The sequence below is a fragment of the Nicotiana tomentosiformis genome, chromosome 9, assembly GCF_000390325.3.
Source record: "Nicotiana tomentosiformis chromosome 9, ASM39032v3, whole genome shotgun sequence".
Classification (NCBI taxonomy): Eukaryota; Viridiplantae; Streptophyta; class Magnoliopsida; order Solanales; family Solanaceae; genus Nicotiana; species Nicotiana tomentosiformis.
The window spans coordinates 51,262,766-51,334,854 of NC_090820.1; the positions used below are offsets into that span (position 1 = coordinate 51,262,766).

General features: G+C 40.1%; 1 long non-coding RNA gene across 2 annotated transcripts; it reads right to left on the bottom strand.

Annotated features, from left to right (window-relative positions):
* Nucleotides 1-26,553: 26,553 nt before the first annotated feature.
* LOC117279096 (uncharacterized) lies at nucleotides 26,554-45,356 on the bottom strand. 2 transcript variants are annotated; one of them, XR_011411381.1, is made up of 3 exons: nucleotides 44,537-45,334; nucleotides 32,983-33,043; nucleotides 26,554-26,935 (listed from the first exon to the last, which is right to left on the bottom strand). It is a non-coding gene; the product is annotated as an uncharacterized lncRNA (long non-coding RNA). The 2 variants fall into 2 exon arrangements; XR_011411382.1 differs by lacking the exon at nucleotides 32,983-33,043 and having other exon boundaries at nucleotides 44,537-45,356.
* Between the last annotated feature and the right edge of the window lie 26,733 nt (nucleotides 45,357-72,089).

The window sequence follows — 72,089 nt, forward strand, 5'->3', positions numbered from 1 at the left end:
TTTAAGTAGGCGTAAGCTATCTTCCGATCTGCGGCTCAGGGTTTTAGTTATTAATTTAGATTTTTGTGGACGCTATGGATCATCAATGATATAACCTTCTAACAATTCGTGCCTTTGTTTGTGACATGGACTCAATTCTTTCTTTTAACTTATACCGGAATCTCCTATAGTTGTATGAATGCCAACATATATGTTGCATGGATAACATTCCGAAATCTTAAGTGCATTCATAATGTAACTAATTCTGGGTCATTGATCGAATAATTGCTTTTGTGCCTTCTCAGCTTTAATTAAAAGTAAGCAATTACCTTTCCCAGTCGTTCTGCAAGTTATTGCATAAACACTTAGCTTATCTTAGTGCCCGCATATATTGGAATTTCGTGCAACTCCTATGCTCTCGAATGTTAATTTTGATTTTACATCCCGTTCATTGGTCACGATAGGTGCCACTTTATTATGGAGTGCATACAATGTTGTAGTGAGACCGTTGTTCCAAGATCACTTCTTCTTTAGGTCACTATGCTTAGGTTGAAGCCTTCTTCCTTATTTCCTCATCTTGTCTTTCATTGTAGTAATTAGGGAAGACCCTTTAACTCTTGTAAAGTTGTGTGCTTTTTACATCGTATACCCGATAGAATTTTTGATGTTCTTACTCGCCTATAATTATCCTTAGTTACTTACCTCTATGCCCTTGTGCTTGTAGGGTTGCTTCTAATTGAAATTTTGATTGTCTCCCACTGACACTCATTTTTTTTATTTTTGTAACACTTATACAGTACCTTTAACTACCCGAACTCCTATCTTAATATTTCTCAAGGATTACTATGTCATATTTGCGAGACTGAATTCCCTATGTTGTGGTTCACTACGTGTATCTCGCATGATCTGCTGATTTATCTGTATCGTTTTGTCTAGCCATAACTAGACTCTTCCTGAATCAACTACTAACTACTCGTGGATCCATTCTCATATCTATATTCTGCATAATCTCTCGTGGGTTATTTCCTTTATCTTAACTTACCTCTTGCACTAGCTCTTTATGTATCAAATGTCGATTCACACTTATTTATCACTAACATCATGGCCGGGAACCCTTACTGCCTCTCCCCTGAATCCTGCTTGCATAATGTTCTGGAGTCGTAACATATCTATAGGATTTGAATAAGTGCAATCTCATCCCTTTCACATTTTTATCGCATTCCTCCTTTACCATTACATAGTTACCTGAACCACTTAACTCTGACTTAATAGTATATCACACCATCTTCCCCCCCTTTAAGGGAGTACTAGAATTTAATGCTCTAAAGTTTTACATGCAGAAGTTTTACCTTTTCATCTTCCGAATCTTTCCAAATTTTCAATGACCCTTACTCGCCTTGCAGTAACCTTCTTTACCAGGGATAACTAAATTTCTTAAGCATGAGAGTGACACCTAGTGTAACTGGCATACTTAGTCCCTTAAGCTTAACTTTGCTCACAACGCTTGCTAAAGGAACACGTCTTCCATTCTATTATTGTCGGAACATGGTCTTTGAAATTTCTATGATGTCGACAATTAGTGAATCCTTCGGTCCCTAATTTTTTCTTGTTTACTAGCCCATACTGATTTTTATTACTATAGGGGTCTAACTTAGCCTCTTAGTAAACACGTTCCAGTCACCAACTCATTTCTCGAAGTGAGGATATAACTTTATGGCTTATACTTTTTTATAGTCTCAAGGTCTGGCTCCTTTTTTCTTTTCCTTCACTTGACTATAAACTCTGTCATCTTGTCATATTTTGACTTACCGTTATCACCCATTTATCACATCTTACTCATAATGCTTTATTTACTCTCTTGTTATTCTCCTGTTAATATCTCTGTCTATTACCTTATTTTAAAAACTTCAACAAAATATTCTTTTGCTTTTTGCTCCCCTTGCACCATCTCACTCGCTCTTTGGGTCGCCTAACATTCTCTCTTTACTAGTGATAGGAGTCATACTAAGGTAAATATTCATCCCTTCTAGGATTCCAGTGCCCATCTTCTAAAATTTCTGAACATTTTAGTATTCATATCTGACTGTATTATTCTTGAGTGCACCACCTGGGTGTCTTACAAGAAGGACTATTACCACGTTTTCAATATCCTTCGGAAATGTCAGCTAACGCTAACAATCCACCCACCATTTTGGGTAACTCTAACCCCAATTGGATCCTGATATCCCATCCTTCTCTTAAACTATATATGCTAGCTCCCATATGGCATAATTGAGATGGGTGTGGCCAATTGTACATACCTCTATTACTGTTGAAAGTAAACTCAGAATACTTGTATTTCTCTGCCTAAATTGTAAATACTGATAATATTCATTAACTGGGTACCTCGTACCCTCCTTCACCTTGATTCTGTTACATGTTGAAACTTATACTTTTACCTTATGATACTCCCATGGCCTGATATTCACATGCTGTGTTTGATATTCCCATTTTAGGGTCTTAAGCTAGAAATTTGCACATCTGGTATGCACGATCTGATAAGGCCTCAAATAGGGCCACGTCGTCAAGAACTCTCTCTCTCTCTCTCTCTCTCTATTAGTGCCCTTACCTATTGTTGTATTAGCCCTCTGGCTAGATGTAATCTTTCTAATTTCAAATATATCTGTATCATTAGCAAACATAAGTTCAGGCTCAAACTCTTATGACTCAGCTCTATAGCACGATTTAGATTTGAAAAAGGGTAACAGACTCCTAAATGCCTGTAGCTTCATGTTTATATAATGTGGTGCACAACACATCTATAAACAAGGCTTTACTAGACACGACTTATAGACTCCCTAGGATAGAATTGCATTAATACAAAGTTTGTCATGCCCCAAACCTGGTGAGGCGTGGCCGGCACCCGGTGTCATACTCGTCCCGAGCATACCACTCTGTAATTGTGAACTCTGGAAGGGTAATACTCAACTTAGGCCGATGAGGCCATATTCTGAATCATCTGAAAATAACTTCTCTGTTATATGAGGGGTAAGCATACCTAAAAGCTCATATACATAACTGTGCAGGCCGACGAGGCCGCCATGAATGTCTCTAACCAACAATACCAAATTGACCATATACACAGGGTTTGCAAGGCCATAATACTGCTATATAAAATATATAGGACTCGTCTACAAGCCCTTAGAGAGAACTTAATTGTATTATGGTCGGGACAGGGCCTCGACCTACCCATCAAACTTGTATATATAAAATAGACTCCAAGGTCTAGACCTGGTAACTCCGAGGAAGTGGAGCTTACCAATCAAGCTGATCTTTGACTCTTTCTACTGGGAAGGTCTATCCAGTTATCTATCAGGACCGGCAGGCATGAAATGCAATGTCCCTAGCAAAAAGGACATCAGTACGTAATAATGTACCGAGTATGTAAGACAACAAAATAACTGAAAGCTGAAACTGAAATGATAATATAATAGCTGAAAGTAACTGGAGTTAGAGATAATCTGAAGATATGCTTACCTGCTGATACTGACTCCACTCTCTCATTGTCTTGCCGCGTGCGCAAAAATAAAGTAAATGCCCTCCTTGTCTTACCACACGCGCATCAATAATTATCCCACCTTGTCTCGCCATATGCACAAACCCAACATTTGTAAATTGCCCACTGTCTCGTCGCATGTGCAATATAAATAAAAACAATAGCAAGATAGAAACCTCGTGCAAACACACCGACAATCCTATCAATAAGCCCACATGTGTAAAAAATACACCAATATAACATAAGAACTCACACCACACATGCCCATATGCCACAACATTTCCATAACAACAATACTAATACCACAACAATACATATCCCACGACTCAACAAGAATGAGTACAAAACAACAACAATAACACAAGAGCACGGAAAGTAAATCAACACAAGAATTACAATAACACAATGAAACAGAAGAATAAACTCAAAAATGAAAGAGGTAACATATAATGACAACTTAAATTTAAATCATACAAGAGTAAACTCGACAATAAAAGATAGAATATGTAATAATAACTCTAATTGAATGCATATAAGCCTACGGTTCTAAACCGATCAATTTCCATATATAAGACCATGTACACACTCGTCACCTCGTGTACACGTCTTCCATGTAATTCAAATAGTGCAATTATGCCAAACCCTATGGGGTAGTTCCCCCCCCCCCCACAAAGTTAGGCAAGATACTTACCTCAAAAGCCCTCAATCAATAATCTAATAATGCTTTTCCTCTAAATTTGCTTCCGCTCGGCTCAAATCTAACCAAATAGACTTAATAACATAAAATAATGCAAGAGAAACCAATTTCAATAAATAAAATTAAGATCTTTACACAAATCCCCAAAAGTCAAATCCGGGCTTGCCCAGTCAAAATTCGAGCCCAAAGGTAGATCTTGACTACCCATAACCCCACGAGTCCATATATGTATTTGGTTTTCAAATCCGAGTCTAATTCGACTCTCAAATCTCAGATTAACATTTTTCAAAACATAGAAACAATCCCCAAAATTTCCCTTCAAATCTCATGATTTAGATGTTAAATCTCATATATAATCATGTAATATATTTGAAAATCGGTCAAAATTACTTACCCAATGGTTTTATGTGAAAATTCTTCCTCATAATCGCCTCCTACCAAGTCTAGGGTTCCAAAATATTATGAAGCAAAGCCCCATTTCCAGCCATTTTGTTCAGGTGCAGAAGTCGCAAATGCGACTCGGGGTTGGCAAATGCAAACCCCGAAAATGTAAATAATGATCGCAAAGGTGATACCATCTCAATCCTTCCAATGTCGCAAAAGCGACAATATGTTCGCAAATGCGAACAAAGAACACTTGGCAAAAGAGACCTCATGATCGAAAATGCGAAATTCCCCAGCCTAGAGCACCATTGCAAATGGGACTCTGGCTTTGCATTTGCGAAGCCATCCCACACTGATAGAACTTGCAAAAGCGATTCCAACCTCGCAAATGTGAGGTCCGCAAATACAAACAGGATCTCGCATTTGCGAGATCTGAAGCACCAGCAAAATACCAACAAAATTCTGAACTCTCTCAACTCTTTGAAACTCATCCAAAACTCACTGGAGCCCTCAGGGCTCCTCACCAAATATCCACACAAGTCTAAAAATATCATAAGACCTTGCTCGTGCAATAAGAATTACAAGATAACATCCGGAACCACGAATCGAACAGCAAAACACAAGAAAATCACAATGAACTTCAAGAACTCGGAACGATACCAGATTTTGCAGACAAGTCACAAATGACAAAACGGACTTATTCCAAGTCCCCCAAAAAATCGGAACCCGAGAGCCAATGAATCAAATCATGGTCAAACCTATGGAATTTCTAAACCTTCAAATTGCCAATTTTTGAAAAACAAGTCAAATCAACCTAGATGCCTCCGAATTTAATTTTGGGCATACGCCCAAGTTCAAAATCACAATACAAACCTATCGGAGCCATCGAAGCACTGTTCCGAGATCGTTTTCACAAAAGTTAAACCTTGGTCAATATTTCCCACTTAAGCTTCCAGAATGAGAATTATTCATCCAAATCAATCATGAATCACTCGAAAACTGAAACCAGCATTGCATGCAAGTCATAACATACAATAGGAAACCATTCACGACCTTGAACCACTCAATGGAGCGCTAAAGCTCAAAATGACCAGTTGGGTCGGTACATTCTCCCCATTTTAAACAAACGTTCATCCTTGAACGTGCCAAGAGTCATTTCGAAGCCATTAAATCACTGTATAACTCACCATACACATACACACGGGTGATCCCACGTCACCCCAATCCACATAATCCCGACAACAACATCCCAACCAAAGATTATTCCTCCTACCCATACTGATAAGCCTTAGAACCAAATCCCAACATCACTAAAGACTAGATTCTTTACATAAATAGACTGTATCAACCTAAAACCGCAGAAAAAACTGATGCTCACACCCACAAGGTATAACCACACAACGTAACACATCACCCATATGCCCATAGAAACAACTCTTACCACAATAGCTGCCCATTAACAAACCCGGTACCGATAAATAGCCTCATAACGACTAGAGCCTTGTACCAGATCTTCACAACACTACTAATGATGTAAGAACATGTGAAACTCATAACTACTTACCCAACTAAAAACCACACCAAATGCCACCTAGGCACATACATCGCAATCCAAACCCAACAACCACAACTCAAATATGACTGAATATGAAAATAGTTACACATAAGAGAATTATCAAACAAGTACAACTCTCCATCAGTACCATACTATGAATCTATTCCACAAGGAAGAGGCAAGACACACGCAACCACCACAACTAATCTTACCCTAACATAACCGCATTGTGGCATATAGCCCGGTCCAGACACACCTATCCACAAGGAACACAAGGTTCCTATCCTCCACTCGGAATTACAAGTAAGATAAACATCTCGACAACTAAAACATTGTACTAACTCAATCTCGTAGAACCAAAACCACAACATGTAACAGACTTCCCATACTTATAGAGCACCTAAAGCATAAGTCGTGGCCAAACCACCCAAAAATCACATCAAAACCTACCATATAAGTATTAGAAAGTCTACCCTAATATCATAAACCTCAATAGGGACCAAACCAGAATGACAGACACAGGCTATCATAATTGAATCCCCTAGCTGGTGCAGACACCCAAACAGAGTATAAGAACCATGAAACATAACCATATATGAAGCACGATAGGAGGACTCATACCAATAAATGCGACCGGATCAATATAAAATTGATGCATCTCTATAACAAACCGAAACCATACCTGTAGCGACATCATCTAGTGCAGCGGCCTCATCCCTACTAGGAAAAGCATAACAATGGGCCAGGCCTCCCCCTCTAGGATACCCTCTACCTTTCCTGTCCCCAATCTCTAGCTGACTGTGTAGGTGTAGCGGCAACTGGAGCGTAACCCATAGCCTAAGCACCTCGCTGAGGCACAATCGTCCGGAGTCTAGAATAATCTCTCACCATATGCCTGGTATCCCCACACTCAAAGCAACCTCTTTGCTGACGTGGCTGTGGAAACTGTCCGAAACGAGTACTCTGGGACCCGTGGATAATTGGAGAAGCACGTGAAACTAGAAGTGCAGACTGAATAGACTGACCAACAAAAACTCTACCATGGCGCGCTCTGCCCCCAAAATAGGGATTAGTAGATCCTCCTAGTCCACAAGGCTCCTTAGCCTCCCTATCCTCCCTTTCTATACCGCTGATGCGCTCCATCCTCCTAGCGATCTCCATAACCTGCTAGAATAAAGTATCGGTCTCCAATTCCCATGCCATGCTGAATCTAAGACCATAACTGAGTGCCTCGATAAATCTACGGACTCGCTCTCTGACTGTAAAAACCAAAGCAGGTGCATAATGGGACAATTCACTAAACCTGATATCATACTCTGACGCCATCATAGTGCCTTGACGCAGTTGCTCAAACTCGGTATGCCATGTATCCCGAAGGGTATGTGGAATGAACTCCCTAAAAACATATCTAAAAACGGAATCCAAGTGAGTGGCGTCTCATCAATTAGCCTACCATCATCAGAAACCTTCCATTACCTATATTCTGCCCCTGACAGCTGAAATGTAGTAAAGGCTACTCCGCTCACCTCCACAACGCCCATGGTGCATAAAATACGGTGGCACTTGTCTAGAAAACCCTACGCATCCTCAGTAACTGCGCCACCAAAAATAATAGGGTCTTACTTCTTGAACCTCTCAATCCTCTTTTACTCCTCATACTCAGAAAATAATAGGGATCAATCTCGCCTGAGCTAAAGTGCTGAATACTCAGAAAATGTGCCAAAGTCTTCTGAAGTCCTGGGGTAGCAGCAGGCGCCTCCGGTGCCTCTCCCCAACCAGATCTACTGATGGCTCCCCAGCTGCTACTCTGGCAGGTGCTCTAGTTGTAGCACGTGTTCCTCATCGGCCTCTTCCCTTGCCACCGACTATGGGGGCAACATTATCAGTAATTGTAGCTTGTGTCCTCACCATTTGTGAAAGAATAGAATGGTAAAGGCTCAAACTCCAAAATTCATAAATCTGCATGATAGGAATGAAGGAAGTGAATTTTCCTAATAGTCTCGTAGCCTCTCGATGATAAGTACAGACATCTCCGTACCATCTGCAAGATTCTACTAAACTTGCCTATGACTCATAGCACCTATGAACCTAGAGGTCTGATACCAACTTGTTATGACCCTGAATTCTACTTTAAGGATCATGATGTCACCTAATCCCTATGACTAGGTAAGCCTAAGACATGTAGAGTTATTAACATAATTAAATCATTTAATCATTAAACATGAATCGGTAATGACCTACATAGCTAAAATCGATCAATAGTTATACACTTCCCAAAACCGGTAGTACAGAGTCATAAGCTCTACTGAGTATACTAAATCTTTAAATAACATATTATTTTGGAATAAAAATAATAGTGGAAATGAAAGACAGCAAAATGTGACTCCGAGTCCTACGAACATCAAACAAGTATACCTTGAAGTCTTCATAGTACAACACAATAGCTAAATAATGTCCAGCACACTCCGAGGTTCCCTGATCTGTACAAAATGTGTAGCAAGTGTATCATGAGTGCATCATAGTTGTACCCAGTAAGTATCAAGACTAACCTCGATGGAGTAATGACGAGGTTTAATTCAAGACACCTACTAGTCAAATAACCTGTGAAGATTATCAATATAGAGCTAACCAAGGAATGAATATCAATACAAAGCTAAACATGGAAAGAATAACAATTTAAAGATAGCAGTAAAAGTAGAAACAATAAATGACAACAAGGAGTAACAAGGTGATAACGCAACAAAATACTCAGAACACAGTTAAAGTACTAGTGAAACCAATTAAAGGGAAACAAATGACAACCAAATAATCAGGTCGTCCTAATACCAGGTTTACCAAAAGAATCACCCTGAGGTACCACACCTCATAATCACATATCACGAGTCCCAAATTACAAATCATATACACATGACACCTCGTGCCCACATTATCAATCATAACCTCATGGACAACTCACGTGTTTCACGGACAACTCACGTGTTTCACGGACAACTCACGTGCTAATATCACAATCTGCCCAGCATGGTCACGGGTTCACTATCACAATTCACCTGGCGTGGTCACATGGCAATATCACAATCTGCCCTGCATGATCACATGCTAACAGTCCAACCATATTGCAGAGGAAATAGATATACAAGAATACATGTGCATGATCAAAGAATATCAAGTTTCATACTCCTAAACTGATTTAAATGACATGTTATGATGTATGCATGTGTAAGTGTACTAACATAGCCCAAGTCAACAAGTAATAACAAAGATATCGAATATCACATTGGAAACAACACTACAAGTCGCTTAATGTGCATGACACACACAAGGAACATCACACCATTTCACGAATATCATCAACAGTATTCCTCCAGGCCATCACATATCATCCCTAACATAGCCCCCCTTGTATCAGCACGTGCGCAACAATAAATTTAATGGCCGCATTGTCTCGCCACACGGTCATCAATAATTATCCCACCTTGTCTCGCTACATGCACAAACCTAATATTTTTATATAGCCCTCTTTGTCTCACGGCATGTGCAATATCAATAATAACAATAGCACGATAGAAATCTCGTGCAAACAACCCAACAAAGATAAGCAAGATACTTACCTCAAAAGCCCTCAATCAATATTGTAATAATGCTTTTCCTCTAAAATTCGCCTCCGCTTGACTCAAATCTAACCAAATCAACTTAATAATATCAAATAATGCAAGAGAAACCAATTCTAATAAATAAAGTTAAGATCTTTACACAATTTTCCAAAAGTAAACAAAAGTCAACCCTGGGCCCGCCCAGTCAAAACCCGAGTCCAAGGGTAGATCTTGACTATCCATAACTCCACGAGTCCATATATGTGTTTTGTTTTCAAATCCGAGTCCAATTCGACTGTCAAATCTCAAATTTTCATTTTTCAAAATATAGATAGAAATCGTCAAAATTTTCCTTCAAATCTCATGATTTAGATGTTAAATCTCATATATATAATCATGTAATATAATTGAAAATTGGTCGAAATCACTTACCAATTGGTTGTATGTGAAAATTCGTCCTCAGAATTGCCTCCTACCGAGTCTAGGGTTCCAAAATATGATAAAATGAAGCATAGCCCTGTTTCCAGCCCTTTTGTTGCAGAAGTCAAAAATGCAACATGGGTTCCCAAATGCGAAGAATGATGGTGAAAGTGACACCTATCACAATCATGCCAATGTTGCAAAAGCGACATTATGTTCACAAATGCAAACCAGAACACTTCGCAAAAGCAACCTCATGATCACAAATGTGGAATTACCCAGCATAGAGCACCATTGCACATGCGACTATGGCTTTGCATTTGCGAAGCCAGCCCACAATGAAAGAACTCGCAAAAGCAGTGCCCACCTCGCAAATGCAAATACGATCTCGCATTTGGGAGACGTGAAGCACCAGGAAAACACCAGAACAATCTGAACTCTCTCAACTCTCCGAAATGCGTCCGAAACTCAGCTGAGCTCCCGGGGCTCCACACATAACATCCTTACAACTCAAAAAATATCATACGAACTCGCTCGTGCAATCAAAATAGCAAGATAACATCAGAATGAACCTCAAGAACTTCTAAAAGCACAACCACTCGTCAGATTCCTATCAGACCAACTCGGAATGACACCAAATTTTGTAGACAAGCCACAAATGAAAATATGTACTTATTCCAAGTCCCAAAACTAAAATCCAACCCGATAGCCAATAAGTCAAATCATGGTCAAACCTAAGAAATTTCTAAACCTTCAAATTGCCATTTTTTGGGCAAACAATCCAAATCAACCTAGGGACCTTCAAATTTAATTTCGGGCATACTCCCAAGTCCAAAATTATAATAAGAACCTATCGGATCCATCAAAACACCATTCCGAGGTCTTTTTCATAAAAGTCAACTCTCGGTCAATATTTCTAACTTAAGGTTCTAGAATGAGAATCATTCATCCAAATCAATCTTGAATCACTCAAAAATTAAAACCGACCATGCACGCAAGTCATAATATACAACATGAATCCAATCACGGCCTCGAACCACTGAACAAAATGCTAAAGCTCAGAACGATCGGTCGGGTCATCACACATGGATTGAGACTCACTGACCCTTCCCTTGTTGAACAAGAATTCAAAGACTTTTTCCTATAACTGCTAAGGATTTATGCTACTGAAATACCCTGCATTAGTGCTACTATAGCCAGAAATTGATCGTATTGGAATAGGAAATAACAACAAGGATATGTAGAATCAGTATCAAGAGAGGAAATATGCCAAGCTCTTAAGGAGTTGCCAAATGAAAAAGCACCTAAAGTTCTTCTCAACTGGAAAACTCTTGAAGAGTATTAATTGCACAACTATAACCCTAGTACCGAAGATCAAGCCCCACATCTGTTAGAGAGTTCCGGCCAACTACGAGTTGTACTACACTCTAAATATTGATTGCCATGATCATCGCAACAAGGCTGAAGACAGTAGCAGACAATGTAGTTGGCCCCTCCCAATTAGCATTGGTTGAAGGCAGGAATATAACAGTTAATGTTATAATTACACATAAATTGGTAAAGAGATACACACCATAGGGGTGTCTCCAAGATGTCTGATTAAAGGAGATATTAGGAAAGCTTACAACTTAGTTGAATGGCCCTTTATGAGAATAATGTTGTTGGAAAGTGATTACCCGACCAGTCATTTTGAGTATTTGAGCTACGTTCCCCTCTTTGATGCTCCTCGTATGTGTATTTGTGGTTATGTGACTTTTAGGGGTGGTTAGTTTGGATTCCGAAAGGTTTTGAATTGAGTTGGAACACTTAGTTCCTAGCTACTTCAGTGTATTTGACCTCGGATCGGAGTTTTAATAGTTCCATTAGTTCCGGATGGTGATTTTGGATTTAGGCATCTATCCAAATTTAGATTTGGAGGTTCCTAGGTTGATTTGGTTTTAATTGTTGCAAGTTGGAAATTTAGAGATATAGAAGTTCATAGGTTTAACCCATAGTTGTGTAACGACTCGGCCGGTCATTTTTAATATTATAGCCCTATTTCCCCATTTACTACTTATTCATTGTTCGTTTGTTGTTATTTGACTTGTCAGGGTGGTTGGTTTGGTTCCGGAGATGTTTCGAAATGAATCGGGACACTTAGTCCCAAGGTTGGAAGTCTAAGTTGAAAGAATTGATCGGATGTTGACTTATGTGAAAATGACTCGAGAATGGAGTTTTGATGGTTCTGATAACATCATATGGTGATTTTGGACTTAGGAGTGTGTCTGGCAGTTGTATTAGAGATCCGTAGGTGATTTTTGCTTGAATTGGCAAAAGTTGAAGTTTGGAGAGTTGAGAAGTTTGACCAAGAGTTCACTTTATGGTTACCACGCTTGGATTTTGGTTCCGGAAGTTGGAATAGGTATGTTGTGCTATTTGTGACTTGTGTGAAAAAATTAAGGTCAATCACTTTAATGGTTATGGCTTGAATTGGGGTGTGATTCATGTTTTTGATGTTATATGATGTGGTTTGAGGCCTCAACTACGTTCGTATGATTTTTTAGGATGGGTTTGTATATTTTTATGGGGTCCCAAGGGCCTCGGGAGTGATTCGGATTGGAATTAGATCAAGAATTGGACTTATGAAATTTCTGTGGGCAGTTGTTCTGGTGTAACCGCACCTGCGAGATTTTGGCCACAGGTCCGGAGCAGCAAAAATGGCCATGGAGGCGCAGATGCGATTTTTGGAGAGGAGGCATGGGAGCGCATGTGCAGAAGGAAGACCGCAGAAGCATATGTGCTTCTACACAAGAAGGCCCGCAGAAACGGAATTGGCCAGGATAGACTGGGGGCGCAGAAGCGAACTTTGTCAGATGCGCTTTTTGGACCGCATAAGCGGAGACTGTTGGGATTGATTTGAAGCCGCACCTGTGATATATTTTTCGTAGGTGCGGAGCCGCAGAAGTGGCTATTTGTCTGGAAAAGCGAAACTGCTAGGTAGAAATAGTAAGTTCGAGGGTTTTTCATTCATTCTTCATCTTTTGACCTAGAGATCTCGATTTGTTGTGATTTTTAGAGGGACTTTCAAGGAAACCATCGGGGTAAGTGATTTTAACTCGGATTTGGCTATTATACTTGAATATATCATTGTTTTTGTCATTTAATTAGTGTTTTGAGTTGGAAAATTTGGGGAGCCTTTGTTAAACTTCATGGACCGAATTTTAGGGATTTCAAAGGCAATTTGTGGTCAGAATTGGATGATTTTGGTATGGTTGGACTCGTTGATGTATGGGTTTTCGGATTTTGTAAATTTTGTTGGGTTTTGAGACGTGGACCCAGGGTTATCTTTTTTGTGTTGACTTTTTTGCTTTTGTTAAAGAACTTAGCTTTATCGAATGGAATTGATTCTTATAGCTTGTATTGATTGCATTAAGTTGTTTGTGGCTAAATTCGAGTAGGGACTTGTGCGGGTTAAGGTAAGTAACACTTCTAAACTTGGTTCTGAGGGTATGAATCGCTGAAATACATGTTATGTAGTTGGTGTTGACATGACACACATGCTAGGTGACGGGCGTGTGGGCGTGCACCATAGTAATTGTGACCCAGTTGATTCCATGGAACTGTGTAGTTACCCAACCTTGTTATTATTCATGTAATTTCTATATGTTAGAGAAATTGAGCTGTGATCCATGTGAGAAATCATGTTTCGATTATATGCATATCATACCTTAGTCTTTGTTATCATTTATTTTTACATCATGTGTCATTGTTTGGGCTGATTGGCATGAGATCTATGAACCTGAGAGACTGGAGAGATTGATGACTGAGTGAGGTCGAAGGCCTGAGTGTGAGTGATATTTATGGGATCGGTTTGCAAGCCACAACAGGCTTTATTGATTATGATAAGATCAAGTTGCACGCCACAGCATGCCATGTTGGCTTATATTAGTGATTGAGTTGGATCCGCCCCTCCGGAGTCTGACATACCAGCTGTGAGCGTAGGTATCATTGAGAGCTGAGTGCGAGTACGAGTGCTGAGTCATTGAGAGTGCAGAGTGATTAGGAGTGTTGAGTGATTGAGCGTGCTGAGTGAGATTGAATACTCCGAGAGTATGAGTATATGAATTTATCATTCTGTTTCATTACAGTTGACATGCATATTTGACATGTAGACATAGAGATGTAACATTCCTCATGCTAGTTATACTCGACATATTTTATTAGTCTTGAGCCTAAACTGTTGAACTTGAAAGCATGCCTACATTTATGTACTGTGTACAACTGATTATGAGATTTCTCTGAGTTATTATTGTCATTTTCTTGTTATATCTGTACTGTTGTTATCTGGATTTGGACTGTACCTTTCTAAGCTCATCACTGCTTTCAACTCAAAGTTAGTCCTATTACTTATTGAGTACATTGGGTCGGTTGTATTCATACTACACTCTGCACTTCGTGTGTAGATCCAGGTACATCTGGACCAGGTTGTTGCTAGAATCGGAGAAGTACCTTCTTGGAGGCTTTTGAGGTAGCTGCTTTGGCGTCCGCATACCTCGAATCTCCTTTTTTGTTTCAGTTATTTAGTATTGTTCTACATTTCCAGGCAGTTGTATTAGAAGTGTTGACTATGTTGTCATTTAGTAGGTCATGTACTCAATGACACCCAGTTCTTTTGGGATTTTGCATTTGAGTCGCAGTTATTCCCTTCGGTTATTTATGAGATTTTTAGCGTTAAACTCAATATATCATACTTTTAAATTAAAACAATTGTGTAGTTATTTTGTGATTGTCAGCTTGCCTAGTACTGTGATAGGCGCCATCACGACATATTGAGCTTTGGGTCATGGGAAGTTAGTATCAGAGCCTAGGTTATTTAGGTCTCACGAGTTATAAGCAGGTATAGTATATTCTTGCGGATCGGTACAGAGACGTTTGTACTTATCTTCGAGAGGCTACCAAACCATTAGGAAACTTCACCTTTTTAGTATTCTTGTCGTGCAGGGAGTTTGGACATGTGTGGAGGCAGTGTCGCTATCGATTTGGAGGTCCAGTTCAGCAGAGGGGTCAGGTTATGACTTCTGCACCAGTTACTTCACCACCTGCTCAGCTAGCTTGGGGTGGGGCTCAGGAAGCTAGAGGTCACCCTAGAGGGGAAGGCCAATCAGGTGGCAGTCAGGCTCGATGCTATGCTTTCCCTGCTAGGCCAGAGGTCGTTGCTAATCACAACTATTGTCTTAGTATGCCACATGGATGCCTCCATATTATTTGACCATGGTTCCACTTATTCATATGTATCATCGTATTTTGCTCATTATTTAGATACGCTCCGTAAGTCCTTAGTTTTGTATGTTCATGTATCTACGCCGATGGGAAATTCTATTGTTGTGGACCGTGTGCATTAGTCGTGTGTGGTGACCATTGGGGGATTAGAGATGAGAGTTGATCTCTTATTGCTTAGTATGGTCAAATTTGACGTGATCCTGGGCATGGATTAGTTGTCCCCATGTCATGCAATTCTAGATTGTCACGCTAAGATCGTGATGTTGGAGATGCCAGGGTTACCTAGGATCGAGTGGAGAGGTTCTCTGACTATGTTACTAGTAGGGTGATTTCATATCTGAAGGCCCAACGGATGGTTAGGAACAGGTGTTTGTAATATTTGGCTTTTGTGAGTGATTTTGGTGTTGATACTCCTACCATTGATACTGTTTTGGTAGTGCGAGACTTTTCGGATGTGTTTCCTGTAGACCCGCCGGGCATGGCACCCGACAGGGACATTGATTTTGGTATTGACCTGGTGTCAGGCACTCAGCCCATTTCTATTCCTCCATATCAGATGGCACCAATAGCGTTAAAGGAATTGAAAGAGAAGCTTCAGGAGCTTCTTGATAAGGGGTTCATTAGGCTTAGTATGTTGCCATGGGGTGCACCGATTCTGTTTGTGAAGAATAAGGATGGTACCATGTGGATGTGCATAAACTATAGGCAGTTGAACAAAGTTACAATTAAGAATAAATCATTTGCCGCACATTGATGACTTATTTGACCAGCTTTAGGGAGCCAGAGTGTTCTCTAAGATTGATTTGAGGTCTGGGTATCACCAGTTGAAGATTTGGGACTCTGATATTCTAAAGATGATATTCAGGACCTGTTATGGTCACTATGAGTTCCTTGTGATGTCTTTTGGGATGTCCAATGCCCCAACAACATTCATGCATCTGATGAATTATGTATTCCAGCCAAATCTTGATTTGTTTGTCATAGTATTAATTGATGATATTCTGGTGTACTCATGTAGCCAGGAGGATCATGCACAACATCTGAGGATTATACTACAGACGTTGAGGGAGGAGAGGCTTTATTCCAAGTTCTCCAAGTGTGAGTTTTGGCTCAGTTCGGTGGTATTCTTGGGGCACGTGGTGTCTAGTGAGGGGATCAAGGTGGATCCGAAGATGATTGAGGTGGTTCAGAGTTGGCCAAGACCATCTTAAGCTACTGAGATTCGGAGTTTTCTCCGCTTGGCCAGATATTACTGTCGCTTCTTGGAGGGTTTCTGGTCCATTGCAGTGCCTTTGACCAGGTTCACCCAGAAGGGTGCTCCATTCACCTGGTCGGATGAGTGTGAGGAGAGCTTTCAGAAGTGTTAGTATGACGACCCCCATTTTCTTGTCCATAAGGATACAGTTTAACACTGTGATACCAAGGAGATTACTATTGGGGATGATGGGGTTTTGCGGATGCGGGATCAGATTTGTGTTACTAATGTGGATGAGTTACGTGAGTTGATTCTTGAAGAGGCCCACATTTCACGGTATTCCATCCATCCGGGTATCGCAAAGATGTATCATGACATGAGGCAGCACTATTGGTGGAGGAGAATGAAGAAAGTTATAGTGGATTTTGTACCTCCGTGCTTGAATTGTCAGCTGGTGAAGTACAAGCATCAGAGGCCGGGCGGTCTACTTCAAAGGCTTGAGATTCCTGAGTAGAAATGGGAGCGTATCACCATGGAATTCGTAGTTGGGCTCTCATAGACTTTGAAGAAATTTGATGTTATTTGGGTATTTGTGTACCGGTTGACTAAGTCCGCGCACTTCATTCAAGTTGGGACTACCTATTCTTCAGAGCGGTTGGCTGAGATCTATATCTGCGAGATTATTAGCCTTCACGGTGTGCCAATGTCCATTATTTCAGATCGGGGCACACAGTTCACTTAGTAGTTTTGGAGAGCAGTGCAGCGAGAGTTATACACATGCGCACACCATTTAGATATTAGAGGATATGCTACGCGCTTATGTCATGGATTTTGGGGGTTCTTGGGGTCAAGTTTTGTTTCTTGGAAAGTTGGCCTACAATAATAGCTACCAATCGAGTATTCGGATGGATCTGTATGAGGCCTTGTATGGGAGGCGGTGGAGGTCTCCAGTTGGTTGGTGTGATCCAGGTGAGGCTAGGCTATTGGGTACTGACTTGGTTCAGGATGATTTGGAAAAGGTTAAGTTGATTCAGGATCGCCTTCGCTCGGCACAATCTAGATAGAAGAGTTATGTCGACCGGAAGGTTCGTGATGTTGTCTACATGGTAGGAGAGAAGGTATTGCTCAGAGTGTCACCCATGAAGGGTATTATGAGGTTTGGGAAGAAGGGCAAGTTGAGCCCTTGGTATATTGACAATCGCAACAAGGAACAAGCAAAGAAGGTTATCAATGGGAGAAGATAGGGTTTTGATAGGATAGGTTCAAGATAATTGTTTGGGATCTAACTCTAGATAATTCACTTCAAATATTTAAGTGAGTCTCTCGAATTCACTCAATTATTAGTTCACACATTCATAAAAAACTCCTCTCTCGATTAAGTCTCAACCTCGCGAGAAGAACCAATATAAGCACCTGAATGCGTAGTGGATTGGTCTTTAGGAGAATATCTCTCGATTATTCTCCTAACTAGGTTTACTCAATGATTCAACTATCCTCTTTCAATTACTTAGAAGAATCTATGAATTCAACCAACAATATAATGCAAAGATATCACAAGTTATGCCTCTCTCGATTACATGAACTAGTGAATATAGATGCAACAATTAAATCATCCAAAAATGCTTTAATAAATAAAACTAGAGTTATAATCCACAAACAATCATCAATACACCAAATCCATCAAACCCTAAAAAGAACTACTCCATAGATATGGAGGAATTCATCAAAAGCAAAATTAAAGTATAGGAAAACATAAATTCAATCCAAACTCGGGTCTTGAGTGAGGAAGGAATGATGAAATCCTTGTGATTTTGCTCATACAACTCCTCCTTAGCCTCCTTAGGTCTAAAGTATGTCAAAAGTCCAGAAAATAACGTTTTTCATGTATTTATACCAAGTAGGGTCGGGCCCAGACGAAATCACCTTTCCCTAGCCGAAATAGGATATTTACTCTGTAACCGATACATAGACGCACCGCAAGGGGCGACGCGCCATGTGGGGCATTAGCAGGAAAATCTAGAGAACTAAGTTCTGACAGACAACAGGAATTTACACAAGTGAGGTGCCCCACGCGCAGCGACAGTGGGGATTTCTCATAGTCCGTATCAAACTTTGATTTTTGACGTCCAGACTTGGTCTAGACCCATAAACATGATCTCGCCTTAATCCCTTGGGCTTTTATATAGACTTCAAAGCTCCAAATAGCTCAAATTAACTCCTCAACATCTACATAGCTTGGAATCACTCCTAGAAGGCATAAAACACACAATAAGTGCAAAACACTACCAATGAAAGCTCAAACACAAATAAAGTGCAGTGACTTTGATTGCAATAAGTGACTAAAGCACGAGATTATAGCCTACTGTCAGTGAGCGCAGGTATCATAAAGCACTAATTGCGAGTGCCGAGTGCGAGTGCTGAGTGATTGAGAGTGCTGGGTGATTGGGAGTGCTGAGTGATTGAGAGTGCTGAGTGATTGGGAGTGCTGAGTATATGAATTTATCATTGTGTTTCATTACATTTGACATGCATATTTAACATGTAGACATAAAGATGTAACATTCCTCATGCTAGTTATACTTGGCATATTTTTTCAGTATTGAGCCTAAACCGTTAAACTTGAAAGCATGCCTATATTTCTCTACTATGTACAACTAATTATGAGATTTCTCCGAGTAATTACTGTTATTTTATTGTTATATCTACACTGTTGTTATCTAGATTTGGACTGTACCTTTCATAGCCCATCAGTGCTTTCAGCCCAAGGTTAGTCCTATTACTTATTAAGTATATTGGGTCAGTTGTACTCATACTACACTCTGCACTTCGTGTGCAGATCCAGGTACATGTGGACCCGGTGGTCGCTAGACTCGGAGTAGTGCCTGCTTGGAGGCTTTTGAGGTAGATGCTTTGGCATCCGCAGACCTCGATTCTCTGTCTTTGGCATCCATAGACCTTGACTCAATTATTTAGTATTGTTCTACCTTTCCAGACAGTTGTATTAGAAGTTTTCACTATGTTGTCAGTTAGTAGCTCATGTACTCGGTGACACCCGGATCTTTGGGGATTTTGCATTTGAGTCGCAGTTATTCGTTTTGGTTATTTATAAAATATCTACTGTTAAACTCCATATATCATGCTTTTAAATTAAAAAATGTGTAGTTATTTTGTGATTGTCGTCTTGTTTAATACTATGATGGGCGCCATCATGACATGTCTGGATTCTGAGCCTTAAAATATGTTCGTATGATGATTTATGACTTGTGTGAAAATTTGGGATCATTAAAAGTTGTTTAGGCATGTTCGGCGTAAGTTTGAAAATTAGAATTTTGAAATAGTTCATTGAGCTTAAATTGAGGTGTGATAAGTGGTTTTGAGTAGGTCCGTGTTATATTTAGTGATTGGTTGGTGTGATTGGAAAGGGTCCTGAGGGCCTCGGGTGTGTTTCGGATGGGTTTCAAACAATTTCACTCATGTTTGGAGTTGCTGATTTTCTAGTGTGCTGGTGTTCATCGCGGTCGTGGATGTGGTGACGTGATCTCGGAGTTCTTTTTATGGATGACACCTTTTTGTTCTTCATGTTCGCGTTGTGGAGGTTGCGATCGCAAACACTGTGGAGCTGAAGCTTCACGTTCGCGATGGTGGGTCGCACTCTGGTAGGGTTGGTGTCAGGCAGGGAGGTCAGGTGGATTAGCTTTCAGGTTCGCAGATAGGCGACGCATTCGTGTAGGCTTAGTAGTTGGTGAAGCGTGATTGCTGGTTGTTAGTCGCATTCGCGTGGAGTTTTCTTAGGCACCTTTTGGTTTGTGTTTCGTGATCGCGAAGTAGGTCCCGCGATCGCGAAGGGTACCCCTAGGCAGACTTAAAAAAATATTTTGAAGGTTTGAGTTATTTTATCATATTTTGAGATTGAAAGATAGGTTTTGCACAATAATTTAGGGAAATTTTACGATTTGGATTGGGGTAAGTATTCATGACTTAGATTTGGCTGTTATACATGATTCCATCCTTGATTTTAGCATTTGAATGATGAATCTAAGTGAAGCAAATTAGGGAATTTGGCAAAACATTTCTAAAATGAAAATGGGGATTTGAACCCCGGTTTGGAGTCAGATTTGGATGAAATTTGTATGGTTGGACTAGTATTCAAATGGGTTTTCGAAATTTGTAACTTTTGTCTGGTACCGAGAGGCGGTCCTGGGTTAACTTTTTTGTTGACTTTATATTTTTGTTAAAGATCAGATCTTTATTAATTGGAATCAATTTCTATAGCCGTGTTTGATATTACTGAGTTGTTTTTGGCTAGATTTGACCAGTCCGTAGGCGGATTTGAGAGGCAAGGGCTTTTTAGAGTATTAATTTGACTTGTTTGAGCTAACTATCTTGCCTATCCTTGTATAACGGAATACCCCTTAGGATTTGGCCTTAATTGCTTATTTGTGTTATGTGAAAAGCGACGTACACACGAGGTGACGAGCATATACACGGGTGCTATTTGTGGATTATGACCGTATTAGATCTTAGGATATTAATATGCCTTAAATTGGGATTGTTTTCTATATGAAACATTCTTAATCACTTTGTGACTACACGATCATGATCGCTATATTTGGCTTAGCCATAGTCACGCTTTATTGTTGAATACTCCTTTGCACTTTTATGTTATTGTCATGTCCTTGTGCACTTTGTTGTTAAGTTGTGAGCTTATATCTTGACGAAACATTGGGTTTTGTTGTTTTGTGATATGGCGGCAAATCTGGACATGTTGTGCGAGGTGATTGATGTTGTGTGGAGTATAAGGGTGGAATATGCGTGTGCGACGACATAAGAGAGGTATTTCATTGTGATGTGCATGCGGAAAAATAAGGGTGGCATTATTTATGATGTTACATGATTTGGGGGTGCATTTCTTGATTTTGGTCATTATACTTAGTGGGTACCGACTGTGGTGTACATATATGTCAGGCCACAAACTCAGGGAGCGCGACCGGCGTTCAACCGAGTGAACCCGGTCGAGCAAGCCTGTTAGATTTCCTTCTACCCAAACTCATCTATGAATAAAGAGGAGATGTACTCCATTAATCAAACACTGTAAAGATTTCATTAACAACTTCCATAAATAAATAAAAACGTGATTTCCAAATACCAACATTTCTACTTCAATTCCCAACATCAACCACAACCCACAACTTGTCTACGAATCCTTTAAGTACAAGAGAAGAGTAATATGGAAATGTCGGAAATAAGGCCCCCGACTATACCTCAAAACACAGTACATGTGAAACAAAAGATACATGACCCCGAAATGAAGTGGGGCTCACCAAGTCAGCTAAAGGGACTCTACTACCGTTGAATAGCACTAGTATGTAAAGCTAAAAGTCCTCTTTCAAAATGGAATGTTCATATGAGAAAAGGAAAACCATAGAAACATCAAGCCACAATCAACAGTATCCAAATGTCCAATTAAAACACAATAATTTTCAAAATACGAACTTCTTATACAATTTTGGTTGGGAGATCATTAGCACCGATATACCACCATCTTTGTTAGCACGGAGTCCGATCACGCCCGATCGGCTAGGCCATCTTCCCACAAATAATGTGTTTTGACATGTGATGCGAAACAAAGTTATTACCAAGAGTAGTACCACCATGTGGCAACATGGCGTCCGATATCCACCCGATCAGCTAGGCCGCCTTCCCAAATATGCCATGTGGGTTGACTTTTCCAATCCACAATTATTACAAGTTTCATCCAAATTAAGGGGAATAATATCACAATTCCACAAATATTTCAATTTCATCCCAAATAAGAGGAATAATCACAATCCATCCCTACGCCGACATGTGTAGTTTTAGGTGTGGGCCATATAACCCACCTTTCCTCGATTTTGCTAATGGTGCTCCCAAAAATATTTTTGATTTGATTTGCATGCAGAGGTAACATAAATACAATTGTACTCACCTCAACATCTTTCACATTTTATAAATTCTCATTAGAAGTTTCAGTCATTCACAACAACAATATTTCCTTGGCTCATTTGGCCATTCACAATATTCTTTATTCCTGGCACGATGGCCGTATTTCATATCCCACACTTTCAACTCTTTCAAATACAAAGATCACCATCAAATATCAACATAAAGAATATTTAAGCAATTATATACCTCAAATTCATTAGTAATGGAAACTTTAAACATAAAACGTTTCTTCCCAAAGAATGGGACATACCGACCAGCAGTAGGAACACACATCAAAATTATAAATAATCAATACACCATTTATTCTTGCAATACTTTTTCCTAGAAATGACAATATACAATCTCAACACCTGAGTATGTAAGAACTCAAGCTACACTAGATATGTTTATAAAGCAAAGCATTAGTTAAAACAGCCACTTATTGGCATGAATTGAGTACAAAAGCTTTTAGGCAATTCTATTTTCGAAATTAATTTTTTAAACAATTGAGTCGAGGCTCATTTCATATTCTTTAACGCATCCTCTCAAATAATTTGCACTACTAGCCACAATCATAACTTTAATTCTTGGAACGTTGGCCATACTCTATATCCCCAATTCACTTATTTCACTCCCAACCATATTTATAGATTATGAACAATAAGACATTTCCAATCAAGACTTTAGATACACATATGAGCAATTAAGAATCTTAATAATATTGAGATTTTCTCACACAATTTGGCATCATAACCTTCATTTGTAACACGACTCAAAAACATAGCCTTTTAATACACAACCCATACTTTGAACATCTATCTTTCGACATAAGGCTCATTCGGAATAATCAAGTTTATAGGGAATAACCAGGAATATAGACGTTAGAAATCTTGAGCCAGTCATACTTGATCTTACATAAACATTATGGAATTCGATTCTAAGAGAGAGTTTTGCCAACATACCTCAAATCTGTCCCTTGATGATAATACAATGATCCACTACACTAAGCAACTTCAATCTACAATAACATCTAATGGAACCAATATTAGTAACAAATTCCATAGTTTAGACCATTTAGGTAATTTATCAAACACCTAGTAGGCATGAATCTCTACATCTCTTACCCACAGAATTATTTCATCCAACTACTACCATTTACCAATACTTTATCACACCATCATTCTTAAACAATTCATAGCTTCCAACACAACATACATGACCATTCATCCACACCCAACCAACAAAATTTCATCAAATAATCACTTTTCAATCTCTACAATGGTTATGTATTTAAATTAGGAACTTATGGCTTCCAATCACTATACCATAAGATTCAATACTTAATTCATACCCATATTCCCATAATATATCCATACATGTAAGTCTAAGGGTTTAGGATTACCTTTTGGAAAAAATCTTGCAAAATCCTCCTTTGAGTTCTTGAAGAAATTTCTTGAAGATCTATGTATTTTATGGAGGATTGAGTTAGTTTTAGGGTGGAATTGATGGAATGAAATACAAAATTAGTAGGGATTACTCACCTTGAAGATGGGGGGAGTTGGAGGTCTTGAGAGAGTAGAGAAAAACGTCAAAGATCGGCCAAGAGAAATGGGGTAAAATGAACCCCGGATGAGTATATAATGTTTTCGGGCACCACAGGTGGCGTGAGGTGCTGCCTGTGGCGCTGGTTCCAGAACCTAAAAGAAATCCCAGCGCCAGGGCTAGTGCACCACGCTATCCTGGGGGCTGGCGAAGGTAAATTATTTTTTCCGACACGGAAATGGGTTTAACTCTCTCATACTATGTCCGAATTCGACGATTCTTTTTGCTATGGCTCCTTAATTTCAATACGGATCTAATGCTTCAATCAAAACTGAATTTGGAGATCATGTTCTTAATGTGTTACCACTTATACTCGAGGAAACAACGTCAAAACATCCTCGAAATATCTAAATTAAATTTCGTGCATACGCCCAAGTCCAAAATTACCATACGGAACCAACAGAATCATCAAAACTCTATTTCGAGGTCAAATACAAAAAAAATTCAAACTTCGTCATAATACATCATATGAAGCTACTCAAGACTTTAAATAGTTGAAAAGAGCATAAATGTTGAAAACGATAAGTCGGGTCATTACATTCTCCCCTACTTAAGATCATTCGTCCTCGAATGAGGGTTAGAATCCGCCATAGCCACCCAATGTGACTTAAATCCTCATCCACACACCAAAAGTTCCCAAATTTACTAACTCCATAAATTTCCAAAAATGTCGCCAGAGTCTCCCCTGTAATTGGGGCCTATCCACCTGCCAAAGAATCCCAAAACCAATCCTAACAACATATACATAATCCGATGACGCAATATAACATAAAAACAACACCCACTGTGGCCTCATAAGCAATATATTATCAATTAGAGCATTTGCATAAACTGTACAAGTTTGGACGTCACTCATAGAAAGTAAACTCCTAACACTATTTTAACACAACAATTCTGTGATGATCTTGACTTTCTTACTAAATTAGTGAACGAGTTCTTGCCCCTATTAACTCTGCCACACCAATTTTGGACCATCAATGGATGACTTTCATCTTCCACCACACGACACACCACACAATGGAACAACAACCCAATACACGATTACCACGACCTTCATTTGCCCTATTCTCCTTAAAACACATTCATGTAGCTACTAGAGTACATCATTGTGGGAACCACAGAACTTTTCTTGTTCTTCCTGAATCTCTACTTTTAATATACAATACGAAACATGATCTTCAAATTTCTAGCATCGACCTTCACCCTCATGCACCAATCGTTAAATATTTGAAACACGTTTGTCCACCCTTGGATATTGAAAAACATGACAAGCAAGTCGCGTTTCCTTATATGTGAAAGCTTATGCACATATGCCTATAGGGTGACTAAGGGCATACACCCTCACCCGCATCTTTCTCTTATATGAACAACCCCTTAGACATCCTTCCTAATCACTTAAGTCGCATTGTAAACTTGGGTTAACACCTCTAATCCCCCTACCAAAACTTATTTCCATCGCACCTCATCATTCCCATATGAGTTAAAATTATCGTGGTTGAAGGTCCAAACATGTAAGGAAGTACCATCCCATGATCAAGCATACATGGCACAAAAAGCTATGGTCATACTCATTCACACACATCATGGGACTAGGGGAAAGGGGGTTGAGGGACTTCTTGTTATTCCTTGTATGTTGGGGAAGTGCCTTAGCTGATAGCCCTTGACTCCACACCAGAAACATTCACCAGTGCCACATCGGCACACCCCCAAGTGATGCCTCCTACACTTGGTACATGGGGGCCTTTGCTGCAGCTGATAGTTCCCGCTTGACTGGACCTGCTGATTAGATCCCTTGCTGCCCTGGTTTGGCATACTGTGGCCCCATCGCTATTGATCATGCCCTGATGGTAGTGCTCTAGCTGAAGACTGAACAGCTGACTGCGTGGGTCTGGATGACACTCTCCTATGTAATGCCTTTCCACCATTACCCCCACTATAGGAGCCACTAAAATGCCCGCGGATCCGATATTTTTGTTATTATCTTTCTCCATCTTTATTTTTAACTTTCGATCCTCTGTAGCTTAAGAGGATGTGACCATTTTCCCATAATTCATATCATAATTCAAGGCATCTGTAGCGGCCTTATTAATAACTGAGGGGCTAAGTCCTTGCACAAAAATATGCACTCTAGCCTCCATAGTAGGCAACATGTAGATAGCATACTTGGACAAACGCGCGAACCTCGTATGGTACTCCCACACACTCAGGCTACCTTGCCTCAGGCTCTCAAAATCAATGGCACGTGTCGCCTTTGTCTCGGCAGGCAAGAAATTGTCACGCCCCAAAAACTGAGGAGCGCGACCGGCGCTTAACCGAGTGAACCCGACCGAGCAAGCATATTAGATTCCTTCTACCCAAACCCATTCATGAATAAAGAGAATATATTTTTACCTAAATTAAATAATAAAGTGGTCATGTCTGCAATTACCAATTTCTTACAATAGTTTCATCATTCTTTTAAAGTCTCAAATGGACAAGTAATACAACCACAACATAACATAGTTTGTCTTTCCCCCACACCAATACACAACCCACACTATGTATACAGAGCCTCTATAGATAAAGATGAGTACAATGATAATGCCGGCAACAAGGCTCCTGCTATACCTCAACCATAATACACAAAGAACAAAAGATACATGACCACGGGATGAAGTGGGCCTCACCAAGTCAGTTTGGAAGTAGGTGCACTGCTATCACTGATCAACATCTCCTGTTGTGGAACCACCTGCATCCATTTAAAGATGCAGCGCCCCTGGCAAAAGGGACGTTAGTACCATCGAATATTACTAGTATGAAAACTAAACACCAATTTAAGAATTCAGAAATACAAGATGAATATGATGAACCAGTGCGGCAAAAGTATAATATAGATAACCGTCTCAACCATAGCAAGCTTATTAAAATCTATCAACAACATTTATAGGATTTAAGATTAGATCCTCTATAACCATCTTCACACAAAGCAGCCTCGCTGCCTCACCTCAATGCATACAGGTGGAGGTGTACGTACAATAACACAAATCAAATCAAGCGGCCATGCCGCCTCACCTCAATGTATACGGGTGGATGTATAACCGCATTACCAAGAACCTACACAAAGCGGCTATGCCGCCTCACCCCAATGTATGCAGGTGGTGGTGCCACAAAAATACCAAAACTATACACAAAGCGGTCGTACCGCCCCACCCCAATGTAAGCGGGTGGAGGTGCAGTCCCACAATACCATAATTCCTACACAAAGTGGTCATGCCGCCTCACCCCAATATATATGCGGGTGGAGATGTATCACAATCACGATATCTCTACCATAATCCCCACACAAAGCGGTCATGCCGCCTCACCCCAATGTATGTGGGCGGAGGTGTATCACAATCACAATCTCTATACAACTTGGCATAATACCTTTCACATAAATCACGACTAGAAATTATAACATGTGGATACGTAATTCATAGTTTGGGACACATCCTTAATTTATAATGCAATATGATAAGAGCATTTGAAATACGAATTGAACATATATCTTCATCACAAAACTTATCGGGATACTCGATTTATAATCAATATCTCGGAACATACAAGGATAATGGGAATTCCAACTCTTAAAAAAGAGTTTAGCCAACATACCTCAAGTGAGCTTCCTTACACTCTAATTGTTCCAAAATTCTTAGCAACTTCAATCTCTAGGATGAAGACCTAGTGAGTTTCCCTTCTCAATCTTCCAAAACTTGGGAAAGAATTGAAGAACAATTATTGGAGAACACCTTCTCACTCTAGGGCACCCTCTCTCACTCTAAAATGTCAGATTATCTCTCAAAAATGGCCCAAAACGTGTATTTAGCGAAGTAGGGTCGGGTTATAAAAACCCAAAAATGAAGCTCCGGAAGAGGTTCTGCGGTCGCATATGCGACGGCATAATGGTTATGCGGACCGCATATCGGTCGCATAATTGGTTACAAAATAGCCAAAAGAACTGCCTGTGTATGCGGTCACTATGCGGTCCGCATAACTGTGATGCGGTCTCATAATGCACTGCATAACAGTTATGCGGTCGCTTAGCTGCTTCAAGAATAGCCCTCTCCTGCTCACTTCTGCGGCCATTATGCGTCCCGCAGAGTGATTATGCGGTCGCATAAATGCACTTTCCGGCAAAAAATTTCCTTTACTTTCCTGTGCATTGTTCAACCCAAAAGGTTCGAACCGCGGCGAGCAAGCTCGCCGCGAAGAATTTCTACAATCCTCAAACACATAAGCCTAGTCCGGCACCATGAAATATTATTATCTTTGCAAATTTTACCGGGCTTTACACTTAAGTGCTTTGAAATTTTTCCGGGGTGTTACATTCTCCCCCGCTTAGGATCATTCGTCCTCGAATGGGGGTCAAATTCTGTTATTAACATCTTATCTAACTTAGTCTTTCATACCATACACCAGCAACCCAAAATTTGACTAACTCCCTAAATTTCCAAAAATTTTGCGAGAGTTTCCTTTGTAATTAGGCATATCCACCTGTCAGAGAGCCCCAGAAACACATCCTAACAGCATATACATAATCCAACAACGTAACATAATAGAAACAAACTTCAACTGTGGCCTCACAAGCAATTATATTACCATAACGGAACGCCCTTAACACCAAATGTACAAGTCATACATATTTCTTAGGAATATCCCTTAGCATTTTCTTAAGGCACAACTCATAATTACATGGTTATACAAATAAATAAGGATACTTTTTCTTCATTTCTTCTTCGGCCTTCCAAGTAGCCTCTTCAACCTGTTGGTTTCGCCATAGCACTTTTACGGATTCAATTTCTTTATTTCTCAACTTTCGGACTTGCCGATCAATAATAGAAACTAGAATCTCTTCATAAATGAATTCTTCATTTACCTTAATAGTCTCAACCGGAACAATGGTTGTCGGGTCTCCAACTACTTTCCTTAACATAGACACATGAAACACTAGGTGTACTAATGACATCTCGGGTGGTAGCTCAAGCTTGTATGCTACCTCACCGATCCTCTGAATGATTTTGTACGGTCCGACATACCTCGGACTCAATTTCCCTTTCTTACCAAATCGCATTACCCCTTCCATGGGGGAAACTTTTAAGAATACCCAATCATCTTCTTTGAACTCCAAATCCCTACGACGAACATCCGAATAGGATTTCTGACGACTCTAAGCAGTCTTCAATCGCTCCTTAATGATTTTAACTTTTTTCATAGCCTGATGCACGAGGTCTGGCCCTATCAACTCTGCTTTCCTAATTTTGAACCACCCAATGGGAGATCTACATCTCCTACCATATAAAGCCTCGAACGGTGGCATTTGAATTCTAGCATGATAGCTATTATTGTATGCAAATTCTATAAGTGGTAAATAGTCATCCCAGCTACCTTTGAAGTCCAGAACACAAGCGTGCAACATATCCTCAAGCGTTTGAATAGTCCGCTCTGCCTACCCGTCAGTTTGCGGGTGAAAGGTTGTACTGAGATTCACCTGAGTACCCAAACCTTGCTAAAATTTCTTCCAAAAATTAGAAGTGAATTGTGCTCCACGATCAGAAATGATGGAAACCGGGGTGCCATGCAACCTGACTATTTCTTTAATTTACAACTGAGCATACTGCTCCACTGTGTTGGTGGACGTAACCGACAAAAAGTGTGTTGACTTCGTGAGTCGATCCACAATCACCCAAATTGAGTCACACTTGCGCGGAGTGCGCGATAATCCTACCACAAAGTCCATATTAATCATTTCCCATTTCAATATTGGAATTTCTATGTTCTGTGCCAACCCACCGGGCCTTTGGTGTTCGGCCTTCACTTGCTGACAATTTGGACATCTTGCCACAAAGTCTGCCACATTCCTCTTCATATCATTACACCAATAGACTTTCTTAAGATCATGATACATTTTTGTAGAACCTGGGTGCACGGAATACCTAGTAGTATGAGCTTCAGTCACAATTCTTTCAAGGAGACCATCCACATTTGGAACACATAGTCGCCCTTGGTACCTTAGTGTACCATCATCCATGCAAAGAGAAAAGGCCATGGTCTTATTTTTATGAATCCCCTCTTTCAATTGCACCAACAATGGATCGTTGTATTATTTTTCTTTGACTTCCACTACAAGTGATGATTCAACCCTATTTTGCACAATTACCCCTCCTTCACTAGAGTCCGCAAGATGAACTCCTAAACTAGTAAATCGGTGAACTTCCTTGGCCAATGGCCTTTGGTATGCCTCCAAGTGTGCTAAGCTACCCATAGATTTCCGGGTAAGATCATCCGCCACAATATTGGCTTCACCGGATGATATAGAATATTGATATCGTAATCATTACATAACTCATGACATCTTCTCTACCTTAGATTCAATTTCTTCTATATGTAAATATATTGAAGGCTCTTATTGTCCGTGAATATGTCGACCGGGACCCCATACAATTAATGACGCCAAACCTTTAATGTATGAATCACAGCCGCAAGTCCTAGGTCATGTATTGGATTGTTTTTCTCATGATTCTTGAGTTGCCTAGAGGTTTTCATATTTCATCATTAGTGGAATATCTATATCAGATTTCTCTTTCATATGACCTCCTAGAAATTGAGTTCTACAAAAACTTTCTTGATACGGTTACGATCTTATTAGTACTTGCAACTTATTTTTCCAAATTTCTCAACAAAAGACATTACTAGGTCAGTTTTCTTATGGGACCATCTGCTACAAATGAATAACATCTACTAGCTTGCACACACACCCTGATAACACTTGTGCTCTAGGCGAGTCCACCATTCTGATACAAACTATTTTGCGATAACCATGACCATCTCAATTTATAGATTTTCTTCCAATTTTGCTCGCCTCATTCTCCCTAGTTATTGAATAGCTATGCGCCCTTCCATACGTTACATGGTCTTTTCCCTTAGTTGGGAATTCATCCTGCTCGCCTCTCGACACTTATTGGGATATCCATGGGAAACTGTGTTCATCCGTGTATCACTTAACACTTCCTTCCTTGTAAGATTCTTAAGAGACTCTCCATCAAGTAACGATGCACTCTTGGGTTATTACAACATCACATTTATCTTTCCCACTCGTTCTGTCTTTCTTAAAGCCTTAGAGGTTTAGCTAAATCGCAAATCCGTGATTAACTCATTCTAAAGACTCGCAACCTTTCATATTTGACATATATTACTTCTTTGAGTTCCCTTGTTCCTGACCCCCTAACAAGTATAAAATCCCTTTGTAAACATACTCTTAGTTTCTAGGATCATTGACCCTGTCATTCACATTGCCATGTATGAAGAATTTACCTTCCTTAACCTTCCACCCTTTTTTTTGGGGGGGGGGGGTACTAGTGGTCTATCATTAGCATATCCTTTCAGAGAATCATGCTACCCATTATCTCTTTTCTAGACTACACCTATCTTTAACAAAATATTCAAACATCATAGCTACATGGTCCTACTCTTGTTTCATTGTATTTTAAGTGGCCTCTCTATGGCCTTTCCTCCCCCACTTGGGGTGAATGATTCACATTTTGACACAAGTCTTGAATTTAGCAACTTCAGGGACATATGTCTCATGTCTCTATCCCCCATATATATGTTCGACTATTAGGGAGATTTAAGTCACCATGGTATTAACCTCATATGTTCTCTACTCTTATTCAGCCACATAGGCTTGGGATCCAACTCCCTCATGTCAATATCCTTTTTGGAGTGTAACACCACTTCGCACATTCCTAGGATTCTTATAACGTTCATAGTGCTAGGGTTTTCTCATTATGGGTTCAATCAACTCTCCTTTCGTAACTTCTTGTCTCCCGTGAGAGACCTACACATTTATCATTACTCTCCAAGCCATGCCTTTCATATATCACGTGCCTATGTAACATGTTTACATCTTAGAATCATATGCATGGTTTCCACACAATCCATATGTACTAGTTAAGCTTATGTCTCATTTATCACGTCAATGCCTCTTTGGAGGTGGGTAATCACCTCTAGCACTCTTCTCATATAAAGTATGCTCATAGTACGATATACTTGTCGCATATGTCATACTATGCATTCAACATGATACATGTTCCATCTGTTTAATATTCAGGCCTTTACCCATTCATCACGTCACATGACAACATTACTTGGAATAAACCAAAAGAGCATTTAAACTTACCTTGAACCTCAACGCACGAGTTAGAGGAAGAACAGTTCCACAATGAGTTTCATCGCATGATTCATAATATCAAACAAGGGTATTATTCCTAAATGTCCATGTAACATCCTAATTATATATGTGGTCGACAACACACCGATAATAAGGACTCTACTAGACACGGCTCCAAGATATCCTAGGACACTTTAAAACCTTAGGCTCTGATACCAAGTTTGTCACGCCCCAAAAATCGAAGAGCGTGACCAGCGCTCAACCGAGTGAACTCGAACGAGCAAGCCTATTAGATTCCTTCTACCTAAACTCATTCATAAATAAAGAGAATATATGTTTTCCTTAATTAAATAATAAAGTGGTCATGTCTGCAATTATCAATTTCTTACCAATAGTTTCATCATTTTTTTAAAGTCTCAAATGGACAAGTAATACAACCACAACATAACATAGTTTGTCTTTCCCCAACACCAATACACAACCCACACTATGTCTACGGAGCCTCTATGGATAAAGATGAGTACAATGATAATGCCGGAAACAAAGCCTCGGCTATACCTCAACCATAATACACAAAGATCAAAAGATACATGACCCCGGGATGAAGTGGGGCTCACCAAGTCAACTGGGAATAGGTGTACTGCTATCACTGATCAATATCTCCTGCTGTGGAACCACCTGCATCCATTGAAAGATGCAGCGCCCCCGGCAAAAGAGACATTAGTACCGTCGAATAGTACTAGTATGAAAACTAAATGCCAATTTAAGAATTCAGAAATACAAGATGAATATGATGAACCGGTGCGGCAATAGTATAATATAGATAACCGTATCAACAATATCAAGCTTATTAAAATCTATCAACAACATTTATAGGATTTAAGATGAGATCCTCTATAACCATCTTCACACAAAGCCGCCCCGCTGCCTCACCTCAATGCATGCAGGTGGAAATGTACATACAATACCACAACTCAAATCAAGCAGCCCTGCCACCTCACCTCAATGTATGCGGGTGGATGTAAAACCACATTACCAAGAACCTACACAAAGTGGCTATGCCGCCTCACACCAATGTATGCGGGTGGTGGTGCCACAACAATACCAAAACTATACACAAAGCGGTTGTACCACCTCACCCCAATGTAAGCGGGTGGAGGTGCAGTCCCACAATAAAATAATTCCTACACAAAGCGGTCATGCCGCCTCACCCCAATATATATGCGGGTGGAGGTGTATCACAATCACGATCTCTCTACCATAATCCCCACACAAAGCGGTCATGCCGCCTCACCCCAATGTATGCGGGTGGAGGTGTATCACAATCACAACTAGAAATTATAACATGTGGATACGTAATCCATAGTTTGGGAGACATCCTCAATTTATAATGCAATATGATAAGAGCATTTAAAATATGAATTGAACATATATCTTCATCACAAAACTTATCGGGATACTCGATTTATAATCAACATCTCGGAACTTACAAGGATAATGGGAATTCCAACTCTTAAACAAGAGTTTATCCAACATACCTCAAGTGAGTTTCCTTACACTCTAAATGTTCCGAAATTCTTAGCAACTTCAATCTCTAGGATGAAGACCTAGTGAGTTTTCCTTCTCAATCTTCCACAACATGGGCAAGAATTGAAGAACAATTATTGGAGAACACCTTCTCACTCTAGGGCACCCTCTCTCACCCTAAAATGTCAGATTATCCCTCAAAAATGGCCCAAAACGTGTATTTAACGAAGTAGGGTCGGGTTTTAAGAACCCAAAAATGATGCTCTGGAACAGGTTCTGCGGTCGCATATGCGACCGTATAATGGTTATGCGGACCGCATATCGGTCGCATAATTGGTTACAAAATAGCCAAAAGAACTGCCTGTGTATGTGGTCCCTCCTCACGGGACTCCTCCCATAGCTCAAACCAAGAATATGCCACCTCTTCCAGGCTATAGGAAGCCAACTCCACTCCCTTTGTCTCAGTAGCATGCATAACCCGGAAGGTCTTATGCAACTCATCAATGAAGTCATGGGGGTCCTCCTCGGGGTTAGTACCCGTGAACACCAGAGGATCTAACTAAAGAAATATTTTCACTCTGGAACTAGCGGAATCCTCTTGCAGACTAGAAGAAGTAGGTGCAATATTTGATCTCTGGGCCTGGGAAGCCTCTATCTGAGCCAACATTTGTATGGAACCCCTAAGATCCCCATCAAAAACATCGGAATCGGAAGCTGGAGCTGGAGGTGGAACTGGAATATCAGTTGGAGGGACTGTTGCATCCTCAGGAGGTGTAGGGATATGTGCGGTCTGATTAGTTGTAGTAGAATCAGATAGTGGGGAATTGGAGGAATATCCTCTCCCCTTGGGTGCTCACCCGCATCATCAATTATAGAATCAACTGCCACTCCTGGGGTGAAATTGGCTCTTTGGCCAGTTCTTTCCTTCTTCTTAGGTGCCATGTACTGAAAGTTAGAGCAAAGGACGAGTTAAAGGAGGAACAATCTTACAATCAGCTTAATCGCACGATTGAGAACATGAAAGAAGGGTATTATTCCTAAATGCCAAAGTAGACTCCTAATTATAGATGTGGTCGACAACACACCGATAAGAAGGACTCTACCAGACATGGCTCCGAGACATCCTAGGAAACTTTAAAACCATAAGCTCTGATACCAAGTTTATCACGCCCCAAACTCAGGGAGCGCGACCGGCGCTCAACCGAGTGAACCCGGTCAAGCAAGACTGTTAGATTTCCTCCTACCCAAACTCTTCCTTGAATAAAGAGGAGATATACTCCATTAATCAATCACTATAAAAATTTTATTAACAACTTCCATTTGAATCCCATTAGCAGCTTCATTCATAATTTCCAAAATATTATGAGTTTACAAAATTAAAAAAACATGATTTCCAAATACCAACATTTCTAATTCAATTCCCAACATCAACCATAACCCACAACCTGTCTACGGAGCTTCTAAGTACAAGAGAAGAGTAATATGAAAAAACCGGCAACAAGGTCCCGGCAATACCTCAAAACACAGTACCTGTGAAACAAAAGATACATGACCTCGAAATGAAGTAGGGTTTACCAAGTCAGATGAAGAGAGTGTACCGCTATCAGTGATCAATGTCGCCTGCTGTAAAACTACCTGCATCCATTAAAGATGCAGCGCCCCCGACAAAAGGGACGTTAGTACCGTCGAATAGCACTAGTATGTAAAGCTAAAAGTCCTCTTTCAAAATGGAATGTCCATAAAAGAAAAGGAAAACCATAGAAACAGTAAGCCACAATCAACAATATCCAAATGTCCAATTAAAACACAATAATTTTCAAAATACGAACTTCTTATACAATTTTGGTTGGGAGATCATTAGCACCGATATAACAGCATCTTTGTTAGCACGGAGTCTAATCATGCTCGATCGGCTAGGACATCTCCCCACGAACAATGTGGATTGACATGTGATGTGAAATAAAAATGTTACCAAGAGTAGTACCACCATGTGCACAACATGGCGTCCGATATCCACCCGATTAGCTAGGCCGCCTTCCCACATATGCCGTATGGGTTGACTTTTTCAATCCACAATTATTACTAGTTTCATCCCAATTAAGGGGAATAATATCACAATTTCAAAAATATTTTAATTTCATCCCAAATAAGAGGAATAATCTCAATCCACCCCTACACCGGCACGTGTAGTTTCAGGTGTGGGCCTTATGACCTACCCTTCCTCGGTTTTTCTAATAATGCTCCCAAAAATATTTTTGATTTGATTTGCATGCAAAGGTAACATAAATAAAATTGTACTCACCTCAACATCTTTCACATTGTATAACTTCTCATTAGAATTTCCAGTCATTCACAACAATAATATTTTCTTGGCTCATTTGGCCATTCACAAGATTCTTTATTCCTGGCACGATGGCCGCATTTCATATCCCACACTTTCACCTTTTTCAAATTCAAATATCACCCTCAACTAACAACATATAGAATATTTTAGCAATCATATACCTCAAATTCATTAGTAATGGAAACTTTTAACATAAAAAGGTTTCTTCCCAAAGAATGGGGCATACCGACGAGCAATAAGAACACATATCAAAATCATAAACAATCAATACATCATTTATTCTTGCAATAATCTTTCCCAGAAATGACAATATACAATCCCAACATCTGATTATATAAGAACTCAAGCTACACCAGATATGTTTATAAAGCAAAGCATTAGTTAAAATAGCCGCTTATGGGCATGAATTGAGTACAAAAGCTTTTAGGCGATTCTATTTTTGAAATTATTTTTTAAATAATTGAGTGGAGACTCATTTCATAGTCTTTATCGCATCCTCTCAAATTATTTGCACTACTAGCCACAATCATAACTTAAATTCTTGGCACGTTGGCCACACTCTATATCTCAAATTCACTTATTTCACTTTCAACTATCTTTATAGTTTATCAACAATAAGACATTTTCAATCAAGACTTTAGGTACACTTATGAGCAATTAAGAGTCTTAAGAATATTGAGATTTTCTCACACAATTTGGCATCATAACCTTCATTTGTAACACGACTCAAAAATATAGCCTTTTAATACACAAACCATACTTTGAACATCTATCTTTCGACATAAGGCTCATTCAGAATAATCAAGTTTATAGGGAATAACCCGGAATATAGACGTTAGGAATCTTGAGCCAGTCATACTTGATCTTACAGAAACATTATAGAATTCGATTCTAAGAGAGAAAGTTTCGCCAACATACCTCAAATTTGTCAGTTAACGATACTACAACGATCCACTACACTAAGAAACTTCAATCTACAATAACAACATCCAATGGAACCAGTATTAGTAACAAATTCCATAGTTTAGGCCATTTAGGCATTTTATCAAACACCTAGTAGGCATGAATCTTTACATCTCTTACCCATAGAATTAGTTCATCCAACTACTACCATTTACCAAATATTTATCCCACCATCATTTTTAAACAATTCATAACTTCCAACACCACATGCATGACCATCCTTCCATACCCAACCAACAAAATTCCATCAAATAATCACCTTTCAATCTCTACAACGGTTATGTATTTAAATTGGGAACTTATGGCTTCCAATCACCATAACATAAGTTCCACTACTTAATTCATACCCATATTCCCATAATATATCCATACATGTAAGTCTAAGGGTGTAGGATTACCATTTGGAAAAAATCTTGCAAAACCCTCCTTTGAGTTCTTGAAAATATTTCTTGAAGATCTATGTATTTTATGGAGGACTGAGTTAGTTTTAGGGTGGAATTGATGGAATCAAACACAAAATTATTAGGGATTACTCACCTTGAATATGGGGGGAGTTGGAGGTCTCGAAAGAGTGGAGGAAAACCCCAAAGTTTGGCCAAGAGAAATGGGGTAAAATGAACCCCGAATGAGTATATACTAGTTTCAGGCGCCACGGGTGGCGTGGGACACTGCCTATGGCACTGGTTCTAGAACTTAAAAGAAATCCCAGCACCAGGGCTAGCGCCCCACGCTACCCTGGGCATTGGCAATGGAAAATTATTTTTTCCAGCACAGAAATGGGCATAACGCTTTAATACTATGTCTGAATTCGACGATTCTTTTTGCTATGGCTCCGTAATTTCAATATGGATCTAATTCTTCAATAAAAAAATGAATTTAGAGCTCATTATTTTAATGTGATATATCCAAATTAAATTTTGGGCATACGTCCAAGTCCAACATTACCATCCGGACCCAACAGAATCATCAAAAGTCCGTTCCGAGGTCGAATAAAAAAATTCAAACTTTGTCATAATACATAATATGAAGCTACTCAAGATTTCAAATAGTTGAAAGGAGCGTAAATGTTCAAAATGACAAGTCGGGTCATTAAAGTATACTACAGTTCTGCACATTCTTTGTGCAGGTCCAGGTACTTCTAATTGAGCAGATTGATAGAGAGGCATGCTTGAGCTTGTTGGAGACTTCAAGGTATCCTTGTTATTCCATTTGTAGACCTCAAAGTCACCTTCATTACTTTATTTGTGTTGTTTATGTATTCCAAATAGTATAGTACTCTTCGAGACTTGATATGTATTCCTTGTAGAGCTTATGACTCAGTACTACTGGATTTTGGGAAGTTGATTATTGTATTCACGTTTGGTTGTATATACGTATTTTGTAGTTTTTGTTAAAATTGATGTTGTTATATTTTGATTGATTTCGTTATGTGATTGGCTTACTTAGTCTTAGAGAATAGGTGTCATCATGACCTCTATAACTGGATTTGGGTCGTGACAAGTTGGTATCAGAGATCTAGGTTCATAGGTTCTACGAGTCGTGAGCATGTTTAGTAGAGTCTTGTGGATCGGTATGGATACATATGTACTTATATTTGAGAGGCTAAAAAACTGTTAGGAAACTTCACTTTATTTCATTCTAAATCATGTGGATTCGTTTATTCCAAAGTTTGAATCCTTACTCTTCTACTCTCTCACAGATGGTAAGGACACGCACTATCGGATCGGTTGATTAGACACTCATGCCCCTACTACAACTGCGAGAGGATGGGGCCAAGAAGGGACTCATACTACAGCTATAACACCTACCAGAGCAGCAGCTGTGGAGCCTCTAGCAGCCCTAGTTGAGGATTAGGAACCTGAGCATGTTGAGAGGGCACCTGATCCTATTGCTACGCTGGCTCTCCAGGAGCTTGGTCCGGGCAAGGTTGATTCTGGTTGCACCACTATTTCACAGGAAGGGGGAGGAGCTCAGACTCCCGCTGCCCATATACCAGAGCACTCGGCTCATGCTTATCAAACACCGGTGTTATGCCGGCGCATCCAGTAGTTGTAGCAAAGCTTGAGGTCGGGCCAGTTGCATTGGTTGAGGAAAAAAAGAGATTAGAGAGGTTCCAAAAGTATCATTCTCCTCATTTCAGTGGTGGGGATTTTGAGAATGCAAAGGGTTTCTTGGACCAATTCACCATATTCTACGTGTTATGGGTTTGGTGGAGTCGAGTGGGGTCGACCTTGCTACTTTTTAGTTGACGGAGCCGGCATATAAATGGTGGTAGACTTATGAGGTGAGTTGTCCAGCTAGCGCAGCACCACTTACTTGGTCCCAGTTCTCTGATCTCTTCTTGAAGGAGTTTATTCCACAGACCCGCATGGATGAGTTATTCAGCGAGTTTGAGCAGTTGTGTTGGGGGTATGAATGTGTCTGAGTAAGCTATAAGGTTTACAGAGTTATCTTGTCATGATCCTGCCTTGGTTTCCACTAATAGAGAGAGAGTCTGTATATTTATTAAGGGACTCATCTATAGCATCAGATTTGGGATGGCATGGGAGTTGGAGATTGGACTCCATTCCATCAAGTTATAGAGGTTTCTAGGAGGTTTGAGCGTATTCGCGGGCAGGAGAGGGTGGATAGGTAGGCTAAGAATCCTTGATGTTTTGAAGGTTTTAATGGGTCCCACTCTTCAGTTTTGGCCCATCATGGCAGAGGCTTTGTCAGTCGACCAGTTCAGTCTGCACTTGAGGTTACCCGTAGTGCTAGCTAGTAAAGGACCCCAGGGCACTCATATCGGATAGTAATCTTTTAGTGCACCTTCTGCACGGGGTTCCAATTACGATAATTCCAGTCGTCCGGGGCAGACCCAGTACTAGCAGCCACGCTCGCAAAGGGGTTGTTTCAAGTGTGATGATACCAGGCATATTGTGAGAGATTGTCTCAAACTTCGAAGGGGTGGAGTTCAATATGGTACTCAGGCTATGGTTTCTTCTATAGTTGCTACTCTACCTGCACAGCTAGCTAGGGGTAGAGGGTGTCCTAGAGGGGCAGTCTAGGCCCGTTGTTATACTTTCCCTGGTAGAACTGAGTCAGTTTCAATAGATGTCATCATTACAGTTATTGTTCCGGTCTTTCATAGAGATGCATCAGTTTTATTTGATCTGGGTTCTACTTATTTGTTTGTGCCATCCTATTTTGCTTTATATTTGGATATATCTCATGATTCTTTGAATACTCCTGTTTGTGTGTCTACACCCATTGGGGATTCTATTATGGTGGAACATGTCTATCGCTCTTGTTTGGTCACTACTGGGGGCTACGAGACTAGTGTTGTTCTTCTATTGCTTAATATGGTGTGTTTTGATATGATTTTGGGTATGGATTGGCTATCTCCTTATCATGCTATTTTTGATTATCACGTTAAGACCGTGACATTGTCTATGCCAGGATTGTAGAGGTTGGAGTTGAGAGGTTCTTTGGGCTATATACCTAGTAGAGTGGTCTCCTTTATAAAAGCTCAACGGATGGCTGAGAAAGGGTGTTTGGCGTGCTTAGCCTTTGTGAGGGATGTTAGTGCTGATACTCCTACCGTTGAGTCAGTTTCATTAGTGAGGGAGTTACATATGTGTTTCCAGCAGATCTACTAGGCATGCCGATAGGGATATTGATTTTTGTATTGAGTTGGTGCCGGGCACTCAGACCATATCTATTCTACCATACCGTATGGCTCCAGTTGAGTTGCAGGAATTAAAGGAACAACTTCAATAATTTCTAGATAAAGGTTTCATCAGACCGAGTGTTTCACCTTGGGGTGCACTAGTTCTATTTGTGGAGAAGAATGACGGTTCCATGAGAATGTACATTGACTACAGGAAATTGAACAAGGTTACTATCAAGAACAAGTATCTGTTATCAGGTATAGATGATTTATTTGATCAGCTTCAGGGTGCTCAAGTATTCTTGAAGATTTATTTGAGATCGGGGTACCATCAGTTGAAGATCAGAGCTTTATATATTCTTAAGCCAACTTTTAGGACGTGTTTTAGGCATTATGGGTTCTTGGTGATGTCTTTTGGGCTGACCAATGCCCCAGCAGCCTTCATGCACTTGATGAATGTTTCATCTTTATCTGGATTCCTTCTTCATTATGTTTATTGACGATATATTGGTGTATTCTCGCAGCTGGGAGAAGCATGAGCAGCACTTGAGGATCGTGCTCCGCACTTTGAGGGAGAAGAAGTTATATGCTAATTTCTCCAAGTGCAAGTTTTGGTTTGACTCAGTGGCATCTTGGGCCATGTGGTGTCCAGTGAGGGGATTAAGGTAGATCTCAACAAGATTGAGGCAGTTCAAAATTGGCCCAGACCTTCTACCGCTACTGAGATCCAGAGTTTTCTAGGTTTGGCTGGATATTATCACCGCTTCATGAAGGGTTTCTCTTCTATTGAAGCTTCACTGACAAGGTTGACTCAGAAGGGTGCCCCACTCAGGTGGTCTGAAAAGTGTGAGGAGAGCTTTCAGAAGCTCAAGACTTCCTTGACTACAGCTCCAGTTCTGGTTTTGCCTTCAGCATTGGTTTCATATATAGTATTGTGTGATTTTTCATGGGTTGGCATTGGGTGTGTGTTGATGCAGGATGGTAGAGTGATTTCCTATGCTTCACGTCATTTAAAGCCCCATGAGAAGAACTACCAAATGCATGATTTGGAATTGGTAGCTATTGTACATGCACTTAAAATTTGGAGGCATAATCTTTATGATATATCGTGTGTGGTGTATACGGATCACCGGAGTCGTAGTTAGAGCTACTAAAGGACTATGATATCACCATTATTCATCATCCTAGGACGGCCAACTTGGAGGCTGATGCTTTGAGTAGGAATGCGAAAAAAATGGGGAGTCTTTCTTTCATTCCAGTTGGGAAGAGACCATTCGCTTTGGATGTTCAAGCGTTGGCCAACGGGTTCATGAGGTTAGATATTATGTAGCATGGCATGGTTCTTGCTTGCTTTGTATCACGGCCGTCCTTGTTTGAGCGCATCAAGGAGCGTCAGTATGATAATCTCCATTTGCTTGTCCCTAAGGACACGGTGCAGGATGGTGATGCTAAGGAGGTGTCTATTGGTGATGATGGGGTATGCAGGCTTCAGGGGTGTATTTGTGTGCCTAATGTGGATGGGTTACGATAGCTGATTCTTAAGGATGCCCTTAGTTCGCGGTATTTGTGTGCCGCGAAGAAGTACCATGATTTAAAGTAGCACTGCTCATGGAGAAGGATGAAGAAAGATATTGTTGAGTATGTGGCACGGTGTTTGAACCATCAACAGGTTAAGTATAAGCATCAGAGACCGGGTGGTTTGCTTCAGAGGCTTGATATTTCAGAGTGGAAGGGGGAGCGTATAACAGTGAATTTTGTGGTTGGGCTGCCATGGACATTGAGGAGATTTGATGTTGTGTGGGTCACTGTAGACAGGTTGACCAAGTCTGCACATTTGTTTACAGTCAAGACTACCTACACTTCAGAGCAATTGGCAAGGATTTATCTTAGAGAGATTGTTCGCTTGCATGGTATGCCCGTTTCTATTATCTCAAATCGAGGCACTGAGTTTACATCACATTTTTGGAAAGTCATGCAGCGTGAGTTGGGCACACAGGTCGAGCTGAGTACGGTATTTCATCCCCAGATAAACATGCAGTCCGAGCGTACTATTCATATCTTGTAGGATAGGTTGCGAGCCCATGTCATTGCTTTCGGGGGCTAGTGGGATCGATTTTTACCGTTAGCAGAGTTTACCTACAACAACAACTACAAGTTGAGTATCCAGATGGCTCCTTATGAGGCCGTATATGGGAGGCGATGTGGATCTCCGGTTGGTTGGTTTGAGCCTAGGGAGGCTAGGTGTCACACCCCTTTTTTACCAACCTTTTAAAAGATATAAAGTTATTTTTAAGAGCTAAAGGGGTTTTAAATTTTAAAAGTGACAAAGTATTGTGTTCAAAAGGGATTTTCTAGAGTTGCCACTTGATATTTTATTTTTGGCGTGCCAAGTCACCATTAAAAAATTATTTTTCCTTTTAAAACACATTTGACTCAAAACTGGTTTGCGAAAGAAGATTCTAAGTAAGGGGGTTCATTCGACTCCAGAAGGAGGTATTAGACATACTTGATCTAGTTGGCTTTTAAAAATACTCGAGTTGAGGCAAAACACACAAAAAAAAAATATAAAAAGACGATCGAGGTTGTCCCGACCTAAATAAAGAAAAATTTTAAAAAAAAAGAAAATTAACGTATTAAAGTCCTAAACTAGCCTATACTATACCTTTCCCACGATGTTTGTCACGGCCTCCAAATACATACACTACGGGGCATGTCCCTGATTAAAAATATTTACAAATTTCTCGGATATTTTTCGGATAAAATAATAAACTAAGGGACAACATCTAACCTCGAATGAAAAGAAAAATTTTTAAAATTTACCTCCCCAAATATGGTCGGCCTAAACATGCTACTACCGGATAACGAAATGGAATGGAATAACAAAAAGTGGATTAAAAGCACGATGAACCAACTCACATGCACATACATAACAATTTATCACAAATAAAATTTGCATGCGAAAATTTTCAATGACACACAAATACTATTTAGTTCTACTAAATCATGTTGGTCACACCAAGGGTGAAAATAACAACATTTTGATGAAGGAACCGTTTTCACTATCCATATCAGTCATGAAAAATCAAATGTACGATCTGAATAATCTCCAAATCACTGACATATTATTATTGCTAATGGATTGACCTTTTAATTCAAGTAAGACCCAACTTAAGACTTAATATCTTTGTAATGAACAGCATGAGTCTAAACAATCAAAATCTTCTAAAATTAACATAAGCACATAAGCCAAAGAACATGTCAAAGTTTAATCACTGTTCGTTCCAGGATCAAGATTAATTTTACGAAGATTAACTTCTTCCTTTTATCATTTGAGCACTTGAAGTTCAAACACAAAAACATGCCTGATGAAAATTAACACTAATAATATACACTTAAGACTACCTAAAAGCATGAGTCATGGATTTTTCAACGTACAGCACATGAAAATCAAGCATGAAATTAGCACAGTTACATTAAACCTAATAATTCAAGTATGGTTTGTGTTAAACAACAGAGAAATCAGTAAAGGAAAAAAAGAAACCAAACAAGCCATTTAAAATCAGAACACTAATGTTTAGGTTTTCAGTCAATTTTCAATATTTATACCCATTTTATGTTCCTAAACCCAATTCAAACCAAAGCTCTTATCACACCAAAAATAAATCAAGAGAGATTAGAAATAATTAACCTGTCACAAAGATATTAAGTCCTAAGACCGGAACTCGAAACGGCAATCAAATTCGAACGGAAACATGAACCGAACCAAGAATGGACCTCAACCAGTAATGATCGAACCCACGAACACCAACAAAGCCTCAGGCAAACTCCATTTTTGAAACCAAAAATCCGAAATTGAAGATGAAGAAAGCAGAATATTTTTGTATCTTTTTTCTGAAACTCAAATCCTAACTAATTCAAAAAAACAGAAACATTCTCTTTTTGTATGTCTTTTTCGTGAAATTTAAAGAAGCGAAAAAAAAGGAGAGATTGAAAAGAAAAGAATGTTTCTACTAAACCGTAGAACTTTTTTTTCAAATTTATGTCCCACTTTTTTCATGTCGAAAAATTCCCCTTCAAATCTGAAAATGAGGGAATACATATAGGGGTCGTCTCTGAATGTTCTCTTCTTCCTCTCCAAGAAGTCGGATTAAATTCCTTTGGATACAAGCACGTGATGAATGTAAGGCTTGGATTAATCGAAATCGACCCGACGCCCTTCATTCATCCAGCACACGCCTTCTAGAGATTTCAATCGCGTGATTTTGTTTGCAAAAGGGAGAGTGAGGAAGGGAGATGATGATTATTCCTCACATGGTTTGGATGAAGTCGAAAAGTGAGAGAGCATAGGGTACCACGTGAGTGATACAGACGAGTCACTCGTTCGATTTGGTGAGTTTCCGGTGAATTTTGGGGGTGGTGGTGCGGCGGCAGGGAGGAGGAGAGTAGAGGTGCGGCTGTTTTGAGTTCTAGAGTTAGGTTTGGAGAAAATAAGGTTTTTATATGATAGTGTGAAAGAATAGGGGCCATTGGATTAAATGGAATGAAGGTGTAGATATAATTAAGAGTTCATTGGGTTGACGGGTCACATGGTTGGGTCTGGCGGGTCGGGTAGGGGTGGAAAACGGGTGGGGAGGGTCGGATATGAGCGGGTCGAAAACGAAAAATTAAAAAAATGGATAATATGGGTGGATAACTGTTTTCTTTTAACCATTTTGTCACCTCTAGGTCGGAGTGTTAATGGGTCAGTTTAATATTGGGCTCGTGTCTTGTTGGGTTTAAAATTGGGCTGCAAAGCTGAAAATTTGGACAATTTAATCAAGATTAATACTATTAAAATAAATTATCCATAATAAAAGTTCTTCCTAAAAATAAAATTACTACATACTTATTAATTAACCTTAAATTTTATACTAAGATGGAGAATGTTATAAGAATAAAACTATTTTTGTGTTTTCAAATTTATATTTTTAAAACTAAAAATAAAAGTAGATTGAAATTCTATTAAAATAAAATAAGTAAATATGTAAAAATAATAAGTTTTAAAAGTCGCGCGGTCAAAAATTGCGTGCTTACATTAGGATGTTGGGTATTTATTTGATTCGCGATGCTTTGGAAAAGCTCAAATTGATAAAGGAGCAGCTTCGTACAGTATAGTCCAGGCAAAAGAGTTATGTTGATAATAAGGCTCGTGATGTGGCATTCATGGTGGGTGAGAGAGTTCTACTCAGAGTTTCTCCCATGAAGTGTGTGATGAGTGTAACACCCCGAAAAATTTTGAAGAACTTAAGTGTAAAGCCCAGTAAAATTTACAAAGAAAATAATATTTCATAGTGTCGGACTAGGCTTATGTGTCTGATCGGGGAGCACAATTCACTGCTAAATTTTGGAAGAAATTTCAGTAAGGTTTGGGTACTCAGGTGAATCTTAATACAGTCTTTCACCCACAGACTGACGGGCAGGCAGAGCGGACTATTCAAACGCTTGAGGATATGTTGCGTGCTTGTGTGCTAGACTTCAAATGTAGCTGAGATGATCATTTACCACATATAGAATTTGCATAAAATAATAGCTATCATGCTAGCATTCAGATGGCATCGTTCGAGGCTTTATATGGTAGGAGATGTAGATCTCCCATTGGGTGGTTCGAAATTGGGGAAGCAGAGTTGATAGGGCCAGACCTCGTGCATCAGGCTATGGAAAAAGTTAAAATTATTAAGGAGCAGTTGAAGACTGCTCAGAGTCGTCAGAAATCCTATCCGGATGTTCGTCGTAGAGATTTGGAGTTCAAAGAAGATGACTGGGTATTCTTGAAAGTTTTCCCCATGAAGGGTGTAATGCGATTTGGTAAGAAAGAAAAATTGAGTGCGAGGTATGTCGGACCGTACAAAATCATTCAGAAGATCAGTAAGGTGGCGTACAAGCTTGAGCTACCACCTGAGATGTCATTAGTACACGCGGTGTTTCATGTGTCTGTGTTGAAGAAAGTGGTTGGAGATCCGACACTCATTGTTTCGGTCGAGACTATTGAGGTAAATGAGAGATTGACTTACGAAGAGATTCTGATTTCTTTTATTGATCGGCAAGTCCGAAAATTGAGAAATAAAGAAATTGCCTCAATGAAAGTGTTGTGGCGAAACCAACAGGTTGAAGAGGCTACTTGGGAGGCCGAGGAAGAAATGAAGAAAAAGTATCCTTATTTGTTTGAATGACCATGTATTTATAAAGTTGTGATCTATGAAAAATTCTAAGAGTTGCTTTCTATAAATTATGTATGATTTGTACATTTGATGTTACGGGTGTTCCGTGCTGGTAATATAATTGCTTGTGAGGCCACAATTGGTGTTGTTTTGTATTATGTTACGTCGTTGGCATACGTATATGTTGTTAGGATGTGTTTCTGGGGCTCTCTAACAGGTGGATAGGCCTAGTTACAAAGGAAACTCTGGCGAAACTGTTGGAAATTTGGGGAGTTAGTCAAATTTGGGGCTGCTCAAATGTGGTATGAAACAAACTTAGTTGCATAAGATGTTAATAATAGGTTTTGAACCCTCATTCGAGGACGAATGATCCTAAGCGGGGGAGAATGTAACAACCCGGAAAATTTTGATGAACTTAAGTGTAAAGCCCGTTAAAATTTGCAAAGAAAATAATATTTTATGGTGCCGGACTAGGCTTATGTATTTGAGGATTGTAGAGCTCGGACCTTTTGGGTTGAACACTTCACAGGAAAGTAAAAGAAAATTTTTGGCAGAATAGTGCATTTCTACGGTCCATTATGCGACCGCAGAATCACTATGCGGATCGCTTAACGGCCGCAGAGTGAGACAGTTAATTGGGTCAGTTGGAAGCAATTATGCGATCGCATAACAGTTATGCGGACCGCATAGTGACCGCATACACAGACGGCTTTTTTGATCATTTTATCAAAAATTATGCGACCGATATGCAGTCGCATATGTGACCGCAGAACTATTCCGGAGCTCCATTTTTGGATTTTTAAAACCCGATCATATTTCGTTAAATTCACTCTTTGGGCCATGTTTGAGCCATAATCTGATATTTTAGAGAGAGTGATTTCCCTAGAGTTAGAAGGTGTTCTTCAATAATTTTTTTCAATTCTTGCTCAAGTTTTGGAAGATTTAGAAGGGAAGCTCACAAGGTCTTCATCCTAGAGGTAAGATTCTACACACTAAACCCTGATTTTGAAATCTTTTAAAAATGGGTATCTAGCAATGTAATTTTTGGGCATGAGAGTTGTTTATTTTATATGCATGTGTTATCAAAGGGTGTAGGAAGATTGTTGAGCTAAAAATGGTAAATCTTGGGTTGTGGGATGATGGAATCCTTCATAAAAAGCACATTGAAAACTTGTGCACACCTAGTGTTTGATAAAATACTCAAGTGAGCTAGAACAATGATCATCTTCTAAATTTTGATTCAATTTGTTATATTTTTAAAATAGATTGAAGTTTCTAAGAATTCCGGAACGTTTTAGTGTTTAAGGAAACTCAAGTGAGGTATGTTGGATAAACTCTTACAATTGAATCCCATGATATTCATATAAATTATGTAAGTCCCGAGTGATTTATTATGAAACTGGTTATTCCGAGTAAGATTGAGTTGAAAGATATATGTTCAACAAGCATCCCAAATGCTTTATTCATATTATGTTACCAATTGAGGATGTGTTAAAATATGGGTTGTGCATTAATAATGTTTCGACTTTAAGTAAGCTTCAAATGAGGGCTATTATGCCAAATTTTGTGAAATATCTCTATGTGCTTTAGACTCTAAATTGCTCACATGTGTACTACACACCTTGATTTGAATTGTATTTATTGTTGATGGTGATGATGATAATTAAAATTGATAAGGTGAGCATGAAATACTGAATATGGCCAACGTGCCAAGAATGATCTTATAATTATGGCCATTAGTGCCAATGAGATGAAAGATGTGAAATTAATACAAAATGCGATGATTGATATAAAAAGGTTGATGTCTCAAATAAGACAGCCTAACCGGTGGGGTCGTGATCGGACACCATGCCGCACACATGGTGGTGATTGTGCTGGAAATTTATAATTTGAAATTGTGATTGTGGTCTATGTCCCTAATGGATAGCCTAGCCGATCGGGTCGTGATCGGAATCCGTGTTAAAGATGGTGGTATTGATATTGATAGAAATTGTGGTTGATGTCTCTAATGAGATGTCCTAACCGATCGGGTCATGATCATACTCCGTGCTAAGAGTACGGTGGTACTGGTTTTGTAAATACTGGTTTTGTGAATAATGGTATTGTGAATAATGGTATTGTGGACAATGGTATATTGATACTAAAAATCTCCCAATGTGAGATATGATAATTAATTTGAACACTGTCTTGATCCTAAATTGAGGTTTGATGTTAATTAAGGCTTCCATTGATATTATGATAATCTTGTTTGTATTATTTGTCATTCTATTGAGAGACTGTTTAGTTATACATACTAGTTCTATTCGGCGCTTCTAACATCCCTTTTGCCGGGGGCACTACATCTTTAAATGGATGCAGGTGGTTCCACAGCAGGAGATATTGATCAGTGATAGCAGTACACCTTCTTCCCAGTTGACTCGGTGAGCCCCACTTCATTTCGGGGTCATATATCTTTTGTACTTTGTGTATTCGGTTTGAGGTATAGCCGGGGCCTTATTGCCGGCATTATCATTGTACTCTTCTTTATCTATAGAGGCTCCGTAGACATAGTGTGGGTTGTGTATTGGTGCTGGGAAAGACAAACTATGTTATGTTATGGTTGTATTACTTGTTCTAGTTAAGACGGCTAAAAATGATGGAACTTTTCGTAATGAATTGGTATTGTGAACATGAACACCTTTTTGTCTAATTAATGAAAATATGTATTATCTTCATTCGTGGATGAGTTTGGGTAGAAGAAAATCTAACAGGCTTGCTCGGTCGGGTTCACTCGGTTGAGCGCCGATCGCGCTCCTCGACTTTGGGGTGTGACAAACTTGGTATCAAAGCCTAAGGTTTTAAAGTGTCATAGGATGTCTCGGAGCCGTGTCTAGCAGAGTCCTTATTATCGGTGTGTTGTCGACCACATCTATAATTAGTATGCTACATGGACATTTAGGAATAATACCTTTCTTTTATGTTCTTGATCGTGCAATAAAGCTGGTTATAAGATTGTTCCTCCTTTAACTCTTGAGTTGCTCTAATTTTCAATACATGGCGCCTAAGAAGAAGGCAAGAGCTGGCCAAAGAGCCAATGTCACCCCAGTAGTGACAGTTGATCCTATAATTGATGATGCGGGTGAACACCCGAGGAGTGAGAATATTCCTCCAACTACTACACTGCCTGACTCTACTACGACTGATCAGACCGCACCTGTCCCTACACCTACTGAGTGTGCAACGGTCCCTCCAACTGATATACCAGTTCCACCTCCAGTTCCAGCTTCCGATTCTGCTGTTTCTGATGTTGATCTTAGGGGAGCAATACAGATGTTGGCTCAAATAATGGCTTCCCAGACCCATAGGTCAAATGTTGCACCCACTTCTTCCAGTCAACCAGGGGATTCTACTGGTTCCAGGGTGAATAGGTTTCTCTAGTTGGATCCTCCAGTGTTTACGGGTACTAACCCAGAGGAAGATCCCCAGGATTTCATTGATGAGATGCACAAGACTCTCAGAGTTATGCGTGATACTGAAACAGAGGCAGTGGAATTGGCCTCCTACCCCCTAAAAGAGGTGGCATATTCTTGGTTTGATCTATGGGAGGAGTCCCGTGAAGAAGGGAGCCCTCCGGTAAGGTGGGGTGAGTTTGCCGATGCCTTTATTGATCATTTCTTGCCTGCTGAGACTAAGGCAGCCCATGCTGCTGAGTTTGAGAACCTAAGGCAAGGTAGCCTTAGTGTGTGGGATTACCATATGAGATTCGCGTACCTATCTAAATATTCTATTTACATGCTGCCTACTATGGAGGCTAGAGTTCGCCGATTTGTATTGGGCCTTAGTCCCTTGGTAATTAATGAGGTTGCTATAGCTGCCTTGAATTCTGATATGAACTATGAAAAGATGGTGGCATTCACTCAAGCCATAGAGACCCGCAAATTAAGGAACAGAATGGAGCGAGAGTGTAGTAATAAGGCCCGGTCTGCGAGCAACTTTGGTAGTTCTTCTGGTGGTGGCAAGTCAGCCTTCAGAGGAGAGTCGTCAGGGCCATCACAGTCCTTTGCTCAGTCTTCAGCTAGTGCACTATCATCAGGGCCCAGTCAGTAGCAGCAGTGGCGCTGTTTCAGGCCCAATCAGGGCAACAAGGGCTCATATCAGCAGGGTCATCACGGTGGTAGATTCCAGCAGAAGAAGAGGCCCCCATGCCCTTGTTGTGGAAAGATGCACCTAGGAATATGCTACATGGACTTACCCATATGCTACGGATATGGATTGAGGGGTCACATTCAAAGGGATTGTCGTTCGTCCCGCCAGGGTGCGGGCAGGGGCCCAACACAGCCAGCTAGTTCTGCAGCTACTACATCCGCAGCACCTCCTCCAGCTCAAGGCACTCCAACACCCACAGGGCATGGTGCAGCTAGGGGCGGAGCACAAAGTTCGGGAGGATCTGGCCATTTCTATGCTATGAGGGGTCGCCAGAATTCAGAGGCTTATCCAGATGTTGTCACATGTATATTAACTGTCCAATAACATGATGTATATGCTCTTATTGATCCCGGTTCCACTTTATCATATGTCACACCTTATGTTTCTATGGAATTTGGGATAGAACCAAAACAGCTTCATAAGTCGTTCTCTGTATCTACTCCTGTTGGTGAGTCTATTTTGGCTGCGTGTGTTTATAGGGATTATGTTGTCACATTGCATGGTCGAGACACCGTGGCCGATCTTATTGAATTGAGAATGGTCGATTTTGATGTGATAATGGGGATGGATTGGCTTTATTCTTGTTTTGCCAAGCTTGATTGCCGAACCAGGATTAGGTTTGAATTTCCAAATGAGCCAGTTATTGAGTGGAAGGGTGATGATGTAGTGCCGAAGGGTAGATTTATTTCTTACCTTAAGGCTATGAAAATGATCAACAAGGGGTGTATTTACCATTTGGTCCGAGTTACGAACACTGATGCTGAGGCACCTACACTTGAGTCCGTGCCTGTTGTGAATGAATTTCCGGGAGTCTTTCCGGATGAACTCCCTCGGATCCCACCAGACAGGGAGATTGATTTTGGGATTCATGTGATGCCAGACACACATCCTATATCTATTCTACCCTACAGAATGGCACTAGCATAATTGAAGGAGCTAAAGGAACAATTGAAAGATTTCTTAGAAAAGGGTTTCATCTGACCTAGTGTGTCACCATGGGGCATACCTGTTCTCTTTGTAAGAAAGAAAGATGGGTCACTACGTATGTGTATTGACTATCGGCAACTTAATAAGGTCACAATAAAGAATAAGTACCCACTGCCAAGGATAGATGACTTGTTTGATCAATTGCAAGGTGCCAGATACTTCTCCAAAATTGATTTAAGATCCGGGTATCACCAATTGAAGATCAGGGAGCGGGATATTCCGAAAATAGCTTTTAAAACCCGGTATGGGCATTTTGAGTTTCTAGTAATGTCGTTTGGGCTAACAAATGCCCCAGCAGCCTTAATGGATCTTATGAATCGAGTTTTTAAGCCATTCCTCGACTCTTTTGTGATAGTTTTTATTGACGATATTCTTGTATATTCACGAAGTCGAGAAGACCATGCCGATCATCTCAGGGTAGTTCTGCAAACCCTGCATCAGCACCAGTTATATACAAAGTTTTCAAAGTGTGAATTTGGGCTTGAATCAGTCATATTCTTGGGTCATATAGTTTCTAGTGAAGGAATTAAGGTTGATCCTCAGAAAATTTCAGCTGTGAAGAATTGGCCGAGGCCTACAACTCCAACAGAAATTTATAGTTTCTTAGGCTTGGCTGGATATTACAAAAAGTTTGTGGAGGGGTTTTCTACTCTTGCCTCTCCATTGACTAAATTGACGCAAAAGGAAATTAAGTTTCAATGGTCAGATGCTTGTGAAAAGAGTTTCCAGAAATTGAAAGCAAGATTGACTACGGCACCAGTGTTGACTCTACCAGAGGGTATAGATGGATTTGTGGTATATTGTGATGCTTCAAGAATCGGGCTTGGGTGTATATTAATGCAACATGGGGAGGTGATAGCTTATGCTTCTAGGCAACTCAAGAATCATGAAAAGAACTATCCAACACATGATTTAGGACTTGCAGTAGTGGTATTTGCATTGAAAATTTGGCATCATTATTTATATGGGGTCCATGTTGATATATTCACGGACCATAAGAGCATTCAATATATTTTCAATCTGAGGCAGAGAAGATGGCTTGAATTACTCAAGGATTATGACATTGATATTTTGTACCATCAGGGGAAGGCTAATGTTGTGGCGGATGCTCTTAGCCAAATATCTATGGGTAGCTTAGCACACTTGGAGGCATATCAAAGGCCATTGGCCAAAGAAGTTCACCGATTGGCTAGTTTGGGAGTTCGTCTTACGGACTCTAGTGAAGGAGGAGTAATTGTGAAAAATAGGGCTGAATCATCGCTTGTTGTAGAAGTCAAAGAGAAGCAATACAACGATCCATTATTGGTGCAGTTGAAAGAGGGGATTCATAAACATAATACCATGGCCTTTTCTCTTGGCATGGATGATGGTACACTAAGGTACCAAGGGCGACTCTCTGTTCCAAATGTGGATAGTCTCTGGGAAAGAATTATGACTGAAGCTCATAATTCTATACTTCATGGGTATGAGGGTGGTTTATCTTGCATGCATGTGTGATAAAGAGTATGGGGAAAAAGTGAGCTAAAACCATGAATGTTTTCCTAATTATGGGTTCAATTTGTATAATGCTAAAATAGATTGTGGTTGCTAAGGGTTCCGGATAATTGTAGAGTCTAAAGAAGCACAATTGAGGTATGTATGGCTAACTCTCTTCTTCCTAGAATCGAACTCCTGGTGTCCGAATGATGGGTGTAAGTTCTAACTCGATCATACTAGAATTGTTTGTCTTAGTGTGTTGGATTGAAAGATTCATGTTCCCTAATTGTTTTAGATGGTCACTATGTCATCATGCTATTTGATAACGTAATTATGTTGTTTCCAAGATCCTTTCCTTATGTGTGCAATTCCTTATGTGATGATGTTATTTGAACGGATAAAAAGGGAAAAGACTTGAATTGTAAAATATTCTCAATTGCCAAGAACTACTTAATAAATGAGGTTGTTTGTGCCATGTAACGAAAGATGGGAAAGAAATGTGAATTTAGTGAACAATTGAAAGAGGGTATGTCTCAAGTGAGATGGCTTAGCCGATCGGGCCGAGATCGGACGACATGCTGTACACATGGTGGCATTTGTGTTGGAATTATTAATTTACATTGTAGATATGGATATGTCTTACTTGATATGGTATAGCCGGTCGGGCCGAGACCGGACTCCGTGTAAAAACACGGTGGCATTGTGGGTTGTGGCTTTGGCACTAAAGATTATTAATCTAAAAAGATGGAAAGATTGAATTGGAAACTATGTGACCCTTACTTGGGGTTTTCTTTGTATTTCTATGAAACTCTTATTGATTTTTATGATTGCCTTCTCTTTGTTTTACTGTTCATTCTACTAATATTGGTGTTTGCCTTACATACTAGTACTATTCGACAGTACTAACGTCCCTTTTGCTGGGGGCGCTACATATTTGAATTGATGTAGGTGGTTCCATCGCAGATAGTGCCGATCGCAGATAGGTGGTGCTCTCTTTCTCTCCCCACAGCAGTCTTGGTGAGCCCCATTTCTCCTAGGGGTCATGTAGTCCTACTTTTGTATAAGTTTTCATATTTTTAGGTATAGCCGGGGCCTTGTTGCTGGCATTGTCATGTTGCTCTTTTGTACTCTTAGAGGCTCCGTAGACGTTTATGTGGGTCAGGTATGTATGTTCGGGTGGTCGTTAGATCGAGTTGTATTTTGAAAACTCAACTATGGCATAATGTATATAATTAATAATGGAATAGCAACGTTTATATATTTATATAACTGACCTCTCCCCTGTTTTACAAATGGTGATGTGATCCCTTTTTGGATTATGAATGAGTCGGGTAGGAAAGGTTTAATAAGCTTGCTCGACCGAGTCCACTTGGTTGAGCCCCGGTCGTGCTCCCCGAGGTTGGGGCGTGACAGTAACACAAGGTAAGTAATTTATAACTTGTTGTGAGCTTAATGTAAGGTTTATATGTGGATTTAAGGAGGCAAATTTAGGAAAATTGTGGGATTTTGGTATAAAATCTAAAATTGATAATTTTGAATTTTGACCGCGATTTTGGACATGGAATTAAGAAAAAATTATATATTTGAGTTAGTAATGTTATGGGTAAGGTTTATCTTTGAAAAGTTTTGGAATTCGGGCACGTGGGGCCGAGGTGTGACTTTATCAAGTTTTCGAGCGGAGTTGGGAATTGTTTAAATTATTTAATTATGGGTGTTAGAGTATATTTCGTTTTGTTTGCACCTTGTTTAACTAGTTAAGGATTGACGGGCATCAGTTTGAGGTGTTAGAGAGGCTTTAGAGCTGGTTATGGAACTTCGAAGCGAGGTAAATCTCGTCTAAACGTGTGAGGGGGAAACTACCCTAGGTGATGTATTTGATATGTGCTACTTGTTGCGGAGGCTACGTATGCACAAGGTGACGAGAGTCCGTACGTAGCTAAATCCATGTTATTGTTCGGGTAGACTTGGGTTCACACCATGCTCTAACTGTACTATTTGAGTTGTCTCCTGCCTATTAAACTTCCTTATTTTACATTACGACTTGAGACTAGACTCGTGTAGTGTGATAGACCTGCTATTGTAGAGATTCGACGGGCTTCATGATTAGCCGCGAAATAATTGTACTCCTCTTACGAATTTCTCCCGCGCTATGCGTTCTCATCGAAAGGTTTTCCCAAAAATTTATAACTCACACGTCTATTCATGAGTGGGGTCAAGGACCCTTTAAAGCTTCTTATTCTAATCAGATCGGGCCATTCGCCTCGGCAGGATAGATACATATATGGTTCATGTCGTTCGACCCTCGGCAGTGCGCACATTATGATGCATCGGGTCGTATGCCTCGGCAGGATTATGTACTACACTCTCATGGGAGCGGGCCATTCGCTTCGGTAGTAAAATGGATGTATCTATGATTCGGAAATGTTACGATAGATCGGTCAGTATTCCTTGGCCTTTCTATAAAATACTCTTATGAAATCGTGCGTAATAATTGGCAAGAAGTCAGCATATCTGTGATCTTTTCCTGATTGAACTGTGGCGACCTATCTAGTAAGGTCCATTATATATATACTCCGATTGAGGAGGTAACTACTAGATGAGAGTTTGAGTTATTACTGAGAGGAGGATTGTACCACGCATTATACTTTTTATTGTGCTTATTTACTCTGACTCACACCAGTTTACTTCTATTGTATCTGTCTTATTGGACCACTAGAAAGCGTTGATGTCGACCCCTCATCGCTACTTCTCTGGGGTTAGGCTAGATACTTACTGGGTACGCATTGATTTATGTACTCATGCTACACTTGCTGCACTTTTTGTGTAGGTACATATATGTCTGGTGGTTTTTTTGGCGCAGAGGCGCGACTATTGCGGGGAATTTACCGTGAGCTGCATTTCATGTCATGATCCGCAGCCTACAGAGTCTCCATCAGGGTTATTTATATTCTCCTGTCTAATTTGTATTACAGACAGATGTTCTAGTTTATTATATTTCCTAGTTGATGCTCATGCACCTGTGACACCGGGTTTTGAGGGTTCCTACGACTTGTTCATTATTGTAGTTTATGTAAATGTTATCATTCAACTGTAAATTCTATTTCATACTATTTAAGTAATGAAAATTTTGATTTCAAACTACTAAAATGAGTAATTAAGTTGATAAATCATCGTTGGCTTTCCTGACGGTGGCGTTAGGCGCCATCATGACCTTTAGTGGATTTTGGATCGTGACAGCTTGGTATTAGAGCTTTAGGTTCACCTAGGTCTCACGATTCATGAGCAAGTCTTGTAGAGTCTTGCGGATCAGTACGGAGATGTTTGTACTTATCTTCGAGAGGCTACAGGGCTATTAGGAGCAGTTCCCTTCTTGATTTCCTTATCTTTCGGTTTGATTCCATTGAGGCTTGTGCCTTTATTTTCTTTCCTACTCAATCTTATGCAACGCTCTTGTTATTAATTGGGCATCGAGGAGTTGTAGTGGTATTGTATACGTGGTGCAGGATATTTCCCCTACATGTTCGGGCAGGTTATTATCGTCGCCTTGTGGAAGGATGTTCCTTTGTTCCAGCTCAGTATCTGTATTTTCTATGGTTTCTAGACTGTGCACGGGTTGCTATGATGTCCATGCATTGTTATCGCACAATGTTGTGTAATGGTAAGGTACTTGGTTATGTGTCGAGGCAGTGAATGACTTGAAAAGAGGATTTCTCAGCGTATGATTTTGGGGATCGGCATTTAATTCCAGCAAAAGAAGGGTAATCGGACTATGGATGTACATGCTTTGGTTGATAGAGTAACGAGACTTAATATTTTCGAGTGTGATGGAATTCTCATTGGTGATGTGGCATCGTCATCCTTATTGGAACGCAGTAAGGTCCGCCGGTATTATAGTCTTCTTTGAATTTTTCCTTCGGGGTAGGGTGTTTTAAAATGGTGCCTAAGACGTGGTTGTCAGAGATAGCGGTTCCGAATCAAATTGGTGATTCTAATGTTGATGGCTCGAGAAAGATGATCTTCCAGGAGGTTTAGAGTGGGTAGCAATTCATTAGTTCAGGTCCTACCGATAGGGATTTGATTTGAGGCAACAGTTGGGCAACAAAGTATGAGGGAGGACATGGCGGAAAGTGTTTTACGGTAGTTGAAGTACTAGCAGGTCAAGTATGAAAAGCTGAGTTTGAGAAGTTGCTTAATGGAGATGGTTTGACAGAAGTGGGAGTGGCAGAGTAGCGTATAGATTCTATGGTAGGATAGCCACGTGCTTTGAGAGAGTTTAGAGCGATTTTGGGAATCGTGATAGAAGGTGGTTTGGTCTACGAATTTTATTTGGGAAGGTGGTTACTGTACTGAGGAAGATTGAATACGGCAGAAAGGAGTTTGCTTGGAATGAAGAGGGGCGTGAAAACTTGATTATTGTTAGGATGAAACATAACTTCGAGTTTCGAATGTGTTATCGCATTTTTAGTTGATGTCAATGGAGAATTAACGGACTTGTATAGTTGGTGGGTGAGCATGGGCTCAGGAGAGTTTACTGATTTCGTGGTAGTTTTAACCAGTGCAGCGCCATTGGATGATGTCTGCATGGAATTCCACATGTGGGTTATCTCCTGTAGGCAGGTTAGCTATTGCGTAATGTTGATGAAGCTTCTGCGAAGAATACTACTTGCTACCCGGTAAGAGATCGAATATGTGATTGTGAGTGATGATTCAGAATGTTCATGAAAAGCTTAAAAAAAGCTTAGACAAATTTGGCAGGTTAACGGTACGGGATCATGGTAAATGAGAAGGAGGAATCGTTGTGGGCTCTACATTATGTGATGGTAGCTTAAAGCTATTTGGGGGAGCCCCACCATCTACGATTGGATCGTGTGGTTATTGGCTTGTGCAACTTTTGGTTATCGGTGCATTGGTGGATAAGAAAAAGGAAAACATCAGGGGTAATTTGAGAAGAGAAATTGATAAATGTGTGCTATATTCTGCCTTATCGATTCATGTGCGGGTGTTGGAAGGACTCAAAATTTATGCTTTGTGGATGTGATGTACAAGGAAAGAAATTCTGCCGGTTGCTTCTTTGAGAGGGTGTTCATGCGCTAGCAGAGCGTTGGAGTTTGGTTATGTTCGAGATCAAGTCAGAGTGGGTGACTCTCAACAACGGTCCTAGTGGGTTCAAGAATGAAAGCGCAGTGCCTAAGGATTTCGGGTCTGTTGTGTAGTTAAGGACCGAGTTTTCGTAGTGGATTGCGAACGGGACTTGGAATGTTCTATGTTATCATCGGGTATGTGGTGCAGTATTAGAGGAAAGGAAGAAATAGCTTCGTATCCGCAGAAGGTCTTACAGAATGGGTGTACCAGTCAGAGATGCTATTGCACGAATAAGGAGAGTATGAGATGGTTCATAAGGAAGGAAACGATGTGGTCTCGTGATGCGGGTCACTCGGATGAGTGCGGATTTGGTTTGTTATGTTTTCGAATGGAGATAATATTATTTCTAAGGCAAGTCGAGAGTAAAATTGAAAGAAGTTGGGTCGGTTAGTAATGGTTGAATCGACATGATTGTGGCAATGATCAGTTCCTTCAGTATGTGAAGTTATACATGCGGTTTGTGGTTATATGTGCGGGCTTGACAGCTACCACAACTGGATTGATTTAGGAGGTATTTGATTCAAATGGCCTTGTTGTGTAAATGGATTCCGGAAGAGTCATGGCGGTTGAGGTCACGACTTGAGGTTTGTATTTTCTGCGGTTTGGTAATTAAGTTACGTGTTGCATTGGTTCTTCTTAAATGAGCTAAGTGAAGGGTTTCTAGCCAAAGAAGTGTTTATTCTACTGGTAGTTCAGGAGTTATGATGAATTCGTGTATTCTCGCGTAGGGACATGATAGGTGCAGTGAGCGGCATGGGAATTTGAAAGTTAAGAATCAAGGTTGTGGTTCGGTGTTGACAAGAATGCCACGGGCTCGGATGAGCAGGCAAAAATTCATATGTTCAGGGTAAGCTGGCGTTTTCTTTAGTGTCACCTGAGAACGACATTCTATGTAAGAGGCTTTGTGTATTGATTTGCGGATTCTTGATTTTCTTTAAAAAATTTGAACAGTTGGTGGTATGGATGTGCAAACATTACTACCTGGTGCAAAAGTTCGTGGGAGAGTATCCCACGGGGAAAATTATATAAGTATGGCATATTAGTCAATTGATTATTAAAGATTTAAACCAAGTATGGAGATTCTGGTACTGTCGCTAATGTGAGAGTTTATGCCTGGAAGGCGCCCTAGTCCTTTGGTTGTGAACTGTGGGAGTTGTTCCAGATTGAGACGGCTTGATTATTCACATATGTGTTATGGTCCCGTGTAGCTTGTGGTGTCATATGAGCAGGATGACTCTCGAGATGCAGGTCATTTATCGCACCTTAGTCGTGCTTGGGCTTTGTGGCGTATTACGCTGTCCATCTCCCCAGAGTCTTATTTTTGCACTTGGCATGCTTGTGGCCAGTATTCGGTATTTCGTAGGTATAAGCATTTTGGCTTTATGGGCATTTCCTTAATTATGGTTATGTGTGGATCGGGTGGCATGCCGCCATGGGTACGTTGTGTGGATCAGGTTGCACGCCGCATCGGTATCATGTCTGGATTGGGTTAAATGCCGCAACAGTGATATGTTGAGTATGGTTCCCTATATCTATCCCTGCGTATTTTGTTTCTCATTCCCTGAGAAGGGTTCATAACATTTGTTTGACTGTTTTATTCGTTACGCAGGATGGATAATTCTTTTCCAGAGTTTGTTCCTCTTTATGTGTCATTTTCGAGTTGTATCTTGTCGGCACATTGATGGCATCATATGCGATTTGGGTCAGTGTTTGAGGTGGCTTATTGCCTGAGTAGCTTGTACTGGGTGAGACGAGATTATTGAATCTGAAATTAGTGCAACCAAATTTATATAAGGTATATTTAAGAGCAAATATCATTATTTAGTTCAGAATGAGGTAATGGTTTAGTCAAGAGGAGAAACTCCATGATTTGTTGTTTCGGCAAGTGGTTATTAGTTTCTACACATCCCTCCGTTGTGGCAGTATTCCGAGAGTTGGAACAAGACTTATATGCATCATGAGGCGTATTGCGGGCATCATATTCGTGAAATTTTAGCTATTATGGTCGGAGGATGTTATTATGGGCAACCGACTTATGTGGTGCATGGTGTGATTTCATCATAGATGCACGATCATGTTTTGGTACAGTGTGTGGTGATTAGTACGGTGTTTGTATGTTAGAAACAGGTCTTGTAGAGAAATTCAGAAGTTGGAATTTGGTTCTAAGGCTTATGGATTAAATAAAAGGGAGGATCTTCAGTTTGACTCGAGCTAATATGCTCAACTAGATTGTGGTGGCACGGGTAGGTGCACGAGGTGTTAAACAGTGATTTTCGACAACCCCGAAGCAGTCCTCAGAACGTTCGAGGACGAATGTATGTTTAAGTGGGGGAGAATGTAACAACCGGCCAGTTGTTTTGAGCTTTAGTGCATCGTTCGGTGGTTTGACGCATTGGGTAGATTCACTTCAGATGGTAGGACTTGTACGCGTGGTTGGAATTGAATTTCGGAAAGTTCGGAGTTGATTTGAAAAGAAAATTCTAATTTCAGAAGCTTTAAGTTGGAAGAATTGACTAAGATTTACCTTTTGATTAAACGACTTCGGAATCAGAATTTGAAGGTTCCAACAGGTTCATATGATGATTTTGGTCTTAGGAGAGTGTCCGGATGTCAATTTGGAGGTCCGTAGGTCATTTCGACGTCAATAGGCAAAAATTGGAAATTTATGATTTTGGAAGTTTGACGGGGAGTGAACTTTTTGATATCGGAGTCGGATTCTGATTCTGGAAGTAGGGGTAGGTCCGTAATGTCAATTATGACTGGTGTGCAAAATTTAAGGTCAATCAGACTTGATTTGATAGGTTTCGGCGTCGAATGTAGAAGTTTGGAGTTCTAAAGTTCATTAAGCTTGAATTGTGGTGCAATTCGTGGTTTTAGCATTGTTTGATGTGATTTGAAGGCTGCAGATGTGCAAATATGTCCGCAGAAGCGGAAACTGGGCAGAACATAAGGGGATCGAACTTGGTCATTTCGTCATTTTCATTTGGAATTTTTGGAGCTCGGTTCTTGGGCGATTTTGAGGAGTTTTCATCATGTAACACAAGGCAAGTAATTTCCCATTTGTTGTGAGCTTAATGTAAGGTTTATATGTGGATTTAAGGAGGAAAATTTAGAAAAGTTGTGGGATTTTGGTAGAAAACCTAGAATTGATAATTTTGATTTTTACCGCGATTTTGGAAATGGATTAAGAATAAATTATATATTTTAGTTAGTAATGTTATAAGTAAGGTTTATCTTCGAAAAGTTTTGGAAATTCAGGCACGTGGGCCTAAGGGGTGACTTTATCGACCTTTCGAGCGAAGTTGGGAATTGTTTGAATTCATTAATTATGGGTGTTAGAGTATATTTTGATTGGTTTGCACCTTGTTTGACTAGTTTTGGATCGATGAGCATCGGTTTGAGGTGTTAGAGAGGCCTTGGAGCCGATTATGGAACTTCGGAGCGAGGTAAGTCTCTTGTCTAACCCTGTGAGGGGGAAACTACCCTTAGGTGATGTATTTGATATGTGCTACTTGTTGTGGGGGCTACGTACGCACAAGGTGACGAGAGTCCGTACGTAGCTAAATCCATATTATTGTCCGGGTAGACTTAGGTTCACACCATGCTATAGCTGTACTATTTGAGTTGTCTCCTGCCTATTAAATTCCTTTATTTTACATTACAACTTGAGACTAGACTTGTGTAGAGTGATAGACTTGCTACTGTAGAGATTCGATGGGCTTCATAATTAGCCGCGAAATAATTGTACTCCTCTTTCAAATTTCTCTCACACTATGCTTTCTCATCGAAAGGTTTTCCCAAAAATTTATAACTCACACGTCTATTCGTGAGTGGGGTCAAGGGCCCGTCAAAGCTTCTTATTCTAATCGAATCGGGTCGTTCGCCTCAGCAAGATAGATACATCTATGGTTTGTGTCGTTCGACCCTCGGCAGTGCACACATTATGATAGATCGGTCTGTATGCCTCGACAAGATTACGTACCACACTTTTATGGGAGCGGGCCGTTCGCCTCGGCAATAAAATAAATGTATCTATGGTTCGGAAATGTTACGATGGATCGGGTCGTACGTCTCGGCATTTCTATCAAATACTCTTATGAAATCGTGTGTAATAATTGGCAAGAAGTCAGCATATCTATGAGCTTTTCCTGATTGAACTGTGACGACCTATCTGGTAAGGTCCATTATATATATACTCTGATTTAGGAGGTAACTACTAGCTGAGAGTTTGAGTTATTGCTGAGAGGAGGATTGTACCACGTATTATACTTGTTATTTTGCTTATTTACTCTAACTCACACCTGTTTACTTCTACTGTATCTGTCTTATTGGACCACTTGTATGTGTTGATGTCGACCCCTCGTCACTACTTCTCTAGGGTTAGGCTAGATACTTACTGGGTACGCGTTGATTTTTGTACTCATGCTACCTTGTTGCATTTTTTGTGCAGGTACATATATGTCTGGTGATCTTTTGGGAGCAGAGGCGCGTCTATTGCGGGGACTTTACCCTGAGCTGCATTTCATGTTACGATCCGCAGCCTACAGAGTCTTCATCAGGGTTATTTATATTCTCATGACTAATTTGTATTCCAGACAGTTGTTGTACTTTATTATATTTCATAGTTGATGCTCATGCACTTGTGACACCGGGTTTTGGGAGTTCCTACGAGTTGTTCATTATTGTAGTTCATGTAAATGTTATCATTCACCTGTAAATTCTATTTTATACTATTTAATTAATGAAAATTTTGATTTTAAAATACTAAAATGAGTAATTAAATTGATAAATCATTGCTGGCTTGCCTGACGGGGGCGTTAGGCGCCATCACGACCTTTAGTGGATTTTGGGTCATGACACTTGTATAAATAAAAGCAAAAAACCAAAGCGATGTGACTTCGAAGTAGACAGAATAAACACTTAAACAGTAATGCCAATTATGGAGGAGTAAAATGAATAGACTTATTTTAGTGTGGTAGCCAACTCTGATGATCATGACATGCACTTTGGAATGATGAGCCTAATCTGTCCAACTAATCAAACCTTCAATTCGTGTCATGCCTTCATACTTCAACCGGGCTTCAATGATCCAACTTCTCTATAAAATTCACACTCCTCACTAGACTTGTAGTGCCACGAAGGGTTTTTACCATCAAACCTCTATCATTTTGTTTCTCTCTCAACTCACTGGCGCCTTATGGTGCCCGTGAGGGTTTTCACTAATAATACTCTCTCATTTTATCATTTTCTCATTTTCTCTCCTTGTGCTGAGAGCAAGGTATTACCCATGATGCAAGAAGATCATACATTTACCACACGCTTGACTTGGCATCCTCAAAGATTAATCGGAAGGTCTTACTTTGGACCTTATTGTAGGCTTTTAGACAATGTTAGAAAGAAAGGATGACATGAAGGCTCAAAACAACTAAGACGAAAAGGTTTTAATTTACAACTTTTGGAATCAGATCTTTTTTCAAAACTAACACTTCTGCCCCAGTTTCATCGATTCTGGGGAATTTTGAATTTTATTTCGGTGGGACCTAACCTCAGAGTAAGGCTGCCTACGTATCCTTTAAAGGAATCAGGTCGGACGTAATTCAAAAAAATACTTTTTGTTGTTGTATTTTTTCCTTTTTCTTCCTTTTCCTCTTTTCTTTTTTTTCCTCTTATTTTTCTTCCTTTTCTTTTTTCCTTCTTCTTTTTTCCCCTTTTTTTCTTTCTTTTTCTTTTTTTTTCTTTTCATTTTAATTCTATTTTCAACTCTATTTCTGATTCCAAAAGAGGGGTATGAAAGGAAGTAAACTATGGCTCAAAAAGGGTAGGAAACGGTTAAAATTGTTTGGTTAGCAGAATAAAATGCCTTGGTCATACCAAACCTTGAAAATTCCAAGTACAAAGCATGTGATTGAAGATAAGCAAAGGAACCAAACACAATATCTCTTGATGCCATCAACACAAAAAAAAAAAACCAATGGGCAATACCTTTGTCCCAATGAATGGCCCTTGCCAGTTCGAAGAGGGCCCGACTCAACTTTATCTTGCTGTGGAATGATGCATTTTAACATTCCAAGCTCTGACTAAAATAGGCCATTAACAGTGTGCCATCTATCAACCCATGTGTACCACTATTAGCGTCTTGATGGGTGTACCATTCCAAGGCTGCCCCACTCAAGCTCTGACTGAAATAGGCCATTAACAGCTTGTTTTTTCCGCTAGCACCTCTCATCTTACTACAATAACCTCTCAAATGAGCCACTGGATCTCTATGACTGTCATATAAATCAAACTTTGGCATCTTGAACCAACAGACAGTTGGGCGTCAAGGAACAAGCATAAGTCCTTGTAAGACACACTTACTGGGCTTCCTATCCCTCGTATGTTCCTTAAAGACTTCTATAGACTCTTCACCTTCCTGGATATCTCATCTTGATTCATGTCTTAGCATACTTTCCAATTTCAACAGGAGGCTCAAAATGAGAAGTATAACAGTATGGATCCAGAACCTTGAAAGTTAGCTCTGGAACATAGTACTAGGCATCGAGAACTTTGAACACGGGTTCACTAGGAAATCACGGAAGGGTGGTTTGTGAAGGAGCTACAAAAATAGGAGTGGTTAATGGAGCGGAATATGGGGTAGGTTTGGCTGGTGGAGCATGAAGAGGTTGGGATGAAGTGCTAGGGTAATTGTGGTAAAGGGTAAAGCCTGAAGCCTGTTGTGGGGAAAGATCAACAGTAGTGGGAATCTGGGCTTGTGACAGTGATGGGATAGTGGCAGGGTTTTCAATGTAGTTAGTTTTAAATGAGGGTAGAGGGTGCCCACCGATCCAAGCTTGGTACATCTATGTCATTTGTTGTTTAAACAGTAGGACCTCTTCTTTCAATTCAGATTCTGATTTAACAATCTCCTTTGATGGATCGACAACACCTGTGTCCAGTTCCTTACTAGCCATGGATACCCTGCTCTTTCACCTTTTATTGTATGGATGACTCATTAGAACGCCACAAACTAACCACCTTCTTGAATGATAACAATGAAAATAACCAAGAGGATCCAAAAAAAACCAATATGTGAGCGTTAGGGCATTTAGTAGATAATAATATCACATTTCATGCAATGCACTAGAATAATTAACGGTTCTAGAATGACTTTGAGGGCCACAAGAATTCTTTGCATCATCCCAACTTATGCTCAGTCCAGCCTTCCCTTTTCCTTCCCTCTCTATCAATCCTTGGTTTACTCATTCTCTTTCCTCTAATCACTCTTTTCTTTCTCACACTTCTTATATCCCATAATTTCCTCTTTTCTTTTCTTTTGAAAATGATTTGATGGAACCCGACGTAGGTTGCCTACGTATCATGTTAAACATGAATCAAACCAAGCGTAGTTCTAAAAAAATAATGGATAGAAAAAACAAAAATCTTTTTGAATTTTTTATTTATAATTGTTTTGGTTTTTTTAAATACAAAATAGAAAATACGATAACAAAGGACTCGACAAACTCAACTAATACGATAGACTATGACAACACCTAAAAAGTAAAAGACAACATAAAAATGGACCCAAAACATAAAAAGCCTCCTCAAGCAGCTCTTGAATGCGACGGTCCTAGCTGTGAAGGTCTTGGGGTGTTTGTCATACTCAAGCTCTGGTAGGTGGATCCATACATGAATGAGAAGAATAAGACCAAATAGACGTAGTGACTCAAGACACTATGTGAGACCATAACACTTCCTATTGGATACATGCAAGAAACGACTGAGGCTATTTTTTGCAAAATGGCGTACGAGGCCAAAAGTGGCTAGAAGTGAAAAATTAATAAGGGTGACCTCTTTTAAACACCTCACGAAGTCCTATAAGGCCTTAGACTCCCACAAATCATAGTCTCCAATATTACTTTGCATAAATAACCCCACTTTGCAAAAATGCCATGTGTGGCCAAAAATGGCTAAGCATGCAGCTTATATAGGGATAGACCTTAAAACAAGAGGACACCTTGTTGTGGACTCAGGACTCCCCAGACATGGTTCAACAAGCTACTTTTGCGAAATAGCCTTATTTTGCAAAAAGTGATCGATTTGGCCAAAAGTGGCTAGACCTGAAAGACCTGGATACCATCCCCCCAAACAAAAATCTTAAGACTCACTAGGAAGATGAGGAAAGATCGGACCGATGTGGGTTGCATATGTATCTCGCCCAGAAAAACGAGAATCAGGTATGCGTAGTTCGTGAGGAATGGTCAAAATTTGAAAGGCTTGCCAAAAAGGTTAATTGGACTTAAAAATGAGAGGTTTTTTTTGTTTTTTGTAAAAATGGTATAAAAGTGTAAAATCTTTTTGTAATTTGTTTTTTTGAAAAACTATGAAAGACAAAATGTGAGTAGGACCTACTTGTTTTATTTTTTTAATATTTCACCCACTTTCTTTCTCTTCCGTCCCCAACAAGAATTGGTCCTCCAAATAACCCATTTACCCTTAAATAATGCAACAAAGAGCACATAAGGATAATTTAATGCCTTTTTGGGATGCGGGCCCATTTTGACATAATTTGGATAGGCCTCCTACAAAGAGACACAGTGCCTGAGACTAAGCCCTGCTAGGTCTAGATGACATGATGCAAATAAGAATGACCTAAAGTCTGACCTAAGTTAAAGATTTGACTAGACTGGGATTCGGTACGGCACGTGGTCGATGGCGGCTGCTCGCAGACATAATTAGAACTTCATGAAAATAAGTCACAAAATATTGCGGTGGAGAGCCAATTTCGCTGACTGCAAAACAGTTTTGCGACCGCAGAGTCGACCGCATATTGGTTGCGCACTACCAAGGTACTAACCCATCGCATAATGTTTAGGTGACCATGAAATCTATTTTGCTATGGGAACTGCACCATAGATCCCCCATGTATTAAACCTTCATATCTTTCTCTTTCTTATGTTCGACCCCCCTACTCTAATCCACACAAAAGAAAACAAAAGAAAATAAGAGAAAATAAAAATGAAAGAAAGGCTTGAACGATTCTACTAACTTTGCTCGGAGGATTCACTTCCGAGTGATTTTCTCAATCTCCTCGCTGATCTAGTATGAAACTCTTCTCCTAATTTTACTCAGGTAATTTGATACTTACTCGCATCAGTGTCCCCCCTCCTCCATGATACTCATTCTCTCTACCTTTTTCTGTGTTTCATATTTTGGGTGATCAATTTGGGGGGCAAATTGTTTGTTAAAATCAAAATCGTGGGGCTAGGGCTAGGGTTACTGATTGATGTTAGTGGTTGTCGTGATATTTGACAATGCACAGGGGGAATTAGTAGGATGAACTTAGAATTAATAAATTGACGGTGGTGCTGTATTAAAACTGTGAAATGTTGTTGTGCCCAGGTAGTATAGAGTGAAATTGAAGTCCCATGGTTGTCTATTTATCATTTCTATGGAGAAGATTATTTATGCGGCGCCGCGTAACTGATTTGCAGTCCGTTGAATCATCGCATATCTTGTATGCTTGTATGCTTGTGGGATATCGACTCTTCGAAAGATTCTTTGGTCGTAAAGTTGATCTACTGGACGCGAACCTGTTGCAAATGTCAATAAGTGCAAGCAATTTGTGAAGCTAAAAATGCGATCAATCTGTTGTCGCAGATTAGTTCTGCGACCACTTCTGCGGTCCGCATAAGTTGTTGACCATACCATTGAATATTTTGCGATGCACTTCACGGTCCACATATCTTTTCTGCGATCACAAATTTTCTCTACAGAATCTATTTTTTTCCTTCATTTCTTTGTCATGTTTTAAAAATGTTCTAACATATACTCACTTCACTTTTATTGGCATGAATGACACCAAAGAAAACCCAAGCATCTACAGCACCACCACACGAGGAAAGAGACGGGTTGGAGCTGTAAGTCCAACATCACAGTAGCCCCAACGCAAAAGGCCTGGCACACATGTCAATTCATCTAGTCTGTCTCCTAGTCAGAAAAAGGAAGGGGCTCAACTTGACCTATTGCCACCAGTTGACCTCCGGGCCGAAGCAAGTATAACAATACTAAGGATATTAGGTTTAGTATCACCGTCTCTTGGAATAAATACAAAGAGGGATTGGAGAAAAGGAAGATCATCGAGGAAAATATGCTAAGTGTGAATGGACATAAAGAACACTACCCGCATACTCTAGACAACATCCAGAAGAGGGGATGGGAGTTCTTCACTGAATCACCAGAGGAATACAACAAAACACTTGTTAGGTAGTTCTATACTGCATATGCTACTTCAATAACTAAGCAGCAAGCGAAGCACCGTTCTTACTTGACCCCCGTCACAATCAGAGGAGTTGAGGTATCTTGTGGACCAAAATCGATAAATGAAACTTATTTCGGAACTTGGGAGCCAGGCATGGCAGAATATGATTCAACGATGGCAAATAAGGAAGACGAGCCTGCTTGGATAGCCTCTGTCACAGCTCAGGGGACTCGAGCCTGGATTGTTTCGGGCCAGAAGATCCACAAGAGGGATTTCACCCAAGAGAGCCGATATTGGCTAAGTTTTGTCTGCTCGCGCACACAGCCAACGAGAAATGAGACTGACATCAGTGTAGAGAAGGAAATCCTCATTGCTTCAATCATGTCAGGTTTCCGGATTGATTTGGGCCAGCTCATATTCCTGGAGATTGGGGTTCGGGCAAACCAGAAGGAAACTTAGCTTCCCCTTACATGCCCCATCAATGCTTTGTGTGAAGATTTAGGGGTTCCCCCACTTCCCAAATATGACTGCATGATAGAAGCTACTCAAGAGCAACTAGTCACCATCCCACCAGACTCGTCCACTTCCTCAACACCTGCCACCCCGTCAGAACTAGCCACCTCTTCAGCACCAGCTACCTCCACATCCACTCCCAGGCCGGCCACTGCTACACCCTTGTTTCACTACCTGTCATCTCCAAGCTTGGTCTACTGGCACAACAAGCAAATGCCAAAGTAGAAAAACTTGTAAAAGAACTTCCACTACTCTTTAGGCAAGCATTGGCACCGCTCCAAGCCTCAGTAAGTGATCTTCAAAAGAAACATTTGTCATATGAAGATCGACTCCAAATATTTGAAGCCCGCCTTGAGAAGGTTGAGCGACGTGGAGCTGGGAACGTTCCTTAACTCAAAAAGGATGTTGCTGACCTCGATTTGGAGATGTATAAGATGCATACATTAAATTTTGACCTGGCAACCTTTCTCTCGGTGGAGGGGGAGCATGGCACTTGCACCTCCCAAGTATCGAACCTTGATTTGGATTTTATGAACCTCCTCTCAGTAGAGGAGTAACATGGTACTGGCATCTCACAAGCTCGGGGTCCTACTGCACATACCGATGACCAATTGGATGAGGAATCCTTAGTGTCTCGTAAGGAGACGGATGAATAACAAACTTTTGAGAAGGGTGATGATGAGAAGGAAAATAGAGGTAAACAGGTTGCTGCTTCTACAAAGAAACAGGGTGATGAGGAGGTTGATTTGCAGATAGCTATCGCCCATTCCCTTGAGAATATGGCTGCCATGGCTACCACCATGACCACATAACCATCATCGGGTGAAGTCAGCAACTCATAGGTCCAGTACCCGGCTCCGCAGCTCGCGAAGCCTCCAACTTTGGTCTCGGACACCACTGTCTAGTCGGAGGATCCACCCAGTACCTTCTTAGTGTTATCTCACAGCCCCATGTCCACATCAGAGAGTCCAGACCCTCCAAGCGCTTAGTGTGCCCCAGGAAGCCCCTAAACTTTGCTCTCACTTTTTCAATGCATTGGGGACAATGCATGTTTCTATGTTGGGGGTGGGGTAGAAAGATAAACTTTTGCAACTTGTATATAAATATTAGTCTTGATAGTGTGGATGTGTATATAGTATTGAATTCCACTTGGTTTTTCTTTTTCGATTTCTTTTCCAAGGGTGTAATAGTAGAACTACAGTCGTCGTATGAAACGTTTTGACTTGTTTGATGCTTTTGTTCTAGATTCATGCATGTGATAAGTTTTTGTGGAATAAATTGTACCCTTCGATATTTGTGAATAAATAGTCATTTTTGTGAAATCGAAGCTGGTTGTTTGACGTTGTGGTCACTTAAAATCTCGATATCATGTGATTAACATTTGATTTGCCTTGTTTTCATTTAAGGACTGAAGTTATACCGATTTCAGTAGTTCATGCGTCATGAGTGGTGAGAATTTGTGAATAATGTATGTTCTCAACTTGTAATGTCTAGAACATGCCCGATGTGTTCCTCAATGCAAATCTTAGGTTGATGATTAGTTGTTGAAATGATCGTAGGCCTTCTTTGTGATTTCTAACTAATTTTTGGCCAAATTGATCGCCCTTGTGCATTTATTACCCCAATTGTCCATCGTTGAGCCTTTAACCTTTCCTTTGGCTACCACACTACAAACTGTTACCTTTTTTGTGAAATTACTCCCTCTTTTGTACTCATCCCTTCTTGAATGTTATGAATGAGGCTTTAAGCCTAAGTTGGGGTGTTTGTATCAATTGGGAAACAGTAGAGGAATATATTGTGTGTAAAACGCTAATCTTTTGAGGTTGTGTCTTGTGAAGTGAGCGGTTAAGTCAAGAGCCAACATACCTTAAGCAAAAATCTTCACATCATTCTAAACCATGAAATACTAACTCTTTCAAAAAGAAAAAAGAGAGAAAAATGGAGTGTTGAGAAAACGTGGTAAGGCAAGCAACTAAGGAGTGGTCATGAATTACAAGGTGTGTTGATAGTGGCAATTAGATATCAGCAAGGGCAATGTGTGTTATTCGAGAAAGAATTTGTGTAGCGTTCGAGGAGGGTATAGTCACTATTTTCTCAAAAATTAATCTAACTCGTCCCCAAGCCTACACTACAACCCGTGAAATGCCCTTTTTGATCAACAACCAATTATTCCTGAGCTAACAATGAGTTAAAATAAGGGCAATCATATGGATTGATACTTGTGGTACTTAGCTTTCTTTGTGAGTGCAAGAGTGTTTCATTGTATCCCATGTACATATTTGTATTTGTTGAGTTGGGGATTTTCTTTGCTGTTAGGACGCATGAATTGCAAGAGTTAGTAGAAGCTAGGTATCTTGAAGTAGGAAAGTGCATATCTAGATATTAGGAGCACTATGTCATTGCTTTTGAGGCTCGAAGCTCACAAACCTATTATTTGATCAGTTAAACGATTTGTGCCTTTGTTGAAGGGTAAATAAAGGAAGTTAGATGTTTGTTAGCTAACA